The sequence below is a fragment of the Carassius carassius genome, chromosome 12, assembly GCF_963082965.1.
Source record: "Carassius carassius chromosome 12, fCarCar2.1, whole genome shotgun sequence".
NCBI lineage: Eukaryota > Metazoa > Chordata > Actinopteri > Cypriniformes > Cyprinidae > Carassius > Carassius carassius.
In genome coordinates, this window is record NC_081766.1 from 9,784,364 (window position 1) to 9,854,012 (window position 69,649).

The 69,649-nt window shown below is 38.0% G+C and overlaps 5 protein-coding genes, 1 long non-coding RNA gene and 1 pseudogene across 14 annotated transcripts in view; 3 read left to right on the top strand and 4 right to left on the bottom strand.

Moving 5' to 3' along the window:
• Nucleotides 1–5,046: 5,046 nt before the first annotated feature.
• LOC132154716 (complement C1q-like protein 4) lies at nt 5,047–6,394 on the top strand. The gene is made up of 4 exons (XM_059563375.1): nt 5,047–5,330; nt 5,497–5,556; nt 5,658–5,789; nt 5,880–6,394. Exons 1-4 carry the CDS (start codon nt 5,159–5,161, stop codon nt 6,155–6,157), a joined length of 642 nt encoding a protein of 213 aa, XP_059419358.1. The 5' UTR covers nt 5,047–5,158; the 3' UTR covers nt 6,158–6,394.
• Nucleotides 6,395–10,123: 3,729 nt separating this feature from the next.
• Nucleotides 10,124–21,109, bottom strand: LOC132154717 (DDB1- and CUL4-associated factor 8-like). Of its 3 annotated transcripts, none has more exons than XM_059563377.1 (13): nt 20,963–21,109; nt 19,951–20,020; nt 19,412–19,498; nt 18,153–18,811; nt 16,883–17,023; nt 16,371–16,465; nt 15,118–15,228; nt 14,796–14,926; nt 14,562–14,669; nt 14,277–14,407; nt 14,062–14,181; nt 12,643–12,759; nt 10,124–12,279 (listed from the first exon to the last, which is right to left on the bottom strand). In XM_059563377.1, the coding sequence occupies exons 2-13, from the start codon at nt 19,985–19,987 to the stop codon at nt 12,169–12,171; spliced, it is 1,848 nt and encodes a 615-aa protein (XP_059419360.1). In that variant the 5' UTR covers nt 19,988–20,020; nt 20,963–21,109; the 3' UTR covers nt 10,124–12,168. The 3 variants fall into 3 exon arrangements, with proteins under 3 accessions (XP_059419360.1, XP_059419359.1, XP_059419361.1); XM_059563376.1 differs by having other exon boundaries at nt 20,828–21,079; XM_059563378.1 differs by lacking the exon at nt 20,963–21,109 and adding an exon at nt 20,390–20,785.
• Nucleotides 14,867–15,393, top strand: LOC132154719 (uncharacterized). The gene is made up of 2 exons (XR_009437184.1): nt 14,867–15,016; nt 15,067–15,393. It is a non-coding gene; the product is annotated as an uncharacterized LOC132154719 (long non-coding RNA).
• A 498-nt stretch (nt 21,110–21,607) lies between the features above and the next one.
• Nucleotides 21,608–25,407, top strand: LOC132154720 (Purkinje cell protein 4-like protein 1). Its single transcript, XM_059563379.1, has 3 exons — nt 21,608–21,794; nt 23,671–23,725; nt 24,892–25,407. Exons 1-3 carry the CDS (start codon nt 21,786–21,788, stop codon nt 25,041–25,043), a joined length of 216 nt encoding a protein of 71 aa, XP_059419362.1. The 5' UTR covers nt 21,608–21,785; the 3' UTR covers nt 25,044–25,407.
• A 3,279-nt stretch (nt 25,408–28,686) lies between these two features.
• Nucleotides 28,687–49,385, bottom strand: LOC132154721 (uncharacterized; annotated as a pseudogene).
• Nucleotides 49,386–51,033: 1,648 nt separating this feature from the next.
• Nucleotides 51,034–56,813, bottom strand: apol1 (apolipoprotein L, 1). Of its 6 annotated transcripts, none has more exons than XM_059563382.1 (12): nt 56,673–56,800; nt 56,537–56,554; nt 55,632–55,700; nt 55,409–55,480; nt 55,153–55,215; nt 53,263–53,337; nt 53,088–53,144; nt 52,943–53,005; nt 52,401–52,478; nt 52,267–52,306; nt 52,046–52,097; nt 51,034–51,972 (listed from the first exon to the last, which is right to left on the bottom strand). In XM_059563382.1, exons 3-12 carry the CDS (start codon nt 55,686–55,688, stop codon nt 51,141–51,143), a joined length of 1,389 nt encoding a protein of 462 aa, XP_059419365.1. In that variant the 5' UTR covers nt 55,689–55,700; nt 56,537–56,554; nt 56,673–56,800; the 3' UTR covers nt 51,034–51,140. The 6 variants fall into 6 exon arrangements, with proteins under 6 accessions (XP_059419365.1, XP_059419363.1, XP_059419366.1 ...); XM_059563380.1 differs by having other exon boundaries at nt 55,409–55,483; nt 56,673–56,799; XM_059563383.1 differs by lacking the exon at nt 56,537–56,554 and having other exon boundaries at nt 56,673–56,813.
• Nucleotides 56,814–59,507: 2,694 nt separating this feature from the next.
• tep1 (telomerase-associated protein 1) overlaps nt 59,508–69,649 on the bottom strand; it is a 24,045-nt gene continuing 13,903 nt past the window's right edge. The window contains exons 27-56 of one of the 2 annotated variants that reach the window (XM_059563387.1): nt 69,575–69,649; nt 69,327–69,459; nt 68,836–68,995; nt 68,610–68,743; nt 68,059–68,147; nt 67,845–67,959; nt 67,730–67,774; nt 67,371–67,578; nt 67,072–67,192; nt 66,847–66,971; nt 66,641–66,740; nt 66,388–66,543; nt 66,092–66,304; nt 65,949–66,005; nt 65,548–65,686; nt 65,193–65,423; nt 64,651–64,808; nt 64,454–64,561; nt 64,254–64,358; nt 64,048–64,177; nt 63,862–63,947; nt 63,188–63,323; nt 62,925–63,055; nt 62,085–62,206; nt 61,823–61,960; nt 61,577–61,676; nt 61,121–61,496; nt 60,195–60,277; nt 59,995–60,099; nt 59,508–59,915 (exon numbers count right to left, since the gene is read on the bottom strand). The exon at nt 69,575–69,649 is cut by the window's right edge and continues 18 nt beyond it. In XM_059563387.1, coding sequence (XP_059419370.1) covers nt 59,796–59,915; nt 59,995–60,099; nt 60,195–60,277; nt 61,121–61,496; nt 61,577–61,676; nt 61,823–61,960; nt 62,085–62,206; nt 62,925–63,055; nt 63,188–63,323; nt 63,862–63,947; nt 64,048–64,177; nt 64,254–64,358; nt 64,454–64,561; nt 64,651–64,808; nt 65,193–65,423; nt 65,548–65,686; nt 65,949–66,005; nt 66,092–66,304; nt 66,388–66,543; nt 66,641–66,740; nt 66,847–66,971; nt 67,072–67,192; nt 67,371–67,578; nt 67,730–67,774; nt 67,845–67,959; nt 68,059–68,147; nt 68,610–68,743; nt 68,836–68,995; nt 69,327–69,459; nt 69,575–69,649 — 3,999 coding nt within the window. In that variant the 3' untranslated portion in view covers nt 59,508–59,795. Of the gene's footprint in view, nt 59,916–59,994; nt 60,100–60,194; nt 60,278–61,120; nt 61,497–61,576; nt 61,677–61,822; nt 61,961–62,084; nt 62,207–62,924; nt 63,068–63,187; nt 63,324–63,861; nt 63,948–64,047; nt 64,178–64,253; nt 64,359–64,453; nt 64,562–64,650; nt 64,809–65,192; nt 65,424–65,547; nt 65,687–65,948; nt 66,006–66,091; nt 66,305–66,387; nt 66,544–66,640; nt 66,741–66,846; nt 66,972–67,071; nt 67,193–67,370; nt 67,579–67,729; nt 67,775–67,844; nt 67,960–68,058; nt 68,148–68,609; nt 68,744–68,835; nt 68,996–69,326; nt 69,460–69,574 lie in introns of both variants that reach the window. The other variant, XM_059563386.1, reaches the window with a different exon arrangement.

Genomic DNA, 69,649 nt, shown 5'->3' on the forward strand with positions numbered 1-69,649 from the left:
AAGCAAGGAGGTCAATATTGTGAGATACCTCACTTCATGTTATCAGAGAAATGGGGTTGCATTAAAAAACTAAAGTTCTCTTTCTGACATTTGTTCTGTATCTCACTTTGGGATATAGGCCACTCCCGTATTGTCAATATGCTGATGGTGCAGATTAAAGATGACTATGATCAATATTATACCTCTCTGACCCAACTCAAGTGATTAAATCAGATCTGTAAAGTCTGAAAAATAGAGGTGCTGACTGAAGACAGGCTTTCCCTTGAAAGAGTCAGCCCAGGAAACAAAAAGCTGAATACTCTTGCGAAGTGCCCTGGTTCTTTGTACATACATTTGTAGAGTCTGGAACAGACATTAACAGTGTAGCCACTCTTCCTCAGAATCCCTTCCTGAGAAAGGTGGTGGATGGAAAGCCATCAGATCCACTGATTGACCTGAACCAGAGTGATCTAATATTGATATTGATATTGTATTGAGCACTATTTGTTGCGGTGATGGTGCGCAAACGACCAGATCATTTAGATATGACAAGACTCTGACTCCCGTATTCCTTAATGGAGTCTACACATTTTGGTAAAATCCTCGGAGCTAGAGAGAGGCAAAAGGGAATTTTTGCATACTCGTATGCTGCATGATTTGCAAATCTCAGATATTTCCAACTTGAACCAGTCTCCCTGACAGATATTTTGAGTGAAAGCATCCTGAACTTGTACTTTCTGAGGTGTTTGTTGAGGACTCGTAAATCTAGAATAGGACGGAGACCTCCCCCCTTTCTTGGGAACCACAAAATCACAGGAGTAAAAGCCGTGCTGCATTTCTTCTGTTGGAATTATTCTTATCACTCCTTTTTTCAGTAAGGAGAATATTTCTTTCTCCAGAACCCGAGCTGACTCTCCCTGGGCTACTGACATTACCATGCCACTGAATACAAGAGGTTTTAACGGAGAACTGGAGTCTGTAGCCCCATCTATATTTGGATAAAACCCTTGTGTAAACTGCATGCATGCCAGTTCATGTCCTGAGCATCAAGAGGGCCTTTTCTGTCTTCAAGTGCTAGAGTTGAAGCAACCTCTAGTGGCGAAGAGAGGAAACATAACTCCATTAAATGAGATACAGGTGCATCTCAATAAATTAGAAGGTCGTGGAAAAGGTAATTTATTTCAGTAATTGAACTCAAATTGTGAACCTTGTGTATTAAATAAAATCAGTGCACAGAGACAGAAGTAGTTTAAGTCTTTGGTTATTTTCATTGTGATGATTTTGGCTCACATTTGACAAAAACAACAAAGTAGAATATGGTGACATGGCAATCAGCTAATCAACTCAAAACACCTGCAAAGCTTTCTCAGTTTGGTTCACTAGGCTATACAACCATGGGGAAGACTGCTGATCTGACAGTTGTCCAGAAGACATTCATTGACACCCTTCACAAGGAGGGTAAGCCACAAACATTCATTGTTAAAGAAGCTGGCTGTTCACAGAGTGCTGTATCCAAGCATGTTAACTAATTGTTAATTAATTTTAATTTTAATTATTGTGCGAATATGGCTAAAACTGCTACATTTATGGATGTTTTCAGTAATAACACTTAAACTATTAATAGCTTTATTAATTGCAATACTACCCATGTTGTCTATCGATTAGAGTGTACATGCAGCTGTTTTTATGTAGGCCTTAGTCGTGGCCTAATGGTTAGAGAGTCGGACTTGCAACCAAAGGGTTGTGAGTTCGAGTCTCGGGTTGGCAGGAATTGTGGGTGGGGGGAGTGCATGTACAGTGCTCTCTCCACCCTCAGTACCACGACTTAGGTTCCCTTGAGCAAGGTATTGAACCCCCAACTGCTCCCTGGGCGCCACAACATAAATGGCTGCTCACTGCTCCGGGTGTGTGTGTGTGTGTGTGTGTGTGTGTGTGTGTGTGTGTGTGTGTGTGTGTGTGTGTTCACTGCTCTGTGTGTGTGCATTTCGGATGGGTTAAATGCAGAGCACGAATTCTGAGTATGGGTCGCCATACTGAATGTCACGTCACTTTCACTTACTAAAAGGAGATTGAGGGACAGGGTAGCTGAGCATAGGTATGCCATCCGGACTGGAAATATGAATTATCCAATGGCCAAACATTATATAGACGCAAAACATGGGAGGGATTTAACCTTACGAGTAGTGGGTATTGAGGCTATATATGGGGTGGTGCTGGCGCAGTGGATAAGACACATGCCTTTGGTGTGAGAGAACCAGGTTTGAATCCACTGTGAGACACCAATGTGTCCTTGAGTAAGACACTTAACCCCTAGTTGCTCCAGAGGCGTGCGACCTCTGACATTTATAGCAGCTGTTGCCCAGTGGTCAAAATTCCTCTTTTCAGATTAAAGCAAGTTTTATATTTCATTTGGAAACCAAGGTCCTAGAGTCTGAAGGAAGAGTGGAGAAGCTCATAGCTCAAGTTGCTTGAAATGTGTTAAGTTTCCACAGTCTGTGATGATTTGGGGTGTAATGTCATCTGCTGGTGTGGGTCCATTGTGTTTTTTGAAAACCAAAGTCACTGCACCCATTTACCAATAAATTTTGGAGCACTTCATGCTTCCCTCTGCTGACCAGCTTTTTGAAGATGCTGATTTAATTTTCCAGCAGGATTTGGCACCTGTCCAAACTGCCAAAAGCACCAAAATTTGGTTAAATGACCATGATGTTGGTGTGCTTGATTGGCCAGCAAACTCACCAAACCTGAACCCCATAGAGAATCTATGGGCTATTGTCAAGAGGAAAATGAGAAACAAGAGACCAAAAAATGCAGATGAGCTGAAGGCCACTGTCAAAGAAACCTGGGCTTCCATACCACCTCAGCAGTGCCACAAACTAATCACCTCCATGCCACGCTGAATTGAGGCAGTAATTAAAGCAAAAGGAGCCCTGCCAAGTATTGAGAACATGTACAATAAATGAACATTGTAAATAAACATACTTTCCAGAAGGCCAACAATTCACTAAAAATGTAAAAAAAATATATATTAGTCTTGTGAAGTACTCTACTAGTTGAGATAGTGAATTGGTGGGTTTTTGTTAAATGTGAGCCAAAATCTTCAAAATTAAAAGAACCAAAGACTTAAACTACTTCAGTCTGTGTGCACTGAATTTTTTAAATACACAATTTTCACAATTTGTGTTGAATTACTGAAATTAACTTTTTCATGACATTCTAATTTATTGAGATGCACCTGTATTTATAGTTTAATTTTTTTTTTACATTTTCATCCCAATCTGCACCCTTAGCCCTTGGCCAGGATGCAAAAGAACTTTTTATTTGTATTGGGATGCTTGTGAACTTTTGGTTCTCCTCCCTCAGAACAAGTTTCAGAGAGTCCAGGCCCATGCTTTGTCCACAACTTTGAAAAGCGGGAACATGGAACTGTCCAAAATATTGTTCAAAAAGTAGAGAAATGGTACAACTGGCAAATGAACTATGGTGCAATGGTGGTGTTTATTTACAGTGACGTACTTATGGTCTTTGCACTTGACTGCTTATATAACGTATTTCCTGTATTTGGTCCAAATGTCCAAGTCAGCATGAAGACCACGAGTGTGTGTAGAACTTTTCATTACCTGATGGGACACATAGTGTTGTAAAAATTCACGTGTTTACAGCTTTATTTTTTATTTTTAATACTTTTCATTTTAAAATCAACTTATCAATGTCTGTTCAGTAGTCCCTATAACAGATGACAATTTAATTTTGTGGTGCTCCTAATTAAGTGATAATAATTAGTTGCATAAAACTGCTGTAAAAAAGAAATATCACCACTACTCATTTGCACAAATTACATGAGCGACTATTTTTTCTTTTCTTTTTTCCACCAAATTATATGTAACATCTAATTATTACTAATATTTAACATACATTGGACAGATTCCTGTGACCTCTCGTAAGATCTCAGCAAAAAGTCCAGAACATGATTGCCAGAGGTTCATGAACCGTTCTATAAATCCTGTCACAATTATTTTTTTTATAACACTAATTTTAGCTCCTGAATTTCATTTAATTATTACTACTTGTCACTGTATTCCTCCAACCAGTTAGCAACCAGATTCAAAAGTTTTCGTTCAACTTATCTCTAGTGTTCTATATAACCAAACTATTACATCACTCAGACTTTAACCTGGAGGACACACAGACAGTCTTTTAGATGCATATTACATAAACAGCATTCAATCCTCTTTTGTGTGCCCAACAGCTTTTCTTAATGTGAGGGTGCTCTTTGTATAATTTGGTTAGTGACTTGGCCAATGTGTCACTGTTTCTCTGTCTTTGAGTCTAAAATTTTGATGTTCACCATTTGGATAACCAAGAGTTAAGTATTTGTAAATTTAGACCCTCAGTTGAATTTAGACATGGGTTTTAACCCGCTATGGATGGCAATCTTTAATTTCACAACTCTTTGTTTGTTTGAATGTTAAAAATGTTTTTCTCTCAAATCTACGGAGGCCGAGAGAACTCAACATGTGGCAAAAAAACAAACAAAAAAAAAAACATGTAAAATGTAAAAACACCTGCAAATTAAGAAAACATCATCAGTCTGACAACACATCAACTGCAAATATATACTCACAGTGCAATCAAATACAGAAACATGCTGCAAATAGTCGCAACACAATGGTTTTACAAAACTTTTTAATATTTGTACTTAAACGAGTATTTGTAGATTTGTAGACTTATACTGCTAGAAAACCCAATTTCAATCAATAAATTACCTTAATTTTAATAATCAATAAATTAAATTTGATAACAAAATCTGCCTGCTGGGAAACTGATTTACAAATTTAATTTAATTTCAACAGACAACAGAGTCTTCTGTCCAATTCTAAGTATTTTTATATGCTAATAATTTAGGTCAGATTCCACTTATTTGTAATGATTAATAATAGGCCTGCATGGAGTTAATAATTCATTAAACACATTTAGTGTGCTCAGTTCTACATCGCACTTGTCCTAATGGATTACTAAAATAAACAAAACCCTCACAACATCAGTCTAAAGTACAAATGTTTTCAGACTAACGCAAACTTAATACAAAATTTCTAAGCTTTTGCAACAGTTATTTATTTATAGAGGACATTATGGATTAATTACAGGACTAATTTGAGAACCTGAAAAAGAACTGACGATGGCGGTGTTACAAATGGTACTGCTACTCTGTGCTGGGAGTTCACTTGCAGAAGAAGATTTATTTACATCAAATTTAAACAATATTGCTGAGCTCGAGAAACTGAAAAACATGGATGAAAGGATACAAAAATTAGAAGAAACACTGGCCAGAGTATTGAGTGAGAATGAAGGTAAAGTGGAAAAGTTGTTGTAATTTTTATTTAAAAAAATTAACACGTCATTATGGAAAAGCATTACAATTTATGAACTCATTTAAAGAAATTACAAGTTAAATTGTTTTCAATTCTTTGTTTAGTAACATTGTAACATTATCACATCAATGTACATTCCAAACAGTTTTGAAAACCCTGAAAGAACATTCACAAAAGCTGGAATTTCTCCAAAAAGAAAATGAAGGCAAGTATAATTCACACTTTGTTGTACATTTTAATGTTTTAAATGACATTTAATTTTTTTATACATTTCACACCAGTCCATTTGTTTATTCAAATGTTTAGCCAAAAAGGTTGCCTTTTCTGCTGGACTTCTGGAATCTGGAACAGGACACACTGGGCCCAATAAAACTGCAAGAATTCTGGTCTACAAAAAAGTCTTTAGTAATATTGGAGGTGCCTATGACTCAAATACCGGTAAGTTCTGTAAAGAGAATATCATGTCAAATGCAGAATCCTCTTCACATATGATATTTACTGTGGCTGCTTTGTACATGTGCATTGCAGGTGTTTTCACAGCACCAGTGAAAGGAGCCTATTACTTAAAATTTTACGGTCATGGTCATGGTGGAACAACAATGGCAGTCAGTCTCTTGAAGAATGGTAAAACCCAGTGCTCAGTGTTTGCTTGGAAGCCTACCTCCAATGGTAATGGCAGCAATAGTGTTGTTCTCACACTGGAGATCGGTGATCAGATTTCTACACAACTTTGGGCTAACACCTGGGTTTATGATGATCCAGCAAGTTACACCAGTTTTGGTGGTTTTCTGATTTTCCCGCTGTGAATGTCTGAATCTTGTATCACATCCAGTGCAGGGTGCAATATGAAATAATTATTTTATTTGAACCTAATTGTTCCTGTGTAAGTAAACTACATTTTAGTAAATAGTTGTATATAATAGGCATAGATAAAGGGAGATCATTGCTTTTTTAGAAACAATGTTTAAGTCTAAAAAAAAGTAGTACTTTCCATATTTCTAGCATCAAATGCTGAACATTGAATTAAACCAAATATGACTGAATTATGTTTCACTTTCATTTTTACCCCCATGTGATCAGACACCAGCAAAACAGAAGAAAGTTAAAATAAGTGAAAATCAGACATTTAAAGCTCATAGTGAGCAGTGACATGGTAAAATAGTAATTATACTTAATATCAAATTCATGTTATTGGTGATGTGAATTGAAAAACTAAATTAAAAACGAAACTAAAATTCATTTATACACAGGAGCCACACACAATATTTGACAGAAAGAAAGTGTTGATGACTGTGACTCACTCCATGGCGTCAGTGCAGGGGTGTTGTCTGTTTGTCAATGTGAGCAGGCCGAAGTGTAGATTGTTCTCAGGCAAAACGACAATCTCAGCACTCAACCAGTGAGTGGCACTTCATACAGCTTCCTGTGGTGGTAACGTGCAGCTCGGCCAATTGACTTCAAACTGAGACCAAAAACAACCCCCTCCACCCCCCCCCAAAAAAAGAAGAAAAAAGTAAAAAATAAAAAAAGCCCTCCTTAAAATATAAAGGCACTAATATATATATATATATATATATATATATATATATATATATATATATATATATATATATATATACATACATATACACATATATATATATACATATATATGCAATGCCGTTCAAAAGTTTGGGATCAGTAAGGGTGTTTTTTTATAAAGAAGTCTCTCCTGCTTATCATGGCTGCATTTATTTGATCAGAAATACAGAATAAGAAACATAAACAGTAATACTGTGAAATATTCTTGCAATTTAAAATCATGGTTTTTAGTATTTTCAGCATCATTTCTCCAGTCTTCAGTGTCACATGATCCTTCAGAAAACAATCATATTGGAATCATTTTTGCTGATTCATATATATATATATATATATATATATATATATATATATATATATATATATATATATATATATATATATATATATTTAATTATTTTTTTTGGAAACTGTGATAATTTTTCCTGGATTTGATGAATAAAACATTAAAAAGTACTGCACTCTTTTTTATCTCTGTAAAGGAGAAGTGCTCACTAACACAGATTTGTGAACAATAAAGAAATAGGCCTTTTGTGTACATAGTAAAAGTCTTAGATCTTTGAGTTCAGCTCATGAAAGGGGGGGGGGGGGGGGGGGACAAACGTGTTGCATTTATTTTGATATTTTGTTCAGTGTATATATGTATATATTTGAGCAGCAAAACTGTTTCCAACATTGATAATAAATCTGTATATTACAATGATTTCTAATATACTGTAACATAATTCTGTATTTTGGGAAGTCGTGGCCTAATGGTTAGAGAGTTGGACTCCCAATCGAAAGGTTGTGAGTTCGAGTCCCAGGCCGGCAGGAATTGTGGGTGGGGGGAGTGCATGTACAGTTCTCTCTCCACCTTCAATACCACAACTTAGGTGCCCTTGAGCAAGGCATCGAACCCCCAACTGCTCCCCGGGCGCCGCAGCATAAATGGCTGTGTGTGTGTGTTCACTGCTCTGTGTGTGTGCACTTCGGATGGGTTAAATGCAGAGCACAAATTCTGAGTATGGGTCACCATACTTGGCTGAATGTCACTTCACTCACTTTAAATTATATTATAAAGTATATTAAAATATATATATTTGTTAAAATGGTAATAATATTTTACAATAATACCTTTTTTTCTGTATTTTTGGTCAAATAATTGCAGCCTTAAATGAACGAAAGAGACTTATTTAAAACACATTAAAAATCTTACTGATCACAAAGCTGTGTGTGTGTGCGTGTTAAAAATCGTGAAATAATAAAGGTAATATATATATATATATATTTTTTTTTAAAGAAATGTAAAAACAATAGGCAAACCAAGTAAATCTTGCAAATCCTTCGTCTGCATTATGTACAATACTTACTATGGTAAACGACCAGAGAGATGAGCTGCAGCGATGTTTAGGTTTTTATGTGCTTGTAGTCGCAATATTGCAACGAACGAATAGAATTTAAATGTTCCCATTTAACCCGCAACAACGCGGTTTGGTTTCTTTTCATAGAAATCATTGATGCAAGATCCTGCGACTCAAAAAAAACCAACACACGTGCAGAGATTTATGAAATGTGATGGAAAATCCTCGAAGTCGACAAAGAGGACAAACCACACTGCAGAGAGCTCTGCTCGGCCTGGACACTCAAGAGGGCGGCGGTATAACGGGTCTTTGAGTTAATGTACGAAAAATAAGTTACAAAACTACAAAAACTACTCACCGAATATTTAAAACGCGTTATTTAGAAAGGATCAGTAATCTTTCACTGGCTGCAAAAAGGCAACAACTGTGAATTCGCCGCGAAAAGTAAATCTGCTACGACATAAAAGCAGGCCACATTTTTTTCAAAACAAAAGTCATCGGTTTTATTTTTGTTATAAGCCCTTCTCGTGTAAACCACATAACGCTGACCTGCCTAGTGTTTTAAAAAAACAACAACACAATACTATATTAAGTTTACTGTTTTAACGAGTGGTTTTAAGTTGCCGGCTGTGCCAATTGGCAAACGTGTGAATACTTGTATTTTGAAAGAAACATGACCTTTCGAGTTGCGTCGCACGCCCTTCACGCGTACGGATCTTGTCTATTATAACTATATGGGCAATAATTTGTTGGGCTCCCCAGTTGAATCTTTTTTTTTTAAGAGTTTTCTCTCTAATACCTTAACATTTTATACAGGTTTTTCCTTTTAACATTACTTTTGTTTGGTCACTGGGGTATTATATTAAAGTCCCTAAGATTAATTATTAAGTCAATCACTGTGGCATAAAGACACTGAACCACTGGGACATACATATCCGTGAAGCTGCATCGAAACTATTATGAAAAGCATATGACTTCAACATATGACAGAAACGTGACTCGACTGTGAGGAGACTTTTTTCTGCTCGAATTTACGGTCATAAAAACCAACACACTATGAATTTGCCTGAAAATCAAACCGGCCAGGAGGATTTAAAAATATTATTTATGCAAATTACAAGTTCATACGATTGATCTGCATGTAAAATATCAGACACAACGAGATTTGCAGTGGTTCTCAAAAAAAAAAAAAATAATTCATTTTGTTAACAAAATAAATACTGCTCCACAAACGTAAAAGTTAAATTCTTGAACAACCACTGTTTCATTTCATTTTTAAGCTAAGAGGAGCTTCAGTCCAAATAAATTTAATAAATAAACATTGACTAGTACAAGCCTAATACCAAAGAAAACAGCACCACTGTAATAATCTCTTTCACACTTTACAGCAAGGTAGTCCGCTACATTAGTCAACGTGAACAATTAACACTTCTACAGGCATTTATTCGTATATTAATGATACTTTTTAATGTGATTGTGTAGCTAATGCATTAACTAATGTTAAAGTTAATATGTGACATTGTCGTAAAGTCTATTTTAGATTTATATCATACGCTAAGCTAAGGGTTTTATGCTAATTAGGCGATTTTGGGTCGTTTGTGGAATTAAAATATATGATAGAAATAAATTATGCCATTTATTTCCTGTCTAAGCATAGGATGCGCATAGGATCAACAAATAGTGAAAGAGAATAAAATTATCTGTATTTCCATCCATACAAATAATTAAATAGCACTAATTATGATTACATACTGTATGATGGTCTTAAGTTGACTACACAGAACATAAATTCCTCCTGCATTTAAAGTAAATGAAGGCACTTGAAATAACAAGGCACTTGGTCAGAAACAAATGGACAGATTTTTTCTCTTTTTTTTACTGCACAATTTGTACATGTCTGAACTGAAAGAACACATTATTAGGCAGCGTGGGATAGCTTGGATCAAAAAAAAGAAAGAAAAAAATTACACATCAGTGACAGGACATTTTGAGCTAACAAGTGAGAATGAGAAAATTAACATGAACTGAAATTAATGCTTTTAATTTCAGTGACAATTAGGGTTGTAATCCAAAAAAAAGGGAAGAAAAAACATATCCAATGTTTCCATTCATTTAAAAGTATTTTGTCTTATACAATATAAACCTCTGCATCAAATACCAATTAAATTTAGACACCCTTTGAAAGAGTAAGGGCTGGAGATGATTTTTACAGGTTTTTAATATTTATATATAGTTATATATTCATATATACAGAGTCATTTAAGTTATTCTTCTCATACAAAAAGAGAAAAGTTGAGACTTTATTCCTCTCGCAAAAGAAGGAAAAAAAGGGGCAGAGTAACTCAAGCTCCTTACCCCTCCCTGCATACCCCACAAGTCCTATCCATCCCCTGACATAGACCCATCCTTCTGAAATGAATAATTCCTTTCAACATGCAAGTCGCAGCAGGTCACAGTCAATCCATGTTTGCTATTAACCAGCTGAATCCAAATACTGACAAAGAACAGCCACCATTTTTATGAAAAATGGGTTGTGAGGGCTTAGCCTTTTTCATGCAAACATGGAACATCCTGCTACATTTGATCCTCACCATCTAGTTAGGCAAAGATCTCGAGGATGTCTATTCAAACGAAAGACAGCGGAAGAAACATGGATTCAACAAATCACTGGCTCGAAGCATATCATCGTCTTTGCTCTCAATTTTTACGGGACAGGGCTGAGAAGACGACTGTAGTCCGTGGAGAGTTAAATTTTTAGCCTTTTGGAACTTCTTCAAGAACTCCATCCAGAATCTCCACCCAAGTGCAAATCCAAAAACCAAAGAGCTGGTGTCAAATCTCTGTATTCAATTTAATAGTCCACAGTAAGTTTGGGGAATTGCAGCGCAAAAAACGAAATTAGCAAAATAAACATTTAATCCAAGTACTGCATGCCCCCTAAGCGCACACTCTTCTTAAGAGCTTCAAAACTCAAAGCAGATCCCTGATTAAAGTGCACTCAGTAGCATGGGAGAGAGGAACGGAGCAAAACAGACAGCTCTGGAACCAGATTAATCAGCTCTTGCTCATCTTCTGTGTCTTCAGTCAGATCTAAGAGAGCATGATTGACCTCAAGAAAATTTGATGTGCCTGGCTTTAGCGCACACACACACACAGGAGAAGAGAACAAAGACAAGACAGAATTGCATGGCCAGACGGACCATGAGAGTCTATCATTGTGATGAACAGAGATTGCAGTCCGAAAATAACAAACGTCAGCTCAGTCTTTCTTGGAGACCGAGGCAGTTCAGATCACTGGAGAAAACTGATGAGGCCAGTAAAGGATGGTGCTGGTTTTCACATCATCTCAGAAGGACTGGCTTTGAGTGTCCGTACTGTCCCCATCATGCTCTGAACACATTGCTGTAAAAGAAAAGCTTCAATCGGAACTGTTTACTATGGCACAGATGAGAAATTTCCTCGTCTGTGCCTCACAACTGCTGCAGCAAAACACTGCCTCTAAAATTCATGGTTGTTGATAAACTAAGGCAGCAAAACAGTAGAAGAGGTGATATTTTTAAATCACCGGCTGTGGTCTTCCTTGTGATATGCTGTAAAACTGGGAATGAAATGCGTCTGTGTCCATGTTCGCATAAAATCAGAGTGGTTCATTGTGTGTGTAGTTGCAGATATATAGAAAATATGAATTTCAGTATCAGTTCTTCCCCTAGTGATGTCATTTGTGTGTGTGGAGCACAAAGCCAGATTTTGACAAACGTTTCCCTCTCCCTCACACTGTGTGTATGTATATTTAAAGCTGTGTTTGTGTTTGATGCTGGCCTTTCAGTGTCTATTTGTGTACCAGTGTGTTACTAGTATGTATGTGCTTAAATATATGGCAAAGAGCGTATGTGTGTAGCTCAGGAGGACATGCACTGCACATGGTCAGGCCCTCCCTCTTCTTCATCAGAGGAATCTGGGGAGCTCCAGGATTCATCTGTGTCCCCCTCTCCTCCCTCCCCTCGCCGGGTCTACAAGGGGCGAAACATTGTGAAGCAATCAATGTATGTTTTTTTAATGGCTATGAAGAGATCAAATCATGTAGAATGAGGTTAGGTTATTTTCTGTCAAGTAAACCAATAGTTTAAAGAAGCATTATGAGGTTATTCTAATTTTTTTTTTTTTTTAAAAACCATCAATAGTAGGTTCATGAATAAGTGTAAGAGGGAACAAAAACGTTACCATTTGAGTGATTACGATTTTATATAGTTATATAGCAACATGTTGCTTTGCACAAAGTAAAAGGCACTGTATCTTCAATACATATAAATGGACTACACAGTCAAGCTAATAATTGGCATAACTGGAAATGATCTAGAAATGCAAATTCTTACCCGCTGAGGTCTTCGGTTTCTCATGTGTCTCATTAGGAACCAGAGGAGCTGTGTGTCATACTGGTCACCATGACGAACGCTGTCTTCATCGCGTTCTCGCTTGTTCTTCTTCATTACCTAAATTGTCATGATAAAATAGCTTTTTTTTTATATACCGGTTTAAGTTGCAATCAAATTTTGGATACATTTTTTATATATATACACATTTATATACCTTACTGACTCAGAACCTTTGAATAGTAGTTTACATATAAGGTCAGCTAAAAAAAGGTCAATTTATAATATATTTTAATATTTAATTCTTGTCCATTTCCATGATATTTTCAGACTGTGAAATTATCATTTTTTATATTTTCAAGTTTTCAACACATAACATACACTTTAAGTCTTAGTCTTATGCCAAGTCTGAGGTCATTTTGAATCTTTAAAATGCTAATAATTCAGCTTTCCATAAGAGGAATAAATTGCATTTTGAAATATATTAAAATAGAAAACAGTTGTTGTAATTTGTAGTAATAATTTCATAGTATTGTTTTACTGATTTTTCTTATCAAATAAACACAGAGACTTAAAACATAAAAAAAAAAAACTTTGAACCAGTAATGTAAATCAGACACAAATGAGACCCACTTAATTTCATGTGATATGCATTATAGAATAACATACATATATTTCATTGCACAGTATGTATATAGTGTGGCACAATATGTATTATATGTATCCTGTCAGTACAGCTTACATCTAAGTTGATGAAAGTGAAAAGTGACATACAGCCAAGTATGGGTGACCCATACTCAGAATTCGTGCTCTGCTTTTAACCCATCCAAAGTGCACACACGCAGAGCAGTGAACACACACACACGCACACTGAACACACACCCGGAGCAGTGGGCAGCCATTTATGCTGTGGCGCCCGGGGAGCAGTTGGGGGTTCGGTGCCTTGCTCAAGGGCACCTAAGTCGTGGTATTGAAGGTGGAGAGAGAACTGTACATGCACTCCCCCCACCCACAATTCCTGTCGACTCTCTAACCATTAGGCCACGACTTCCCACCTAGTCGTGCACCTGGTATTGACAGCGTTGAAAATTGTTGAGCATGATAAACATATTAACCTTCAAGATTTATATGAGGAATGCATTCTCAATCAGGGAGACAGAATTTTTGGTGATAAGACTCATTTCTTGCATTCACAGTATAAACTGCTTCCCTCCGATAGAAGGTAGAAGAGTCCCAAAGTGTAAATTAAATCAGTATAATAATTATTTTGTATCTGTGCCTTTGTTTAACAACTGTTTATCTTGATAGTATTTAGATTTTTTTTAATTATTATTTGTTTATTTTATGCCTTTGCAGCAACATGTAGTCCACAACAATTTTCCTTTCGAAGTATACTATTACTTCTACTACTACCAATTATACCTCTTTAAGTCCCTTTAGTGTTGTGGGATTCTCAGCAGTGGGTGCCCACAGCTTCACATCATGGTCCAAACCACTGGTAGCTAAACCTGGAAGATGAGGATGTGGCTCCAAACAATTCACCTGAACACAGAAAGAGAATATTATTTATATATGATTTTTTTTCAAACCAGAAGTTCAATGATCTAGTTCAATTTAGTGAAGTGACAGTGTCTTACCACTCCTCCCCGGTCTCCCTCCATAAACTGAACCACACGAGCAGAATTCTTATCCCACAGGTAGATGTGTCCACAGTCACTGCCACTAACAACAAACTCACTACAGGGACCGTAAAAGTTAACTCCCTTCACTGGAGGAGGATTTTCCAGCAGCAAATGGAATAAGAAAAAAAGGGGTGATGGTTAAGAACTGGATTTTTCAAAAACTGAATTTATATTGGTTATAACATGCATGCAAAAATGTGAAACACACCTTACAATGCAATAAAATCAAATAGAAAGTACCTGTAGCATTGTTGCGGTGACCCTTATATCTCCTGCGGTAATCCGCTCCATCACTGTGGCTGGAGTCAAAAAGGTAAATGTCCTCATCGTTGTAACTTGCCAGCAGTTCTGAAAGACAGATCAACCATGACACACTGAATGTTGCTACAACAGACCATGTAATGTAAAGTTTTTTTTTTCAAAGGCTTGCAACCATACAACAGTCACTTTCTGAGAGTTAAGTGTGCATATTACCTGTGCCATCATGGCTGTACACTAAACAGGTAATATTTGTTTTGGACTCGCTGGACACCAAGTGAGAGGGACAAAACTTCTTCAGCACACCATTATTATCATGTTCATTTATCTTTCTCTGGTCATAGATCCTATCACATAAAAAGAGAAAGAGATATTGATGCAGGACAACATTTTCCCAGTCTACTGACACTGTGCCATTGGAGAAACAACTTTAACAGGTTTAAAGTTTGACAGCTGCATCAGTAGCAGCTTGTGATAGAGACAACAGCATGACTTCGGTGCAAAGGAGGTGACATGTCAGTGAAAACGTTTGTCTCACCTGACATACTGGTCTCTTCCACCCACAGCAAAGTGGTGTGTGTTGGCTGGATTCACGAAAATGGTGTACAGCCCCACCTTCTTTTCACCCTCCTTCACCACCACCAGTTTGCTGAGAGATAAAAAAAAGGGATCGGTCAATATAGCAAACAAAGTTCATAGAATCATAGAAATATAGCTTCACATGTAACAAAAGTGTGTAATGTATCCTATGAATCACAGTATGTACTATGTACACTTACTTCAATCTGCCCATGAAGAATTAAATAACATTTTTAGAAGTTTGAGTGTAAATAAATATTTTTCTATGTTGCCAGTAATGTTTTTGAGATCTAAAGAGGAGGAATCTAATTGTTAAAACATTATAATTTAGGCTGCAGGAAAAAAATGTGTCTAAATAAAGAATGACAATCAGGGCTGATTCTAGTATGAGCTGACGAGCTGTTTTTATAGTAAGCGTGAAAATAGATCACATAAGAAGATATTTTTAAGGGTAAGTAGACCCAATTTAGCACCAATAAAGTGGGTCTACTAATGCTCTTGAACCATTTAAAAAAAAATAAAAAAAATTAAGTCTCACAAAGGCTACATTTATTTGATCACAAATACAGTAAAAACAGTAATATTGTGAAATTCAAAATAACTGTTTACTGTTACTCCAGTCTTCAGTGTCCTTCAGAACTGATTTGGTGCTCAAGATAAATTTCTTATTAATATCACTGTTGGAAACTGTGTTTTAAGGAACCTTTTCAAGATTAAGGATTCAGGATAGAAAGAACATTATTTATTGGAAACAGGAATATTTTTTTTTACATTATAAATGTCTTTACTCACATTTTCATCAATATAATAAATCTTTCCAGAATACAGGTACTCATTTCTTTAAAATGAGTACCTGTATTCAGTGGGTCTTACTGACCCCAAACTTTAAACTGCTGGGTTTATCATCTTGTAATTACATACTAGTTATTATAGCATTACTTCTCTGAAGCAGTGTAATAATTAAACTACTTCCAAACAATTAACACAATTAACAGTGTTTCCCCACATTATTTAAATCCCACATTGTTTAAATGAATAACAAAAATATAAAAGTACCACTGTTAAGTAAGCCATATAAAAGCTTCCACTGACTCATCTAGCTGCTCATACAATTCTTTGTAGGATTTCTAATCCTGTCGCTGTTAACTTGTATCACTCTGCTGAAGTGCTCTGGCAATCTTAGGGCTGTTTGTGACATGACTGTGCACTCACTTGGCTGGTCTGTCTAAACGCAGGTCAATGCCGAACACTACTGCATCTTCACCAGCAGAGAGGAAAGAGCAGGGAGAGTCTGGCTCCAGTGCAAGCTGAGAGATGGGGGGGGGGGGGGTTATTTTATCACAAACATTCACATGTGACTTTTTGATTGCAGTCTCTTTTTAGAACTTATAATAGCAAAACTGATCATTTTTATTGATTTATTGCATGAAGTATTTTCTTTGTTTTTGCACCATGAGAGACTGAATGCTTGATACTGATTGGGCAAAAGATGTTCCAAGCTGTTGATTAATGAATGTATGTCACTGTAAAACAGATTTCAAACCTGTTTGGTTTGAGGTAACCACGGAAAAAGTGAATTGAATACAATTCAATTTTGAAAATTAATATACACACCAGAATAATGGCCACAACTTTAAAGTTATCATTCATTTTCAATAATCGGTCTGTCATAAATCACTCCTATTAAATATAGAATTAAACAAAACTGTTCTGGTTGATCATACCTTATGGGCTGCACCTTTGTGCTGAGCCACTCTTTTGGTGTTCTTGCAACGTTGTGTGGCAGAAAGCTCGGCCACTCTGATCTGTCCATCTCGGGCACACATGGCCAAAGTGGAGTCACCGCTGTTAGGGAGGAACTTTGCCTGGGGACAGAATAATTAATAATAGAATGCATTGATTCAAATCTATACATTTTAATATATTCTTCAAGACATCTGAAACTAAGATTTAACACCTTTAGTGGAAACACAAAAACGAGGCCTCTGTCCAACAACAACAACAACATGTTGTACACTGATGTAGCTTTTATGGTGGTTATTTAACAGATTAAAAAACACTTTTTAAGTATACCACTGTTCAAAATTTTGTGATCAGTACAATTTATAAGAAAATTAAAAACTTTTCAGTTAAGATGCACTAAATTGATCAAAAGTGACAGTAGAGACTTCAAAACATTTTAAATAAACTTCCTATTAATCAAAGAATCGTGAAAACTAAATCACTGCTTCCACAAAAATATTAAGCAGCACAGCTGTTTTCAACATTTCTAATAATAAGATATGTTTCTTGAGTAAAAAACTCAACTGTCCAAATTACTTTTTAAAATATATTAAAATAGAAAACAGTTATTTTTAAATTATATTACTGTTTTTATTGTATTTTTGATCCAATAAATGCAGCCTTGGTGAGTAGAAGGCTACATTTACACTAGTGCATAACTTTTGTTAGGGTTATGTTTGTCGTTTACACTACATTTTCGACCATTGAAAATTGAGACTTTCGAAAACGCTGCAGACCCCGTTATAGTATAAAAACTCAGAGGTTGTGTTTTAGTGTAAACTGGACAAAAATGGACTTTTAAAAATAATGGTGTGGCTGCTAACATTTGCTCTTCGTATCCTTAACAACCGTGTAAACAATAAAATCATGCTCATTGGTATACCTACATGAATGATCATGTGACATGCATTTTTGGTTATGTAGTGTGGACACAGATCATTTCTGAAATGTAGTGAAAACACAAGTGTAGACGAGGATCGTTTTCATTTTAAAATGCCGTTTTAAAACAAACACACACTAGTGGAAACAGGGCCTAAGTGACGTCTTTCTTGTTGACTCTAAATTTTAGAACAGCAGTGTTACAGTACAGGAACCATTTTAAAAATGTTGTTATTTTCTAACAAGATAATAATGTTTGCCATAAGAGACCTTAAATTTGGAGTGGTACAGCAATATGCCACTTTTCTAATCAAGATTCTAGAGCTTTTTCACCTGAAAGACATTGCTCTTATGTCCACTGTCAAATTCCAGCTCTGCCCTTCTGCGAGCCCAGTCCCAGATCACCACGCGGAGGTCATCGCTACCAGAAGCCAGGCGGGTGCCAGAGGGGTTAAAGTGGAGGGTGTTCACGCAGCCTGTGTGTCTCTCCAAACGGCCCTGCAGTTCCAGCCTCTGAACTAGACCTCGAGCCCCACACACCCTCCTCACAAACTGATGTGAATGACTTCCAATCTCTCGGGCACGCAGTGACGGGACCGCACACCAAGAAGGGCGACTCAGGTCACACAGGTCTGCTCCCAGCCAGGCTTCCATGGCTTGCTCATCTTCTTCCTCAGCATCCTCTTCCTCCTCCTCCTCCTCTTCTTCTTCTTCTTCTTCATCATCATCATCATCTGAACTGGAAGAGTGGTGTGTGGCTCCACCACTGGGTCGATTCCTCTTCCTGGTGGATCTCTTACTTTCATCTTTTCCCCGTTTTCGCTGCCCTCCTCCCTCACTCTCTCTTTCTCCTTCTTCCGTGAGAGAGTAGAGACCACTGCCATCCATGCTGTCAGTGTCCTCCTCTTCTCCTGGCCCCTGTTTCTGCTCAGAGTTTACCACTGGCCTGTCCTGACCATCCTCACTTCCCTCTGGGGCTGAACTCAAATTTGCTGTCAAGAGAAAACGTCAACAATTAGTGGAGCACTGCTTATTTACATATCAAGGTAACTCTAACATTATCTGAAGATTCCATAACAAATACACACCATCATTTTAGGGTCTATTCTTTAATTAATTAAAACGTTTATTCAGCAAGGATGCTCAAAAATGACAGTAAAAACACTTATACTTAGGATATTACAAAAGAACTCTACATCAAATAAATGCTGTTTTTTTTAAACTTAATATTCGTCAAAGTATCCTGAAAAGTTTTACGGTTTAATGGTTTCCACAAAACTATTAAGCAACATAACTGTTTTTAACATTGCTAACAAACAGAAAAGTTTCTTGAGCAACAAATTAGCATATTCGATGACTTCTGAAAGATAATGTGACAATGAAGACTGGAAATGCAGGTTTGCCATCAAAGGAATAAAAAAAAATAACTAAAAACTAGAAAACAGTTATTTTAAATTGTAACAATATTTCACAATATTACTAGCCTTGTTGAGTGCAAGAGATGTCTATTAAAACATTTAAAAAAATCTTACTGACCCCTAACTCATGCACAGTAGTGAATATGACAGTTAGGGCTCTACTTGGCTCCATACCTGAATCAGGACTGGTCTGGGCCTCTGGCGCTGCAGATGTGTCTGCCTCCTCTCTTTCTTCTCCAGGTTCTGGATCATCAGAACCACCTGGTAAATTAAGCCCCAGACATAAAAATTGGCTACTTTTGCCATCATTGAATACATCAGAGATTGTGAACATTTCACCCAAGACTTTATTCACTCTCATGTCACATTGATCTCATTTTATTCCTTTTCTTCCAAGAAAGCCCAAAATGAGATGTTATAATGGATAATAATGTCAACACAGCAGTTAGTGACTTAAATGTTAGTCTATTCATCTGACAAATATCATAGGACTTAAGAAGATATGTAGTAGTAAGAATAAATTGCATGGACTATTGTTAGAATATTTCAGGGTGATTTTTTAACCTTTTTTTTAACTTTCCTTATATGGAGAACGAGGCACTCTGCTTAAGATCTTTTGTAGTTCAATAAATAAGAAAACAGTATTGGGAAAGGTACAGCACAAGGACAACATTTTCAATTTTGTGTATACTTTTACTTAATGGTTAACTTACCATTTGGGACACTGGATTTACCATCTGTATCGCACATTCTGTCCAACTGTCCCTTCTGACAGAAGAGACCCTATAAAGAGAAAATAGAAAATGGCTTTCTTTAATCAATCACACACTGGATAGTCACCAAATAACATTATTTTCAAGACATAAAAAAAACTTGAGAGTTGAGGGTACTGTTAAAGAATTCTTTTAATGTTAGTATTTCATATAGTCGATGATTACTAGAGGTCTGAACAAAATGCAGTCTTTAAACTGATAAACATAAAAAGGCATTACGGTACTGCCCTTTTGACATATTTAAAAGGTGCTGACCCATCCGGTGACTGACAGGATACCTGACATCAGCTAAAAGTGGCAAAATAAGCCTACTTGCATAGTAAATAGCTGGCATTGTAAACGCCTAAGTTACCTCTAATCGCAAAACCCATAACATTACCTTGAACAGTAACAACTGAATCCAACTGCAGACGACACTTACATAGCAACCTAGAAGTGTTTGTGCATTAGTGTTAATGCCACAACAACTTGAGAGTGCGCAGTAAACTGTCTGCGACAAGCTAGTGTGCTAACTAATCTTAGCACTTGCTTTTGTGGCAGTATCCTGGTCAAAAATAGAAAAGCTGCTGGCTAGTTTTGCACGCGCACACGGATGTTGCCAAGCAAATAGTTGTACAGGTTCTACAGTTTGAACAAAGAGAGATATATTCCCAAAATTACAAAAACGTCATGACGAGGAAATATGTTGTAATATGTCGTGCACTAAAAACACGAGTTCAACACGTCAATTTTGGATCTGATATGATTGCTGACCCGAGCTGACAACATGTAAACATTGGTCGTTGCGAGAAAATGGAGAGCTAGCGAGTGGTGTTACCTCTAACGTTACTGTAGGCCCAAAATCTCCGCACTTGTTAATCCTCTGCGCAGATTTCCCTTCCTTGACCTTCGAGTCACGCGCAAACAAAAGCTCGACACATTAGTTAGTTGTGCCCTCAACACACTCACGCACCGGCGATCCAAAAACCCCGCAGTTTTAGGTCACGTTTTTGGTCGTGCCCGCAGTGTTTATGTTTTCGTTAGCGCTTCTATTTTTTTCCTTTTTCTTTTTCCGGCAAGTCGCTCGTTCTCCGGAAGTGAGTCAAGATTCATAAACACAGCGGCGCTCACACACTGATACATGTTTTACATTATGGTCACACTAAAAATACACAAACACTAAGAGCTCAATATTTATTACGAATCCGCCATTTGCGTTTATGACGGTGATTTTCATTATAATATTCCGAAAATAATCACAAAAGTATTATCATCATCATCATCATCATCATCATTATGCTAATTGGAAAGCAACCTATTTATAGAAGTAAAATAATTGCCTAACATATCTTAAAATATTAATACGATTCATTAATGATAATAATCAAGAATGCAAATAAATAGTAATAATAATCATAACAATAAGTTTTAATAATAGTATTTTATCATATTAGAATTGTAATCAAGAAAGTAGTAGTATTGTCATACCACTTCATCAACAGCAATAAAAACAACAACATAACCTGTTTATACAGATAATAATATAGCCCAATATCTAATCTTCTGAGAGAGAGAGAGAGAGAGAGAGAGAGAGAGAGAGAGAGAGAGAGCGCAGGGGCGTGTTTACCGGGATGAGAGATGGAGATTTCAGTTCTCAGCATAATATTCTCGGTTCAGTTGTTCTGACATAATTTTAAAGCACTTTGACAAAAAAGGAGAAATTTCATTTATTCAGTGTTTCGGAATCACTCTACAAGTTCTCTGCGAACCCAAGACATTCGACTTCTCTCAGAACTATGAGTGAGGTGAGTGTTTTTTTTTTTTTTAAATCAAATAAACCAGAGTTGCTTAAAAGTTAATTAGAATAAAATAAAATAATAAATATCTATAGTATTACGCTCAATGTGAATATGTTCTTTGTTGAGGCCAAAAAGGGGTTAAATAACTGAAATCCTTTGAGCCTGTAGGTTGCATTGAAGAGTAACGTTACATTGCTATAAGACACCTCAAAATTTTCTTCAGTAAAGATATGAATATAAAAGGGTTATGTTTTTCATCTTTACTGAAGAGAAATTAGAGATGGCTTGACAGCTAAGCCATCCCTTTATATATATATATATATATATATATATATATCTATATATATATATATATAGATATATATATATATATATATATAGATATATAGATATACAATGCATTTTAGAGCGCTTTTTTAATCGAATAAAAATTTAAATCTTTAGATTCCCGTTTTATTATGAAAATGCTTTACATTCTTTTTGTGTGTCCTATTAATTGTCAATTAATAAGTGGCTCAGGGGAGCTTGACCTTGCTGATATGAGTTTGGCTAATTAGCAGATGGGGATTGTGCCATGGGCTCATGTGTATTAATGATGTGTGAAAGTGAAAATAAGGTAAGGTAATGTAGCAGAGAAAAAGTAATGGACAACATACTGGGCACCAGCCGGCTGGATAGGTTATTGTTATCCCATGCCCCCCATCATCATGTCTTTTAAATGTGGAAGCCAGACGTGTCAAAAGTCTTACCTCCATAATACTCATATAACCCAGTTTTGGCATATTATAGGATAGAAAATAAACAACAGAACTACATATAGGAAGAACATAAAAATTCTTGATACGAAAGTTGTCATGTTTTTCCGCTCTAAGGGATTTTATCTGGCAGCTCAGAGAGAGTGGTGGATTTATGGATCCCTTAAAACATACTAGAGAGGGGAAGCTGAGGCAAGTTCAAAGTAAGTGTAAGGTGAAGAGGTTCTCTTGTTAAAAAAAGGGGGGGGCTGCAGAGATTTGCATTTGAAAGACTCCCTTGCAGCAAGAGTGATAATATGTGCGTGTGTAATAATATGTGTGTGTGTGATAAAATGTCATCAATCTCCCTTGATGACATTTTCTGTGCTCTATATATAATATGTAAGAAGTATTTACAGTATATTAACCGCTTAAAGTAAATATCATGGAGTTTCTCAGGTTAACTGTCAATTCGTTGCTGAAAGTACACATTCAATTAAGTAACGCAAGAAATGCATGAACATACATTGACACATTTTGGATGTTGGTGTCTATATGAATAACTCAAATCTAGGGCATCATCTCAAGGCTAATTTATTCTCTTAATTGAAGAAACAAGGTCACAGATATACTGAATGCATTTTGGCCTCAAGTAGTTTATTCATGATGTGCACATTGCAAAGGTAACATTAATGATGGTGACGGATTCTCTCTTTAACAAAAATACAAAAGCACACTTTCCTTTAAAATATATCAAATAGATAAATATGATATTTGTGGACCATAAATTGGGTCCCTGTTCTTCAACTACAAATGTTACCACGGATAAATGAATTTAAAAAATAATATAGAATATACACACACATATAAAAACCCAGCGCGCATGTTATGGGGATCCTCTCCAGGGCTGATTGCCGCTGTACCAGATTGCATTTAGAATTGAAAAAGGGGATTAAACCGATGGGGTTTAAGGGGTCTTTATCACTCAGCATCCTAACACACAACCCATAAAGCCCATATCAGCTTTTAATTTAATGGAACCTAAAACCAGACCACATAAAGATTCACAAATGTTGTTATTTTTGTTTATACTGCATGTATGCTTTCACACAATGATAAACCTGGTAGTTGCCGTCTCTTTCTTACAGAACAGTTCATCTAATCCTCCCAACAGCACTCAGGGGCCCGCCACAGACAAAAAAGGTGCGTTTATGCGTTTCATTACACCATGTTAGAATTTTTCATAATTAACTTCTTGAAAACCTCCATGTTTTGTTCTCCACCAGAACTGTATAGTTACATAAGACCAGGTTTATATTTGTACAAGTACATGTGTAACCTACCACAAAACAGATGTCTACCAGTGCAGTCTGATTTTTATTTGTTTTTACTATTTTTATCGTAAAGGATCAGTTCAGTTCTCTTTCTCCATTCTCTTAACAAAAAAGTCCACATGCATATACATGAGAGCTCAAGAATGCATTCGCTCATGAGACAGTTCTTTATTGCAGTTTAGTGTAGGTTGGTTATTCCCATAGGTCAGTGTATATTCGGCTGGCTTACCCTTTTATCTCACCAAAGCTCTAACGTTGCAAGTCCCATCAGATAATTAAATAAGCTCATAATAACTTAAAGGAGCATTTAATTTAAAAATGAGACATTTTGAAGAATGTTTCAGCTGGTTTTGTCCGTACAATAGAAGTCAGATGGAGTGAACTATCCCTTTAAGCTGAAGCGTGTCATTTGTGTGCCTCTAGTGACACCAAACAGAAGTGCAAAAATTGGTTGAATAAAAAAAAATTGCAAATGATGTGCTGCAGTGATTATGTATTTTTGCAAGCCACCTCTGAAGTTAGCATCTCCCTGGTTTCCTCTTAGATTATTGCAATAAAAGTTTATTATTCTTACGTTTTGTTCATAATAATAATCTTCACAAATGAACACAAGAATTTGAAGGCTAAATGCAATCATAAAAATTCATTAAAAAGCTAAATGTAGGATATAAACCAATTATGTCGCAGTCACATAACTTTAACATCACCACCATTAAACTTCTAACAACTCTTTTAGTCTTTATTTAAAATGTTATGTTGTTTAAAAAATATGTATATATATTGTAGTAGATGATTATAGTGTAGTAGTAGAGTAGATGAGTACCTGCTTAGCGTTATGACATTAGATGCTCCCAACAAACTATTTAGCTTTCTTTTCAAGATAGGTAAAACTTTAAAATAACAGTTCTGTGGTATTAAAATGTATAAACAATTTATTCAACAGGATTTAACCTGAATTGGTACTGTTTCAAAAATGTAAGAAATCATTTTACTGTATCACTGACATTGTCAATGTTTCTGTCATGTGTCACTAAGCCCCCCAGCAGAAACCGGTGGACAAAGCAGGGAAGAACCCTACACAAGAACCTGAAGAAGAGATCGACATTGATCTGGATGCGCCAGAGACAGAAAAGGCAGCTTTGGCAATACAGAATCAGTTCAGACGCTTCCAGAAAAAAAAGAAGTAGAAAAGGGAAGAATGAATGAAAGAATCAGTGCAGAGGATAAAAAAAACCTTCCACAATATTCAAATGGAAAGAAATTTAATAAGGAATAGATAGGGAAAAGGGAAAAGTCAAGTGTGGGTGGGAAATTAGGGGTTTGGAAAACAAATGATAGCCCAGTAGCATCAAAATGCTGGGTTGATTAGAGTTTAAGACATAAGAACAGGGGAGGATTTTCACTTGAGGTTTTGTTCTCGTTGTATTTGTCTAGATTTGTCTTCATCCTTACTCTCCTCTCCTGTAGACATAAATATAGGTAGGAGCATCAGTTACTGACGTGCAACATTATCTATTATTTAATATATTCAGTATAAAGTGATGCAACAGAACAAATGTAATTGATATAAATGTAAGAATTCAAAGGGCAGTAAATGACCAAATGTTGCACTTCACCTACAGTAAAACACATTGGTGTGAATTAGCATTTTAGATATGAAGTAGTTTAGTTGAATGAATGAATTCTTTAGTTTTTTTCCTTTTAACATGAGAAGCATTTGAAAAAATAAGGACATTTCTGTAATACCATTATCTTTTTTATCATTAGTTAACTATATTAACATGAACTAACAATTCAAAATTCTAAAGCATTTATGAATATTAATTATTGTTAATACATTATTAAAAACAAAAGCTGTATGAGTTAATATTATTTGAAGGATCTAAACATTAATTAACAGTTGTGTTTTTAAACTAATGTTAACAAAGATTAATAAATACAGTAACAAAGGAAATGCTCACTGTTAATGTAATTTATTGCATTATTGTAAACCTAATTGTAAGGTATTACCGAAATTTCTATATATCAACAGCAGACCATAAGATTATTTGATTGAAGAAAAACTATAATAACCTGACATAACTTAACAGAAGTATTGGCAATAGCCATCTTGCATCTTGCATATTTCTGCAATGTGGAATTAAGTAGCTTGTTATTGTCAATTGTATCCCTATATCAAACTAGGCAAATAGCCTTGAAATACAAGTGAAACAAGCACAGTTTAACATTTTTGTTCAGTTTACTGTATTTTACCAGCTGGTTGAATTTAGCACAAGGTCGAGAACCTTTTTAAAGCACATCAAACTCACTAAAATTAGCTAAATGCTTTTCATTTTTGCTTTAATTCCAGAATTTACCGACATGCAACAAGATCCTTGAATTATTGGGAACTGGTGATTCAAATGGAGATGATTATCAAGGAAAGTGTAACATTTTGATCTATTTTAAGTGTCTTTCTCGTTCTCCTTCCCCTATAATTAAAACAGTCTCTACAGATATCTCAGAATAGCTGATATTAATGAGAGCAGTCTATAGACACTCAAGATGATCTCACAGTTAATGGGACATATGATGTCTGTAATTGCATTGAGACAGGCCTGATGAAAATGTCATTTGTCTTTTATTGTTCTCAAATAGTCACTGGCAATGCAATAATTGAATACATCTGTTATGATTCTGTATGTATTATATAAAGTATGACACATTTTATTGTTGAACAGTTAGAACAGACAAAATCTGTCCTGTATTGCCCTGTACTTCTTTTCCTGTGTGTGTGTGCTTATGTCTACTTGAGTGCTCTAACCCATACTTATTTCTTTTTTCTCTATGTGACTCAAATATATGCTTCAATAAAAAGAACTGTATGTCCTGAGCTGCATTGTATGTCCTAGGTCGATGAGTTGATGGTTATATAAAGTAAAAAGCATTATAACATTAGTTTTTTTCCATCAAACATATTTAATGGATATTGGAAATGCATATTGCAAGTAAATATTGCTTGTACAGTAGGTTGCAAACTAAAATACTGTGTTTAACCAGAACATTAATGCAGGAAAATCATTAAGCACAAAGTGAACGGGGAAAAAAAGTTATTTTTTATAACTTTATATCTAGTTCTTTGCTGTCCCCGAAATGAAGCACATTCAAGATTTGCTTAATTTAATCATTTAATGAATGCAAGTTTACTCATGTTTGGTTCTGATGTGTAGGACAGTGCAAATATTTAGCTCTCAAATGTCATCATGAAATCGTGTGTGAAGGGATGATGCCATCATACTACAATAGTAAACAAATAAATAAAAAAATAACACCATTTAAACTATAAATAAACATATTCTTCAACAGCAGAGGGCACCTTCTCAACTTATTTCAGCCTAAGTCCTAAATGTACTGTACACACAAGAAGAGAAACATGAGGCCTGTCAGGGACCAAGCAGTTAAGCAAGAGGAGTCGCAAAGGAAATTAAAAAATAAGGATTTGTATTTCCCAAAAATCATGACAACAAAGTGAAAATAAAGGTTTGGGCCTAAAAACAAAAGTCAAATAAACAAACAGTAACTAAAGCTCTAAACAAAAAATACAACTAACTCTTACAAAGAAACAATGGGGACTTATATATTGGCTGATCAGACCAATTTTAACACACAGGGGAAGACTAACAACAACAACACTACTACACAAGCTACAAATTACAGCAAAATCTACATAAAACTTATTCCAAAAGTAATAAACATTTAATTAATCTTAATTCAACAAAAGTACTCAATATAATATAAATCCAAACCCCAGAATATCTAGGCAGAGAATGAGCTATCCCCCCAGGACATAAACAATGGTAGTGTCCAATTAGGCCACCTCCCCTATAAAACTGCTCCTGCTCCAACTGCCACCCCTTTAAGCCAGCCAACTTCCTGGATCTCACCCGGGTGTGGAATCCAACACTGGTAAGCTCAGAAACAAATAATTACACAAACAAAATGACAAAAGTAACTAATGGTGAGCGCTCCCAAAACTATACTTCTGTATGGTCAACTAAATAAAATACAATGTATGTGAAATGACCTTTGTGTCCTGTGAGTTATTTGTAACTAAATAAATGTTTGCAACAAATGTGAATGAAAAATGCATACAAACTAATCCTAAAGAAAAACAGCACAAACTAAGTACATGAGGTTACCGCTCTTAAACTGGTTGTGAGGCCATGGCTGTGGCCTTCACAAGGCCCCATGGTTCATGAGACACTGTAAGGCTGAGAAGCATCCTCAATCACACCTCTAGCTGTGACTTATTGCTCTGCTGCAGGTGGATTTTATCAGAGGCACTTGGACTTAAATGTTATCAAAAAAAAAAAAAGCTCAGTGCTGTTTTTGGATGCACTAAATGGAAGGATATTGTCGATAGTAGATAGATGCTAATCTCGAGTTTGGAGTACGCAGAATAAACTTCTGGAAACATCTCAACTTAATGACTTGACTGCCTGTCGGAAAATCTTCAACATGTTGGCCAGTAAAGACTCATTTTAGATTGAATAAATTGGTGTTTTAAAAGACAAGTGCTAAGCTATTTACAAAATAAATACAAAAACTCATTCTGCACTAAAAAAAAAACATGCATTGAATTAAACTAGGGGAAATTATATAATCTAGGGGATAAATGTTAAATCAAACAAACTACCTACTAATTGACTGAGAGAAAACAGAAAATGTTTATATATATATATTATAAACAATTGTATGATTACATGATTTTTTGGACAGGACCATAATTCAAACTTGTGCCACCTGCACATACCCCAGAGATTCATGTGTTGAAACCTATGGTTGGAACACATGAACTCGCTCCAATAACTGCTCTTTTAAAGTTTCCACACTCAAAAAGTGAAACTGAAACAAGTTGTAAACCACACTAGCCAACTGTGAACATCTTAATTATAGACTATAGGTTGTGGGCAACATCTGTGAAAAGTCTTTCTTTTTATATATTCTAAATCACTTCAAGTCTTATCAAATAAAATGCATTATTCCTCAACATTTTAGCTTCTTCCCACTCTCCTTTTTTTCTTTCAAATCTTTGAATTTAGTGCTTTTGTTGTTTCGATATATTAGCTCACTGAAAAGATTCTTTACCATTGACTTGTCTCTTTGACTACTCATTTTATTTATTTTTTAGGGTCTATTTCTCAGAATCTCCTCTCTTACTTTGGTTCATTTGCTACGGCACAGTTTTCCGGTGAAGTTTCTCCTCCAACTGATCAATTTCTTCCTCAAGTAGAGCCAGTTTAACAGGATCTGACTCACATTGGTCTTCATCCTCCTCCTCTTCCTCATATTCTTCCACTTCGATTCCATCCATGGTCTTTTGAAGCTGAGTCTTCACTTTGTTTAGTTCCAGTAGGCCATGTTGAAGCTCTTCGCAGACTTCCCGGATCTTCGAGGCAAATTTGGTCTTGGCACCTTTGTGAAGTTCATTGGAGTCTTTGGCAAGAAAGAAGACATCCAGGGCGAGGAAGAGAGTGGACATGACCCCTGTGGTGATACTGATGGCCTTGGCGGCTTTGGCAGCACCTCCTGCAACACCCAGAACTTTCACAGTGTTGATAAGCCTATCAGTGTTTATCAAAAGGGCTTTACCTGCTCGTCCACCTTCTTTCATTGCATGCTTTATGTTACGGCTAAGACTAGTGTTGACCACACTCTCAGAGTACCCCTTAAAATCCCATTCCTGCAGGGTGTTCATTCCTTCCTACATACACAAAATAAAAATCAGAAGTGAGATGCAGATAGACACACAGACAGATAGACAAACAAATGGAATGCTAAACATACTTGCATGAACTCCAGACAATCTCTGATGTCACTGATCTCATTCTGGTAGCCTTGGATCATCTTCTCCACCTTCTTGCGATCCATTTTGGACTGAACAGCATCCGTGATATTAGCAGTGTCTGAGGTGATGCTTCCAGCTGTTGCCACACTGATACCCACTGCAGTGACGATAGTGGAAGTGCCAAAGGTGAAGGGTGCGAGGATGAGGCCGGTAATGGTGGCTATGCTCCCTGCCACACTAGCCACACCCCCTCCCACAGCTGCGCTCACGGTCTTCTTATGGAAGCTGTCAACAGTGTCCGCCAGAGCAAGCAACTCTAAAATGCGATGTTGCAAAGAAGCTCCATGTTGGTTGAAAAGGCTGACGAAGAGACGGGCTGCCATGAACACACGGTCTGCAGCAGCCTCGACAGCCCTGGCAAAACATTTTAAATCATTGGTCACTGGCGGCAATTAGAAAATGTAAAAAATCCATTTACTCACAGCTTCCCGTCTTCCTCCTGAAAATTTGCAGTTTTGTTCCATTCACTCCAACCTGTCAAAAGTCAGTAAATTATATGAATTTTCGGTAACACTTTAGAATAGGTAACACTTGTTAACTATTAACTATGACATTTCTCTCAATAAATTCTTCATTTGCTGCTTATTAATAGTTAGTAAGGTAGTTGCTAGGTTTAGGTATTGGGTAAGATTAGGGATGTAGAATAAGGTTAAGTAGAATAAGGCATTAATATGTTCTTTATTAGCACTAATACATGGCTAATATTCTAGTAATATTCTGTGACGAGTGGGGCGGGGCCAAGGGACGTGGGAGCGAGGCCGGTGGAGTGATTGGAGATTAGCTACACCTGTTCGACCCACCGGTCTCGAGGCCCACGGAGGAGATGGAAGGATATAAAACTGGAGCGACGACAGTGAAGGACGAGAGAGGACCAGGCCTGGGCTTTTAGTTGTGTTTTGGTTTTTATTTGAGCACACCAGTCGTCCGTGAAGGGCTGGTGCGCTGTTTTGTGTTTATTTTGTATTATTAAAATGTTATTTGATTGTCCGCCGGTTCCCGCCTCCTTCTTGCTGATGACTAGGAAGTCTTTTATCATTACAGTGGTGCCGAAGCCCGGGAGAAGGAGGGACGCGCTGCTGAAGATCCCTCGCCGCTGTGGTGAATCCGCGGTGCCATCGAGCAGGCGAGGAGGATGCCGCCATGGACGCTCCAGGCGGTGGGCTGGATGTGGAGGGACTGCTGCTGTCCGTGAGGGAGCGGAGGAGTCGGCGCCGTTCGCCAGGGGGCCGGAGCCTGCTGCCTCTGTGAAGGAATCCGGAGGAGCAGGAAACGGGGGACTCCTGCCGGCTGCCCAAAACCAGAGGAGTGTCGTGCCGTCCGCCGAGGGCCGTCCAGTGCCACCGCCAGGCACCGCGGAGGAGATAACCCAGCTGGTGGAGGGCCGAGCAGCAGTGCGTCTGGGAACCGGAATTTTTTTTTTTTTCCTCTCTCCCCTCCCTCTTCTCTGTCACTCCTCCTTCCATCTCTGTTTCTCTCGCCTCGTCTTTCCTACCCCCAGGTTCCCGCAGGTCACCGTGAGCGGTCCCCCCAGAGGGAGTAGAGCGCAGTCTCAGGAGTACCCACCTGGCCTGCGAGGGGCGATGGGGGTATGTGACGAGTGGGGCGGGGCCGAGGGACGTGGGAGCGAGGCCGGTGGAGTGACTGGAGATGAGCTACACCTGTTCGACCCACCGGTCTCGAGGCCCACGGAGTAGATGGAAGGATATAAAACTGGAGCGACCACAGTGAAGGACGAGAGAGGACCAGGCCTGGGCTTTTAGTTGTGTTTTGGTTTTTATTTGAGCGCACCAGTTGTCCGTGAGGGACTGGTGCGCTGTTTTGTGTTTATTTTGTATTATTAAAATGTTTTTGATTGTCCGCCGGTTCCCGCCTCCTTCTTGCCGATGACTAGGAAGTCTTTTATCATTACATATTCATGCTAATAAGCAATTAATAGGTGTTACCTAATGTTACCAAATTGGGTATCAGTGATCTAAACTAAATATAGTAACAGGGATGAGGAACAATGATTGACCAATTGTCCATCTGACTAATTTTAGTCGACTAAGATTAAAGAGGTTCATCTACTTTTTTCTCATATATAAGCCTTTCTTTAAGAAAGATTAGCAGGCTAGTCTTCTAGGATACCAGTCATTTTTGAAAAATTATATTTAACTTATGTCCATGTAATCAGGTGATTTGACCCAACTGACCTTGAACAGTTTTCCACCAGTCCATCAGGTCATCATCCTGTGAAAAGAGAGCAAGAAAGAAATAAAAGGTTAAAATAGATTCAATGATTAAAGCAATTTTACATTACTGCATCATAATAAAACAATAATATACCGCATTTGTCTCTAATGAATTTAAATCTGTTGGGTAGGCAGCCATTTCCACTGGCAGGATTTCAAAAGTACAGTCCAATAACATTGAGAGAATAAGAAATTACCCAAACATCATGTGATGGCATAAGGTGATATTGATACACCATAGACTGAGTACAATAAAATGTAAAAGACTGCAGATGTGGCCAGAGCAATAAACTCCAATGTCCATAATCTACACTGATTCACATATTGATACAATAACTCACCTCATTTGTCCCCAGTTGCGGCATTTTCGTTGGATCCTGAATCATATCTTCTTGATCTGAACCCTATATAAAGATTTTAGAGAATGATAATAGATTTTAGTCTGATAATTAAATATCAAGTGATATTTAAAAATAAAAGTGTTAACACTACCTGCGTACTGGATGAAAAAATGGACATTCTAGGTAGAGTTTTCTTCACTCTAAATGACACAACCTGAAAGGATGTTAACACCAAAAGAGTTTATGCAAAATACCTGAACTGAGACTGTAAATAAGTGCAAACAATAAGCCCAATTCCACTATTGTTTGTGACAAGTGGAATTATGGGCTTTTATTTTCTGGCAATATTCGTGCCTACACCTACAGCTTTTTTGACCCTCAGAAGTGAAAACAAATGCTCCTCTGCATAAAAAGTGAGAGAAAGGCTTACCTTGCTATTACTGTTAGAGAGTTTCTCATCATGACATTTTCTGGGCACTGCAATAGATTTCTACCAAAGAGAGGAAACAGTTCAGCATTTATTACTCAACATCATCTACTTTGCAGGCAACTTAAAATCCCTTAAAAGTACCTTTTCAATCCCAGTGTCCAAGAATGTATAATCCCAGTCTGTAAATTCATTATGCTCACTTAGCGGATCCTACATATGAAGTAAACATTTTTTTTTTGATAAAAAATGGTATTAAAGTACATGTTAACTGAGAACACTGTCAACAAACTACTGTAAATACAGCAATAAGAAGAGGAGGCTGCTTCACCGTTTCAGCAGAAAAACGTAATGCTGGTTTTGGGGAACTGCGGAAAGGGCCACTTAGCTTCCCTGAGTTATCCTGTAAAAAAAGGAAAGTAACTGTGAAAAGCAGGTGACTAAGCAATTACAACAATATAAATATATTCTACTGTATATAATATAAATAAAGTGTCATGATAAGCACCTTTAAGTTGTTGTTAGAGATATATAAGAGATTGTCATTACTGGCCAGCAGTTTAATGTGTAATGGTGGGCTGTCCTACAAGAAGAAAGCTTGTAACTACTGTGCAATATCAAAAGGAAGGCAATGATAGCAATGCAAAATATTTTACAAATACTACGGATAAATTGACCAGACAGTCACATGTTAATTTTTTTTTTTGTTGTAGCAATTTACAGTACAGTACCTCTTCATAAGTATCCTCAGATGTTTTGAGAAAATTAAACAGGTAATTTCTCTCCTAAAGAAATTAATCTGAGAGTTAGAATTACATTTTGTGTGACTTTGAATTCATTATGGCCATTGTGATTGATCTTACAGAACCTCAGAGGCATTTTAGCTTACAAGACTGTCACTGCCTGGAAAATCATCACTTTCAATTCTGGTTCTCCTGTAAAGAGACAGAAGACCACCACATTATACAAAGCTTATATCATAATTTGCACAGTATTGCAAAATGCACACTTTAAAACATTAATTTAAGAATTAATAAATGCATGAACAAGACTGCACTTTTGTAACACCTTGGTGTTGTTGTTTTGTGTTTGGTTGTGACTGTGGGCTGAGAGATCTCCATGTTGTAATGATAGCTTTTCCTGTTAAGAAAGAAAGAAGAAGATAACCTCAGACATTACACAGTATTCAGAAGCTAAACCAAAGACAAGCTTTAAAACTGTAGCATTATTCTGTGTAATGTGTAACATAAAAGCATAAATTTTACTGACTGAACAGTTAATTAAATTAAATAAAAATATGTTTTGTGGACACAGGGTGGATTATCTGAGCTGTGGAAGTGTCCTAAGCACTAAATATTTATTTTTTAATCCAAACCTATTGTGTTATTACAAACTTTGTGATGTGATTACAGGTTTTCTGTAGTTACAACAAAGCTTTTGCTGATGTTTAGGTAATTTCACTGAAGAACTCACTTGCCTTGCCTAGTTGTAACAGATAGTACTGTCTCATGGCCTGACACTAATTGTATGGTATAATGTATGGAGCACATTTTTATGTGCAAAACATGTATGTAAGCCACAAAACAGATGAAAATGGATATTAACAACATTCTGATACCTCAGTTCCCATAGTCAGTGTCATTTCAACTTAAATTATGCTATGAATTTATTTTAACTAGCATATGTATATCAACATGTAAAATAGCTTCCATTGTTTGTCATCAAAAAGCATATAGGCTTAAACTGGTTATTTTAATGTCTAAAGCAACAACAGATGTATACCTCTTGCACAGGCTGACTCGTCCACTTTTTAGGAGCTCTTTTAAACAACCAGCTGAAAACAGCAGATTTCCCCTAGTGAAAAAGTGAAAACTATGAATCTAAAAATACAGCATTTATAATAAAGGTCAAGCATATCATTAGATGACAGACCTTCGGGTTATTGCTGCTTGATGGTTGAACATCGACAGCCGACAGCTCACTCTCAGTAACCTTATTCTGGAAAAAGATGTTGACTATTCTCAGAAACATGCCATTGCTATATTTACTGTATACTTTCTACATATAACTTAATCAGATTCTTCCTTGCAGTCTGCATGTATTCCAGAATGTTATTTATTGTAAAGCACAGTCAATCAGGCCCGGCTCCACGGGGGGGCCAGGGGGGGTCTGGCCCACCCAATCAGAGGCTTGGCCCACCCTGGCCCCACACCACATAACAGCCAATCACAAAATTAGTGCGATATTCAATTCAGCTCCAGATACGTTTTTTTCTAATTTCTGCCCAATCCCCTCTTTTTTCCCTCCGAGACAGACAGACTTAGCTCATTCAAGATGGCGGCCACATTCCAAGATGGCGGCTGTTAGTACCTGTCTGTCTCGTATCTGTCGGTTTTTAACAGTGTGAATGACGTGTTGAGTGACTGAATTCACAAGACACCCGTGTTGTGTGGGAAAAATTTTTAGATTTTGATGCTGTTTCTCCTGGATGTGATTTTATTACTTTTACTTGTTCATCTGCTGTTGGAGTCCGAGTCGTTGGAGTTTTCCTGGAACTGCGGGCAAATCCTTGGTCGGCTTGCTATTGGATTACCAAGTCTGTCTTCTTGTGACGGCTTTTCCTGCTGGTTTCCATTGGAGAGGTCGCTCATCGGGGCCGATTTGTTGGCTTCCCTGTGATAGGGTGTCCTGTCTCTGTGCTGTGCTAGTTTGCAAAACCCCGGAGAACTCTTCCTGTTTACACCGTGACGTCATTCACCGCCACGGTTGGATTTGAAAGGAAGAATCTGGCTTGGATTGATTCCGTAAATAGACTCGAGTAACAGTTGGAGTGCTATTAACATGATGCTTTTATCATTAGTCCTAATTTTATCTTTGGCTATTACCAGTGAGGTGATTCATAGAAATTATGAATATGATGAGCTCTCTCCACAGTCCCAAAAATATCTGGGCACTATCTGGGCCTTTGGCTCTATGGACATCAAACTCAGCTGGAATCCACAGACTATTGGTGACTACAGAATTCTATATTTATCTGATTTAGTTAAGTTATTTGGTCTACATGATTGGTTTAAATGTTTTTATTTTTATCTTCCTTTTAGACCAGATTACTGTTTTTATAGAAAAGTAGCACTGCCTAGTTACAATATAAAAAGAAAATGTATAGTTGTTCTCCTTCTTATACTCTCTGGTAGTGTTCATCCAAACCCTGGTCCAGTACCAAATAATTTAAATACTCCGGAAGAATTCAAAACTAGAGCCGGACTAGGTTTTATTCATATTAATGCCCAAAGTCTTCTCCCCAAACTCGATTTTATAAAAACTTGGGCCCACTCAACAGATGCTGACATTATTATAATCTCAGAAACATGGCTTAGTAAATCTATTTTAGATAGGGATATAGCAATCAAGGGCTACAACGTCTACCGTTGTGACCGCCCTAGGAAGGGTGGTGGCATTGCCATTTATATAAAAAATCTTTTTCCTTGTAACATTGTGTATTCAGTATCCATTAGAAAGCAGCTAGAGCTTTTAGCCCTAAAGATGGAGTTTACATTGGGGCAAACATTGACGGTCATAGGTTGCTATAGACCACCCTCAGCAAGTACTGAGGCTCTATGCTCTTTATATCATCATCTATCGAGCTTTGAATTTGGAGAGGTCCTTTTAGCTGGGGATCTTAACTTGGATTGGTTGACCTCTATTTCAGATAGTTTTAAATCTGTCTGTGACTCTTTTAATCTTACACAGTTAATTGATAGTCCAACTCGTCCAAACCTCAAGTGCCCTGAAAAGTCCTCTTTACTTGACTTGTTTTTAATTAATGCTCCACACAAATTCTCAGATATAGGTGTGTTTGCAAATGACCTGAGTGATCATTGTACAATTGCGGCAGTTAGGAATGCTAAAATCATGAAACAGAGACCACGGATTATTTTTAAAAGGGATATGAAGCATTTTTGTGAACAAGCCTTTCTACATGATCTGTTTCATTTTGATTGGAACAAAATCTACCTTATAGATAAAGTAGAATTGGCCTGGAACTATTTTTATGATGGTTTTCTTAGGATCATAGATAAGCATGCCCCTGTACGTAAATTCAGAGTTAAAGGCCGAAATAATCCCTGGTTTTCTCCTGAGATTTCATGCCTTCTCAAGGATAGGAATGCTGCCTGGTCAAGGGCCAGGAAATCAAAGAGCGAAACGGACTGGGTTTATTTTCAGCAATTGAGAAATAGACTTACATTTCTTATTAAAAAGTCAAAATCAGAGTATTTTGTTAATGAAACTACAAAAAACTTAAATAATCCAAGCAAGTTCTGGAAAATTATTAAAGCCTATTTTGGAAATATTAGCTGTAGTGAACTACCCCCTCATGTTATGGCTGATTCAGGCAAGGTGACTGATAAACAAACAATGTTAGCTTGCTTTAATGAGCACTTTATTTCTTCAGGATCCCTATTTGAATCCTTATGTCCTGATTCTTCTGGTTCCTTTGTACAGGAGAACCCCTCTGACCCATGTTTACCTTTAGAAAAACAATTTTATATTTCTCCTTTATCAATTACCAAAGTCCATAAAGCCCTTCAGGAATTAGACACAAAAAAGTCTGCTGGTCCTGATAATTTAGATCCCTTCTTCCTTAAGATAGCAGCTGACTTCATTGCGGAGCCTTTATGTTATATTTTTAACTTAACAATTGTCGAAAATGACATCCCTAAAGTATGGAAGTCAGCCCATGTTACACCATTACTAAAAGGGGGCGATCCATCTATTTTGAATAACTATAGGCCTATTTCTAAGCTGTGTATTTTAGCTAAACTCCTTGAGCGCCGGGTTGGTGAGCAACTAAAGGAATTTTTAAATATAAATGATATCCTTTCACCTTTTCAATCAGGGTTTAGGAAACAACATAGCGCCATATCTGCAGCATTGAAGGTGATAAATGATATTGCTGGGGCATTGGATAATAGGAAAATATATGCTGCGTTGTTTATAGATATTTCAAAGGCTTTTGATACAGTTGATCACGGCATTCTTGTGAACAGTCTAGTGAGCATTGGTTTGTCTAAGCATTCGGTAGATTGGTTTGCAAATTATTTGTCAGGTAGAACCCAAAGTGTTCGAATGGCTGGTTCTGTGTCTTCATTTTTGCCTATTTCCAAGGGGGTTCCTCAAGGCTCAGTATTAGGGCCCATATTATTTTCAATTTATATAAACAAAATTTGTGAAAATCTATTGAATGCTATGTATCACTTTTATGCTGATGACACTGTTATTTACTGTACTGCATCATCTACTGCACAAGCCCTTGAGCTTTTGCAGTCTGGATTTAATACTGTTCAGAACCGTTTAAAACAGCTTAAGCTGGTCTTAAATGTACAAAAGTCAAAAATAATGGTATTCACAAACTCAAGACAACTTCCAGTTTCTTCTTCAAGCATCTCAACTTTTGAAGGAAATGAAATTGAATTAGTTAACAGTTATAAATATTTGGGTATAATCATTGATTTTAAATTATGTTTCAAAACCCATGTTAGCAATCTGGTTTCTAAGCTTAAGATAAAGCTTGGCTATCTCTACAGATCAAAATCATGCTTATCCATTCGCGCTAGAGAATACCTGGTGATGGCCACTTTTCTTCCCATATTAGATTATGGTGATCTGATATATATGAATGCTTTTGCCCAATGTTTGAAGAAACGTACTCGGTTACTAACGTAACCTCGGTTCCCTGAGATGAGGGAACGAGTACTGCGTAAGCTAGCTTACGCTATGGGAAAAGGTCCCCTTTTCTCGAGAATATGAAGCCAAAAATTATCCTTAATTTTTAAATAATGTAAAACGCAGTGCTGCAGCACAGCAGACCTAAGCGAAGCGGCTCGCGCGCTTATTGGCTGTGCTGTGGCAACTGCAGCAACCTATGGTGAGGCGGCGGAGAGGAACGAACTAATGGGGGCGCTTCGCGCCCATTGGACGTCAGAGCGCGCCAAAATAGGCGTGGCTGGAACTATATAAGCCACCGCTTCGCCATAGGGATCAGGTTTTAAATCGACTGAAGCGATCACCCGGTCCGAGCACATAGCACGGCAGGTTACGCAGTACTCGTTCCCACATCTCAGGGAACCGAGGTTACGTTAGTAACCGAGTACGTTCCCTTTCGAGAGTACTCTCGTACTGCGTAAGCTAGCTTACGCTATGGGAACACAATGTAAAACGCCGTGCGTGCTCGGGAACTTCGACCTGTCACAGCCCGAGGCGAGAGCCCGGGGCTTTATAGCAGGAGAAATCCCAGTCCCAACAGCCAACCTTAGTGAGCTTTATATAGGAAACGAAAAAAGGGGGACGTGATAAGGCTTAGCACGTCTATATAGAAAGTACCCTGGCCTGCAGGGCAGGGACTTGCAGATTATAGAATCTAATAAATGTGGACGGAGAGGCCCAGCCTGCCGCCGCACAGATATCATCCAGTGGTATCCCGCAGGACCATGCCCATGACGAGGCCATACCTCGGTGGAATGGGCTCTGATGCCGAACGGGCAGTGAAGGCCTTTAGATTTGTAAGCCAGCGAGATAGTGTCTACTATCCATCGCGATAGGCTCTGCTTCGTGGTGGCGAGACCTCGGGTGCGCCCACCAAAGCATATGAAGAGCTGGGCCGACCTCCTGAATGAGGCGGAGCGCGCAATATAGGTTTTGAGAGCCCTGACGGGGCAGATGAAGCTCGTGTTGCTTTCGTCGCTTTGCGAGGAGAGGGCTGACAGCGAGATGACCTGTGCTCTGAACGGTGTTGAGAGCACCTTGGGGACATAGCCGTGTCTTGGTCTGAGAATGACTCTGGAGTCATTAGACCCAAACTCGAGACAGTCAGCGCTTACAGATAGCGCATGTAAATCCCCCACTCGCTTGACTGAGGCCAGAGCCAGTAGAAAAGCGGTTTTGAATGAAAGAAGCTTCATATCGACAGACTGAAGCGGTTCAAAAGGGGGGCCCTTTAAGGCCTCTAGGACCGTAGACAGGTCCCAGGAAGGGATTGAAGGGGGTCGGGGAGGGTTCATCCGACGAGCTCCCTTAAGGAAACGAATGACCAGTTCGTTTTTTCCCAGTGATAGGCCGGCCACCGGAGCATGAGAAGCTGCAATGGCTGCCACATACACTTTGAGCGTAGACGGGGATCTGCCCGCATCTAAACGCTCCTGTAGGAAGGAGAGTATCTCCGTCACGTCACATAAGTGAGGGTCTAGGTTCCGTGTCCCGCACCAGGTGGAGAACACTGACCATTTCTGCGCGTAAAGGCGCCTGGTTGAGGGCGCTCTGGCTTCCGTAATGGTCTTTAACACTCCCTCAGGGAGGTTCCCGGGTACCCGTTGAGGGGCCATACATGAAGGGCCCAAAGTTCGGGGTGGGGATGCCAGAGCGCGCCCTTCAGCTGCGTGAGGAGATCTTTCCGCAGCGGTATTGGCCATGGGGCTGTACTGGACAGCTGCATCAGCTCGGAGAACCAAGGTTGGGTCGTCCAGAGTGGGGCTACTAGCAGCATAGCACATCTGCTCTTCCTGACCCGATCGATGACCTGCGGTAGCATCGCGACCGGTGGGAAGGCATAAAGCAGGCGTCTGGGCCAATCGAGGGCCAGCGCGTCCCTGCTCTTTGAAAAATATATTGGGCAATGAGCGTTGTCTTCTGAGGCGAAGAGGTCGACCTCTGCCCTGCCGAAGATGCTCCACATCAACTGAACCGTTTGTGGGTGAAAAGACCACTCCCCAGGGGGAACATTCGCCCTGGAAACCATGTCCGGGCCCCGGTTCAGGATGCCAGGTACATGCGCTGCCTTTAGCGAGCGCAGATTGTAATGTGCCCATGTCAGAAGACGTTCGGTCAGGGTGTGCAAGGTTTTTGACCTGACACCACCCTGGCGATTTATGTAGGCCACCACTGACATGCTGTCTGATCTGACCAGAACGTGGTGGCCCTTTAAAAATGGGAGGAAAGCTTTCAGGGATAGTTCGACCGCTATCATCTCCAGACAGTTTATGTGTAACAGTCGCTCCGGGCTTGACCAGAGGCCGGAGGCAGACCTGCCCTCGTACAGGGCGCCCCAACCGAGGTTGGATGCATCTGTCGAGACTACTTTCCATTTCGAGACAGCGCCCGTGCTTACGCCTAACTGATACCAGTTGGCTATTTTCCAAGGGGCCAGAGCTGTGATGCAGCCGTGGGTCACCTTGATGCGCGCGCGGCCGGAAATCCAGGCACGCGCTGGAACACGGTCTCTCAGCCAGCGTTGTAGTGGGCGCATGCGCAGCAGGCCCAGTTTGAGAACCGCAGAGGCTGATGCCATCAGACCTAGCATTTCTTGAAATCGTTTGAGCGGGTAAAGAGACCCGGCTTTGAACGACACGGCTAGATGCTGAATAGTGAGAGCGCGCTGTGACGTCAGACGCGCTGTACACGTCACAGAGTCTATGTCTATCCCCAAAAAGGAAATCCTCTGGCTGGGAGACAGAGCGCTCTTGACAGTGTTGATCGTGAGACCCAGGCATTCTAAATGGCTGAGGATCCAGGATCTGTGTGTCGTCAGTAGTTCCTCGGAATGGGCTAAAACTAGCCAGTCGTCGAGGTAGCTCAATACTCGCACTCCCCGCATTCTCAGGGGTGCGAGAGCGGCATCCATGCACCGTGTAAACGTACGGGGCGCTACGGAGAGGCCGAATGGAAGAACCATGTACTGATAAGTCTGCCCCTCGAAGGCGAATCTCAAGAATGGCCTGTGATGAGGTGCTATTTGAATGTGAAAGTAAGCGTCTTTCAGATCCACTGAGAAAAACCAATCCCTCGGGCGAATTTGCGCGAGTATTTGTTTGGTAGTTAACATTTTGAACGATCGCGCCATAAGCGCTTTGTTCAAACGTCTGAGATCTAGGATGGGTCTGAGACCGCCATCCTTTTTTGGTACGAGGAAGTAGCGGCTGTAAAAGCCTGACTCGCGCTGCGCAGGGGGGACAGTTTCTATCGCCCCTTTTGCAAGAAGGTTTATCAGTTCGGCGCGAAGGACGTGTGTCATTTCGCTTTTCACTTTCGTTTCGACCACGGCGCGAAAGCGCGGCGGTCTGCGAGCGAACTGGAGCGAGTAACCTCGTTTTATTATATTCAAAACCCAATTTGATATGCCGGGGATGGCCTGCCATGCAGCGGCTCGTGCGGCTATGGGTTGAATGTGCTTCGGGCACTGGCCGCCTGTTATGAGGGGACCAGTAGCTCGAGTATGCTGAGGGGGCGGCGCATTTCTACGGCGTCCCGCAGCAGAGCTAGAGCGTTTCGGCAGGAAGTGTCTCATTGCTTGTGACGTCTTCTGAGCCTCAGTGAAGCGTTCAGCGAAACCCTTAACCGACTGGCCAAAGAGGCCGGAAGGCGAGATAGGAGAGTCAAGAAAGGCGGATTTGTCGGCGTCTTTCATCTCCGTGAGCGTGAGCCAGAGGTGTCGCTCTAAAACAGCGAGGCTTGCCATGCTTCGGCCGATCATGCTTCGGAGCGCTGCGGAGATCTTTAAAGTCATAGGTATCTGGGGCAGACTCGTCCAGGTTATGGAGAAGTCTGGCCTGAAAAACCTGCAGCACAGCCATGGTGTGTAGAGCCGAAGCAGCTTGACCAGCGGAGGTGTATGCTCGGCCAGCGAGAGCTGAGGTGGTGCGGCACGGTTTGGATGGATGCACAGGCTTCGACCGCCATCCTACGGCTGAGGGCGGGCAGAGGTGTGCAGCAATTGCCTCCTCGAGAGGGGGGAGGCTCTCGTAACCATGGTCTCGGGCGCCGTCGACAGAGGAGAGCGCTGACGAGACAGAAGTTTTCAAGCGTGCGGAGAATGGGGCTTTCCACGACTTCGTGAGTTCATCGTGAACTTCCGGGAAGAAGGGGGCGTTTCTTTGCGGAGGGGCTCAAGGGCGCCCCTGCAAGAACCATTCGTCCAGCCTGCTTTTAGCGGGCTCGTCTGGAGGAGACCAGTCGAGCTGAAGGTCGCTGACAGCCCTTGTAAGCACGCGAGTAAGCTCCGCGTCGATATCAGCGCGTTGTCCGGTGCAGCTGGGGGCTGTAGAGGGGGGGGGTCCGCAATGGAGCCCGACCATTCCTCACTACTGGACGCGGCGAGAGAAAGGCTGTCGTGTCTGTCCTCTTCCGCCTCAGGCGCTCTGAAGGAGAAGGGGGCGCTGGTGAGCAGAGACTGGCGCTGCTCGTCCACGAAGAGGACAGGCGAAGGAGAGAGAGCAGGCGAGGCACGCGGGGAGTGTTCCGGCGTGAGCTCGCGTGCAGCAGTGTGCTCAGGCATTCTCTGATCGCGGCGTTTCTTACGCGGCACTTGAGAGAGAAGAGGCGGAGCGGGTGGAGCATCGTGGCTGGTTTGAGCTAATCGAGCCCGCAGGGTCGATATAGCCATGTTGTCGCACTCAGGGCAGCCGCCCTTGGAGAGTGCGTTCTCAGCATGCTCGCGGCCCAGGCAGGAGACACAGAGGATGTGGCGGTCCTCGCTGGGCAGAGGGCCTCGGCAGGAAGCGCAGGCCCGAGGCATTTGAAACAACGCCTCGAATTTTGGAGAAAAAAGTTTGATGCAGCGGCAAACACACTAGCTTTATAAAGGATATAGTCACGCCGGATGGCGCAGCAGGAAGCGAGTGCTGAAGGCGGCGTCGAGATGAAGCACGAGCCGACGTCCTCAGATCTGCGTTGCAGTGCTATCCCGCTGAGAGGCTTTTCGACGGCGTGTAGAGGCTTCTCCGGAGAAGACAGCGAAGTGCAGGTGAGATCGCTGAAGGAGATGAAATCTGATCCCTATGGCAAAGCGGTGGCTTATATAGTTCCAGCCACGCCTATTTTGGCGCACTCTGACGTCCAATGGGCGCGAAGCGCCCCCATTGGTTCGTTCCTCTCCGCCGCCTCACCATAGGTTGCTGCAGTTGCCACAGCACAGCCAATAAGCGCGCGAGCCGCTTCGCTTAGGTCTGCTGTGCTGCAGCACTGCGTTTTACATTATTTAAAAATTAAGGATAATTTTTGGCTTCATATTCTCGAGAAAAGGGGACCTTTTCCCATAGCGTAAGCTAGCTTACGCAGTACGAGAGTACTCTCGAAAGGGAACTGGATGTTGTGTATCATTGTGCATTACGTTTTTTTACTGGTTGTGGTTATAGGACACATCATTGTATCCTTTATTATAAAGCAAAATGGCCCTCTCTTTATGCAAGAAGGTACACTCACTGGCTATGTTTCATTTACAAGGCACTTCTTGGACTAGCTCCTACTTATTTGAGTGTCCTTTTAACAAGTAATCATGGCCATTATGGATTACGTTCAAATGATGTACTACACTTGTTGGTACCCCGTGTCAAAACAGAAATAGGGAAAAAAGCCTTTATGTTTGCAGCACCTTCTGCCTGGAACCTTCTTCAGAAATCATTGAAAATGACTACCTGTATTTCTTATAGACAGTTTGTTTCAACTCTGAAGAATGTGGAGCAGGTGAACACTGGTCAGTGTAATTGTTCATAAAGTTATATTAAGCCTTATTCAGCACTGGGTCTTGTGATATATATATATATATATATATATATATATATATATATATATATATGTATGTGTATTTGATGTGGGTTTTTTATATGTTGGAAACTGTTCCTTATGTTTGTTTTTTGTTTTTTTGTTTGTTTTTTACGCTGCATCTTGGCCAGGTCTCTCTTGTAAAAGAGATTTTAATCTCAATGAGTTTTACCTGGTTAAATAAAGGATAAATAAAAAAAATTAAAAAATTCACTTCGCAACCTTTGAGGTAAACGGACGTGCTGAATAATAAAGCAATAAACGACAGTAACAGCCCATAATTCATTTTATTAGAACTGTTAGTGGTCTCAATTAGCACATTATAGTAGCCCGATAAGTGGCTTGAATATTCTGTAGATCGCGAAGCATTCTTTTGTTTTCCGTGCCGAGTGTTCGGTGCAGGGGCGTAGATTACGCGGGGGATGCGGGGGACGTGTCCCCCGACTTTTAATATCATGGAAATTCGTCCCCCGCACTTTTTCAGTCAAATGTGTTCGCATAGATGTTTTCAAAAGCTGGTGTAAATAAATATAGATTTAAACTCAAAGAGACAGGATAGTCTGCGCATGACCCGATATTTTATTCGGAGCAGAAGCGCTAAACACTCCTACATTGTGTGTTTCATTCATCCTCGAAGCCGGAGCGCGCTCCCGCGCAGAAAAGTCATATCGGGAAACTCCTAATAAGGGCAACAGCGTCCAGCTATCGCTATATGAAAACAGTTGTTTTGACAGAAGAACTGAAACTTTTGGAAACACGAATAAATTAATATACGATGGGGACAATATATGGTTTTTCAAGTAATCTCCAGCAGGTGATATATACAGTATATCAACAAAACAGTGCTAACTGACATAGATTTATTACAGTATAGAGACTATTTTGCCTTATTATGTGATAAATAAGTGTTTGTAGTATATTTAAAAAAAAAAATCGTTATTATTTGTTATTGTCAAGCAGTTATAGATTTCTAAGCAAATTAAAAGCTAGAAATTAGAGAATAATTAAAGTTGCCTATAGTATCCACTACCAGTCAAGTCTCTTCTGTTCACCAAGCCTGCATTTATTTGATCCAAAGTACAGCAAAACAGTAAACTGAAATATTTTTACTAGACTATTTAAAATAACTGTTTTCTATTTGAATATATTTCAAAATGTTATTTATTGAGATGTTAAAGCTTGTGAAATAAAAGTATTCATATCTATAATTTCTTTTCCAAAAAAATCTATATTTTTGAATGATATACTGTATAATGTTGCAAAGGCTTTTTTTCACATAAATGCTGATCTTTGGATCCTTCTATTCATCAAAGAATGCTGAAAAAAAATTTACTCATGTTTTAAATATTGATAATCAGCAAATCAGCCTATTAGAATGATTTGATTTCTTAAGGATGTGACACTAGACTGGAGTAATGATGCTGAACATTCACCTTTGATCACAGGAATAAATTACATTTAAAAATATTTTCAAATAGAAAATAGTTATTTTAAATAGTAAAAACTTTTAAAACTTGTACTGTACTTTGGATCAAATAAATGCAGGCTTGGTGAACAGAAGAGACTTCTTTAAAAACATTAAAAATCTTACTGTTCAAAAACTGTTGACTGGTAGGCTATAGATTACAGAAATGTTCTATTGTAATGTTTTATATTATATTGTAATGTGTATATATATATAATTTCTGTCCCCCTCACTTCTGAAAAGATGGCTACGCCCCAGGTTCAGTTGTTGCTTTCTCTGAAAATGACACGTTCGTTTCGACAGGTATTCGAAACTGGAAAGCAGCATTAGAACGGATCGGTGTCAGGGGAGACCGTAGCATGTTTGCTCAGTCCCCAACAGATAGAAAAGAATCGCTATTACATAAAAAGCATGGCAGGTGTTGTGAAGTTTTTAGCAGTCAATGAGCTTCCACTACGTGGGGATTGTGAAACATGTTATAGTGAAGAAGATTGCATAGCTGCGGGGCTTTTTGCCAAGTTGTTTAAATACAAGTTGGAAAAAGACCTGGCTGACATTACATCAGGTATCCCACAAAATGCAAAGTACACTTCCAAAACCATCCAGAACGAAGTGATTAAAATTTTGGCATCCATGGTTCTGAACTACTAAATAGTTCCAAAATATGAACAAAACATTAAAAATGAAGAAAACAAACACAACAATAACAAACAACCCTAACAATTGCCTTAAATATATGAAATTAAAACTATATCAATAGACATGTGAGATTAAAGCATTAAAGAATACGACCGGCCCACCTGGAATATCATTTGGCCCACCTTTCATCTCATATCTGGAGCCGGGCCTGCAGTCAATGCAGATTCAGAACAGTATTCTGAGAAATCAAACTCTCAAGTGCATTTAGAGATAACATATTGACTGACCTTAATTTTGCTGTTCTTAACAGACCGTCATTATTGCCCATGAGATCACAATTCTCATCCTGAAAAAATAGCCAAACCCTTGCAATTGAAAGCCCAGATATTACGAGAGAGTCCGCTTAATTACCTTAGTGGGAAAGCTTCCTGTTCCTAAACCCTTAAACATGTACTGTCTTGGCTCAAATGAGTGCACATCTACGTCTGAACACCTGTACATTGAATCTGCTTTTTCCTGTAGCACAAGCGAAGGAACAAAAAACACAGCAAAACACAAATTGGGTGGTTATTCATATATTTGGTTGCTAAAAAGTATTTGTGTATTTAAGTATGTTACACAATGACATATAATATTGCTCACTTGAATGAGCTGTTGTTTTCCTCTGACTTATTGTCACTCTGTCAACTTTCACACCTATGGAAGAATATTCACTATTATATCACTCCAACTTGCAAATCAGTTAATGTACTTGCACCCCGAGACGACCATAGCACAGTCCTGAATGTCTGCGAACAATTGAACATCACAACTTGACACTGTCATTCAAGTTGACTGATTCTCAGCAAAGACCTCAAGGAACAGACAAGTCCTCTGCACAGACCCATATGACCAGCAATGAACGTGCCAGGCCAGGAGCTGCTAGGACCACAATGCAGTTTTATCATGCTTACAGTCACTTTTAAGCCAGTTGTCCACTACTGGATAAATGGCAGCCCTGCTGGACAGACTACACTTCTCTTCCCACCATATGCCCGTGTGATATATCCTGATGTTAAAGCAGAAGGACCTGGATGAAATATCCTTAATGACTAGCCTGAAATCATAAACACACCATCTTTGTTAATTTAGCCAGAGAGAACTGAGCTAACTGGACCTGGTTTCTCCCAAAGTTTTTTGTTTGTTTGTTTCAGTCACCTGGTGGATTCTGGGTTCCACTGTCCCCTCTGGCTTGCTTAGTTGAAGTCTAAAAGACTCAATATTCAATAATATTATTGATTTGTCTGATCTGACACAATTGCATGATGACAAAACTTGAACTGAATTGAGCTGGATTATGACATTACTATTTTCTCCAGAGCTGCTTTATTGCCCAATCGACTTTGTTTTTTAAAATGTATGCAACATTTCCACTGGTATTAAACTTCAAATCAAGCTGACACAAAAGTGATTCATTAAACTTTTGTCTGCTGTAGAATTCCTTAAATTTGAATTGAACTCATTAATTCCAAAAAAATATTGAATATAATCAATACTATTGACTTTTTTAGAGTTTAAGTTTTTCAATAAATTAAACAATGTTTTTGGTAGTACAATTCAAGGTTGCATTTTCTTTTCTTTTATAATCTATTCAATAAATTTAGTCTGCAATTACCTACTTTCTAAAAAGTGTTTCATTGTTTCTTGTTACTGTTACAAGTTTCGAATGATTTTATGGTTTATTAATAGGCCTATTAATAAAGGGAGACTAAGGCCTACAGAATATGAAGCTTTTATAGAGCAATCTAGTCTATATAATGTTGGTCAGCTCTTATTTAGATATAGAATATTTAGATATTTCTATAGCTAGTTTTGGCCAGATTACCCATTTTGAATAAGGTGTAGACCCACGGATGATCTACTACTTGAATGGGTCCAGAGCAGATACAGATAAGGTCTGAGTCTGGACTGGTCCCATTCCAGATCTGTTTTAAGTGCCAGTGGCCTCTGACACGGACCCGTTTTGTGGATCAATTCTGGATCTTGTGGTGGCCTATACCCCAAGATAGGATAGGAGTCAGTTTGCTACCTGGTATCCTCACCTCATCATTTAACCACTTATTATCATCTCATTTAGGGGAGGTCTGAGATTCCTGCTTCAGTGCTCTTTTTGGAATCATGTTCCAAAAGGAACACTGCACTTTTTCATTATTTAACCTAAGGAAAAACCAATGTAAGCTATGTATAATAACAGAATGATGGAAAATATTTAAATCAAACATTGTTGGCAACACAGTACGGGCAGGAGTAGACTCTAAAACAATCCCAAAGAGCGCCAGGCACTGACATCATCACCATTCATGACAAACATCTGCAAACACTGGCGTAATCTCACGCGTCAACGCCTCGCGCTCCCGACGCTTCTATTCGTTAAGCTGCACTTTGGTTTGCTAACTTTTTATCCTTCCATTTTCAATACTGAATTTTTTTTTTAACTGATCGCTCATTCTGTTGTTCCTGTGGTTTTTTCTAGTCTCTGAGGAAGCGTCTTATCTAGAATATGCGGTCGAGCCAAACACAAGACTCTTATAAACCGAAACTTGACTGAATAGTTTGTTTAATAAACATGCAGAATTGACAATCGTGACGATATTTCTCCGTACGGTTTTGCCTACCTTATGTTCCCAGAGTAACTGACTGTCAAAACTTTGTCAAGCTCCTCCACCCGGTAAACCTGTGCTGAGTGAAGACAGAACCACGCGACTGTTCAGCAGCGTGTCTGTATGACGATAGTGAGTCACTTCCACTAGACAAATGACAATACAAGGCTGTTTCTTCAGTAAGGCATTGAGTTTTAATATAACAAATGTTATATTTTTTTGTTACATAAAGGTAACTTTAAAACTGCCTTGAAAACCTTTTTAGAAAACCCTCATAATTCATTTTAAATACAAAATGAAATAAGCACAATCCGTTAGGGGAGAGCATTTTTCAGAAAAATATCATTTTAAAAGATAATGTTGTAGACAGAGATATATTTCTGCTGTGGTCAGTACCTCATAAGTGTGGTCTAACAATACCAGGTGGTATTTTGTAGAAATGTAGAAAGACTTCAGTATAATTTCAATTTGAACATAAGTTGCACATTGTTACTTTCGACCCCATCGGTTGGGATGAAAGTAACACACAGGTGGGTTAAAAGTAACACAACAATATAGCTAGATTTTTTTTCTGTTACTCTTATTTTTATTAGGTATACCTGACTATGACCTTGTTAATATGTAACTGCAAACATATTCTGTCTTTTATATTTGCAAAAAAAATATTAAATTACATAATTATATTTATAATTTTATTTTAATAAGTTTCATCAAATGTCTCAAAACCCGACTGTACAAACTTAATTTTTTTATTTCAGTGTATTTTTATAAAACATTTTTTCAACAGAATGAACAATATAATAATTAAATTACATTGGCATATAAATTCTAAACATAATGTAACAGTAGGCCTATTCATGTTTCCATCCAGTTGTTTTTATGCATAAATTCAAAATGTGGATTAAAATATCTGGAAACACTGCAAATTCATAGGTGGAGGTGTAAAAGCTATAAGGTATGGCTAAAACCTAAATATAACTAAGGTAAATGCGAGGTAGGAGCTGCCCAGATGTTTCTCTATGTCCAGAAATGCTCTCTCATAAACATCTGGATAAAACCAGACCAGTTTGTCTTTCTGACCCTCACTCAGACATATTCTTTTGGTATAATATGACAAACATTTTATTAAATGATGCAAGACACAGAAATTCACAGAATAGCATGTACCGGAACAAAATAAATACTTCTTGTCACTGTAGCGGGACAAAAGTAACAATTGTTACTTTTTTCCCAACAGAAACTCCTGACGTTTAAACCTGATTTACTTTTATACTAAAAAACTTTGATAATGCAAACTTTAGGATGTGTTAAAGCACTAAATAACATGTAGATTGATCATTACTGTGACACATGAAACAATAAATTACCGCTTCAATAATTTACTTTTTTGTACTCGAAAACAGTTTTACGGACCTAACTGCGGGAAATGATGAGGAAATCACGTAATATTTCTCAGCTCCGTCAAGGATTGCATGCTGAATATACTGTCATAGCTGGGAATGCAAATGCAGTAATAGGCTCTGAGAAAATCGCTTTGTTACTTTCGTCCCACGTTACTTTCGACCCCGCTCTCCCCTACAGTATTCAATGTATGAAAAATGCATTATATCAGTCAACAATCAAAAATGTTGGCCTTAATGTGGACAGACAGACAGGCATCAGTGAATTTGAAAGTAATAAAATGTAATAAATAATGAAGCAACTAGCATTCCTTATCAGTAAAAAAAAAGACAAACAGGGCTGTCATAATTAATCACATCCAAAATAAAGGTTTGTGTTTACATAATAGGTTTACTGTATATATTAAACGAATGAATATATATATATATATATATATATATATACACATATATATATATATATATACTCTTGACTTTTAGCATTACAAAAGCAGCAATAATACCCTAACAAGCAGTGGAAATAAAGTCATAAAAACAAGTTAAGACCCCAAATTTCCTCTTATGTCTAATATGGAAAGTACAGTATAGGTTGAGAGTAACCATACAATTTTCTATCATCTAGTGTGAATGTAATAATAAACTCAGATGAATGTTTACAGAGGTAGGTCAAGAAGGTTTGTCTTCTTTTAGAGTGGCGGTCAACCGCAACTCATCTCGGATTATGTTAAGTTCCATCAAGCCCTCATGTAGCTGATCTGCCACCTCTCTAATCTTGGCAGCAAATTCGGACTTTGCACCATTTTTCAATTCATGGGAGTCTTTGGCCACAAAATAGATATCCATCCCGACAAAAAGCCCTGTCAGAACACCTGTGGATATACTAGCGATCTGCACAGCACGGGCCGCAGTGGTTCCCGCCGCATTGGCTATCTGCATCACACGCATAATCTCATTGGCACTGGTTAGAATAGCTTTGCCCGCCATAGCCCCGTCCTCATATATATTGTCAAAACAAGGGAAGTCTCGATTGTATGCATTCTTCATCTTATTCAAGTTGAACTTGCGTAGGTTTGTAATGCCTTGCTTGATGAACTTCATGCATTTGTTAAGGTCAGCCATCTTCGCCTGGTAGTCGTTCACAATGCGCTCTACCTTTTTGCGATCCATAGAGTTGTTGACTGTACTGGATATCCCAGCGGATGCAGAGGTAAGACCACCTGCCATGGCAACACCCAGGCCAACAGCAGTGACGATCAGAGAGGTTCCCATTGTGAAAGGTGCTAAGATGAGGCCAGTTATGGTAGCAACACCTCCCACAGCACTGGTGGAGCCACCAGTGATCTGGGCAATCTTGGTTTTCTTGTTGAAGCGATCCAGGCCGTCAGCAATGGCATGCAGGTCGATCACATGCTGCCACAGTCCTTCCGCCCGTTCTGAGAAAAGTTTGTTAAACACACATATGCCCTTTTGCACCTTTTCAGCTGTAACAGCAAAAGCCCTGAGCAAAAGAAAATTGGTCAGTCAAATTCACTTTGCCATGTCACACGCACACAGAATGAATTGGGACTTACTTGGCTTCCTCTTTTTCGGTCATGTTGTCACTTTTGGGCATGTCTTCCCATTCTGAATTGGAAAAAACAAAATGGGAGGAAAAAAGATGATATGATGTGCTATGATCATAAAGGACTATCTATCAGAACCTTTTTAAAAATAAATTGCTGTTAACTAGATTAAACTAATAAGTATAGGGGGTTGTGTCTGAAAGTGGACAAACATGGCAGAACAAACTCACGTTCCACAGTGTTCCACCAATCCATGAGGCCATCAAGATCCTTTGACAGATGCATTTAGGATCATTTAAAATTTGACTTTTTGGTTTTTTTTTAGAAAGAAAAAAAGACAAGGATCTATATTTATAGAACCAACCTCCTCATCCTCTCTCTGAGTTTCACTTAAACGGAACTCATCCAGCCATTCCATGAGGGACTTCTTGTGGCTTTTAGTCTTAGGGAAAAAAAACAACAAAAAACCAAATCAGAGAGTAGATTGTGTAAAAGGGAACTTGAAGGGGAAGTTCCAAAACTAACAGAAATTGCAGAAGTTGTGAGACAAATAGGACGGTAGAGTGTTTGTGTGGTTTTGTTTTTGTCATTTCGTTGCAAAAATCAGTATTTGCTGTTGAAAGCTGAATGTTTCCTTTAGAGACACAACTTCTCTTTTTAATGTTTGCAGACATTTAGAATTCCATGTTTGTGTGCATCTTGTTCAGCAATCCAATGCACGGCTCATTTATTGTGACCTGACCTGTAGCGTAAAACAGTTTATGAAGGCCTCAGTGGGGTTTTTATATTTAGGATACCACATCTCTCAGTTCTCATACCTTACCTGGTTGAATCTTGCTTTCAGTGTCACAAAAGTTATTTGACTTACAAAAGTTATTGATTAAAAGAACTGCTACATAACAGAACCTCTGCAAGGTCACTGGCACTGTCTCCATTTTTGTCTCCATTCTTCTCCTGTGTTCTTTTGTTCTGAAAAAATAGCACATATTTACATTAACTTACAACTGTGAGGATTAGAAGAAAAAAAAAGTAGACATTAATTTTTTTTAACCTTTGCAGCAACCTGGGGCATAAATGGATTTTTGGGTTTCTTCTTCTGTCCTTTTTGCTGTGAAAATGTCATATGGTTTAAAGCCATTCAAATGGGATGAAGTCCAGATCAACCATTTTGCAACGCAATAGTAAGGCCATTAGTATTTACTCCAAATGGTGAAATAGATACTTACTTTTGGATTTACCTCTTCTCCAGGTGCTTCAACCAATGTGGCAGGCATCTTTTCCAGGATCTCATTGCTAGCGGCCTGTAATGAGGAGCAGAATGCATATAACCCTAAAGCCCTGTTCACACTACAAGCAATACGCAACAACAAAGCAACACGATCCCATTCAGTTAGATGGAGAGCTGGCAATTTCCAGGAACCAGAGCGACGGAGCAGTGTAACTTTTTTTATTTGTTTCTTTAACTATTTTATTTTGATAATGAACAGGCTTCAATATAGCAAAAGTATGTTGTGTGTGCGCGTAAGTTCATACCAAAGCTGGTTGGTTATACAGAAGCAAGACATTATTCAAAGCTGTCAAGCTTTTACAAAATAATTCAAATTGTAAAGCTTTTGCAAAATAAAGAAAGCTAGGGGCCCACTCTCTGCTTTTTCGTTTTCCTTTCCGAAACTTTGGAACGTGTCACAATGAACCATAATTTTGCTAATTTTTGCATACGTACTACTGGAATTCGTGATTGGTTGACAGCAAATTTCAAATATTAAATAGAATGATAAAATAATATTAGTAACTGGTTAATTAATGGCCATTTAAAATTTTTAATTCTGTTCAGAACTATAAAATTTGATTTAGTTTCTGTTTCTGGTCCTTCCAAAATTTTGTTCGTTTCCAGTTTTCGTTTTTTGAACCAGTTCAAAGCCCTGCTGTTGTGGGTTCAAGTCTCGGGCCGGAAATACCACAACTGAGGTGCCCTTGAGCAAGGTACCAAACCCCCAACTGCTCCCCGGGCGCCCCAGCATAAATGGCTGCCCACTGCTCCGGGTGTGGTTCACGGTGTGTGTGTGCACTTTGGATGGGTTAAATGCGGAGCACGAATTCTGAATATGGGTCATCATACTTGGCTGTATGTCACGTCACTTTACCATATATAAACATGCGCAATGGAAAAAAGCAACTTTGTTTCTTATTCAATTTTGTTGTTATGTACCGATTCAATTTATATTATATTATATTATTTTATATTTAGTCTTTTGTCTCAAATATGTTTGTATTTTGTGGCAAGAAAATAGATTAGCTGTCAAAAACAAAACTGTTACTAGGCAGCCAGTAGTGAGAACGCCCACTACAACCTCATCGCCAGCCCCTAGCAACATGCTGCCAGTGTGAAATGAACAGCTTTAGCCTATGGTTCAGAAATAAATTTAAAATTGTGATTATCTAGCCTTTGATTTGTATTAAAATAAAAAAATGCAACAAATTACAGCATACAAAATGAAAAACTAACAGAAGTGCCATTAATAAAACAAAAAAAAAACTGTCACAGTTGCCAGACACAACAGCACTATTTGAGGCACACTCCAGACAAATATTTAAATTGTAGCCTTGCAATTTTCTTTGTAATTGAGCTACTTTATTCAACCTCTGCTAGATGATCTTACACAACAATTTGAGTCATATCCCGCCCAGCATTCTGGTGTTCATGTAGGTACTTGTCTTTTATCTTTGGCTATTGCTATTTAGGCTAGGCCAATTAAAACCCCAAAATTATTGCTGAAAAAGCCCAAAGGCATGTTCAAATAACAGCTTCCACAGCAAGCTAGACTTGCACAAGATTCCTAGATGAACAGCAGCAACTTAAACAGTTTGTTACAACATGTTTTCTCAAAGCTCAAAGTTTAGGGTTGATGTCTGAATATATAAACCTAATTAAGTTTAAAAGTCATAAAGAAAAATACATAACTATATAATTTTTAAATAAATATAGTAATACTATCATTTTCATTATAAAATATTATAAATAAAATGTACAATATACAGTTTAGGTAGTCAAAGCAACAGCGGTTATATTTTGTTCACATTATAATCCAATGTAGAAATTAAAATTGCTTATTTACCTTATATGTTGGTTGGCTCTCACCATCAACTTGTTCATCTTTACTTAAACCAGAACCTGTATCCTGGTATAAAAGAGCATTTTTGACAATAAACATTTGATTAAAATACCCTTGTCTTTAAAGATTCACTGGATTAAAGGCAGCCCTAAGAGCCATCCAAAGATGTGTTTAAAAAATGTAAGATTTAATATGTGTATTTAGCCGGCAAATAATTTGCAAAAATGAGTTGCATCGTTATAAAAAAAAGTATGCCCACCTGCACTGATTTTGACTGTTTATCGTCAGGTTTCTCACTGGGTTCCAAGGACTGCTGTGTTTTTTCTATGCCCTGCTGGGAAAACAGATGCCTTCCTATTATAGCTTGTTTTATGAGAATAAGTGAAATTATAAAGATCAAATATGTGAAATATTCAGTAAGGTTTGATTAACACACAAAACATGAGTATAGGCATGGAAAAGGCAGACAAGGTAAGACTTACTTCAGTAGTGGAGTGATCACCACAGTTGTCATCAATTTTAGAAAGTTCTGTATCCATTATGAGAATGTCCTAGGAAAGGATCAAGAAAGGAAAAAAAAAAAAAAAACAGGATTATGAAACACTCTCACTGATGTTGGGTCAGACTGAACATCATCACATGCTGAAGATTTGCTTTAAACTGAGAGGTCATCCTGAGACAGAGGAAGAAAAGGCTTGTTGTTGAAAAATGACCTTCACAAATAAACATTATATGCTTTAGGGCAAAACAGACCAGAGTACAGGAACTTCTGCCATTCTACAAGTCTCTGTGATGCTCACCAAGGGTGCATTTATTTGACAAAAATAGAGTAAAACAGTAATATTGTGAAACATTTTTAAAATTTAAAATGTAATTTATTCCGGTCATGACAAAGCTGAATTTTCAGCAGGCATCGCACAGTCCTCAGTGTTACATTGTTCAGAAATTATTCTATATAAATCCAGTTTATTGTTAGATTATACATATATTAGAGACACATATATGCACTAAACTGCTTATTCTAAATAAGCCTATTCAAATGGAATTCTGAAATACCTATGTAAATCATAAAAGTTGAAGACAAATATAGAGGGGACAACAAGCAATTTGAGAAATTAAGTGGTAGTGTAATTGGTTTAAATGTAATTAGGTTGTTTGTTAGATAGTTAGTTAGCTAGTCATGCTGCCTGCCTTAGACAAGTTTGTCAACAATCTGCTAGTCGAAACAAATCACGGGATTTCTGACAAATAAACACATCTATGCGACCATATCTCCCTATCGTTTCGTGAATATGACAGTGCACGTATTAAAGTTTGTACTATTTAAATAAACAACACAAAAAATGTAGTCGTTAAAAGTTGGAGCAACAAGACATGCGCTACTTACCGCACACCACACACTTCCCTGAAAAAAAAAAACTAAACAATGGAGCAGGGCGAGAGGGAAAATAAACCTGTAGACTTCCTACGAAATGAAAGAAAATTGTGTATTGTCAACTGTTTCCATGTTATTTTCTACTCACGCTCAATACTTGTCTAACTGTTGTCTTGCAGTCTGAAGTAGCGAAATGTTACTAACGCCGCCCTATTGCTTTCTTCAAGTGTGTGTCTGTACTTGTTGTGTCTGTAAATCCATGGACGGCAGTCAGGTGGTGCTAGTCAGGCTTTCTTCACTCAGAGACTGCTGCTCAGGGTTATAGTGTGTACAGTATATACAATATATACAGTTGCAGGGCTGTCAAGTTTTATGCAAAGTTTGGAGTGAGAGTACATCTGTTAGGGGTGGAGCCACTCAAAAGTTTGCAGCAGAGGCCCCACAGTCCCATCCAATTCTCACAAGTTTTTATTACTAGCAGTTCAATTTTACTTATAGTTCATAATTGACCAGCACTAAAAGAAATTATAACAATTAGTAAATCGGATAAAAGACACACACATTCATCAAAATAATATAAATTGTTAATATAGGCCTGTTTCAAAAATACAAATGCATCAAAAAGAAATTTGGCCCCAAATGAGCCAATGAGAGTGTGTTTGGCGGTATGTTTCATAGTCATATTGTCCTATCATCAGCCTTTGAGATTAATGACACATGATATTATCATACTAATTTTTAAGACATTATTTACTTATTTACTCTATAATTATTTACTTATAGCCAGTGTGAACCAACTCCAGTGTACGGTTAAAAGCAACTTAATGTTAATATAATCTATTAGCTACACATTATATCTGTTTAGTCAAGTAGCATATGAATGTCTTGTCCTAAAATATTTGTAATTGTAATATTACTGAAATTGTATTTAACATAATTTAATAGAAACATAGCAAGCTACAAATTATAATGCTTATATTTACTTATTCAAACAACAGCTACAGAAAAAGAACGAACATTTATGTTATCAAAGAACATCACCGCCTTCAGTCTTCTGCGAGTTTATGAACTTTTTTTTAAAATCCCGTTATAATTATTGAAGATATCCACACTATATGATGAATAATTCTCTTATACTTACATCGCACGTACATCTGCAATTTGTTGTTTATTATGAAAGCATTCATGAGAGAGCAGAATTCAGCAAATTTAGACCTGCTTATGAGTACAACGTTCATTATTAACAAATCACACACGATTATATTGAGTTTAGGAATGTACTAGCCAATCAGAGGCGTTCAGATTAGTCATAGCTGAAATCCCAGTTTTTTTCAGACTGAAACTCGTGAATTTCCTCACCATAAGCAACAAAGTCTATGTACAATGTTAATAGAAGATTAATTTATCATAAGGTTGTGGACAGTTTCGTAGTTTATAAGAGTAGTTATGAGTGCTTAAACACTAGCTAGACTGAATGCTAATTTAGAGTTCTTTCATTGCTTGATTCAGTTTAATAAAATTCATTTAGAATGCTACCAAAATTCAAGATATGTGCGCAGAAAATGTGTATATATATATCATTTCATATCAATATCACACGAAGAGTGCCATTTTTTCACAAAAATCACAAGTGTGATATTGATTTTCTATAACAATTCAACAAACAAGGAATTAATATTAAGAGACTTATACAAATATCAGTATTCAACGTTAGGATTCAAATATCAAAGCATTATTTATGCATTTGTAACTGCAGGTTAAATGCATTGATATCTTGCATTAAACAGTGTGTAAACACATCTAAAGGTCCCTTCAGATACAGCTTCCGAGTTTCCTCACCATTGCGAAGATGAATTTTGTTGATAATTATTTTATTTGTTTGGTAACAGCCCCAAAAGTTGTATTATTGTAATTCAATTTATAGGCAACACATTAAATGTGCTATGAAAAAAGAAAAAAAAACTGTAGTAATTGACATTATTTAAAAAGGAGAGTAAATGCAATATATTTTTTAGAAGGAAAACTGGAACCACTAGTGTATTTTTATTTTATTTTCAAGTACAGTGACTGACTCATAGAAAAATAAATGTTACATACTTGCAGACTTTGCATACAATAGCTAAATTATTTATACTTTTTTTTCTGGTGTGTGTTCGCATGCTTTAAAAAGTAAATAGAAGTAAATTTAGATTTAGTTTATTATGTTTACCACCAGACGGCGCTGTTTGCACTCACTCCCATGAGAGCGGGGAGCTGCGTGTCCATAGTTTGGGATGCTTAAATACCACAGCAACCACTCAAGTCAGATCACTCCTCATTAATAGCACTAACTGTGAACAATTACAGCTATAGAGATAGAAACAAGAGAAAGGGGGACATACAGAGAAAAACTATGTGCAAAAATATATTCTTACCACTGACCTCAAACTTTTAAATGATAGTGATTTTTTTTAATCAAATTTATGTTTTAGTTCCTAAATAATAACATTCCTTCACTGTGTAATAAAAAGTGTGTCAACTGTGTTGACCTCTTTCTGACCACAAAGCATTCGACTGTTCAAGGTTAAAGGTTTACACACTTTGATTTACAGATATCTTCATCAATACTGGAAACGCCTATGATCCAAACACATGTGAATCAATTCATATAGTGTGAATGTATCTGTAGGATTTTCTATAACACTCTCATTTTAATGTATATAACCACTGTCTGTTACAGGAATCTTTTTAGCACCTGTGAGGGAAGCATATGCTTTCAGGGTCTTCTCCAAGGCCTCTGGAAGTCTAGAGAAAGCGGTTACCGCGGGTCTATTTTAAAACGACTAGCATATCATTTCTACACATGGACACCAAACGAGTGGTTTTATCAGCTATTCAAATGGAGTTTCTCTGCTGCTAGAAAACAGGGATAAAGTGAAGCAAAATTTCTACCCTGCACAATAGATGTTCAACAATGGAGAACATCACAGCACATTTCCTCATGTGTACTTGCTGACTGTTTATTCACCCCCCAAAAAAACTTTTCATGCATAAATGATCAATTTAAAAAAATCTATTAACTTAATGCACCTGTATATATAATCAAGTGGTTGCCAAATTTATATAATAAAATCAATTATTGTTCATATCACGGCTTTAAGGCATAATTGTTGCAAAATGCTTCATGCATGTAGAATAAAAATAAAATGTGTAGAACAGAACATTACAACTGATGGAAAAAACAATGAAACATAATGAATTTGACTGTGTCCTTTGACTGCTGTTTAGAAAATCAACCTTTCCAAGACAGGAAGTACAGCTGACCCTGCGTATCGCCGCAAACAAATTTCTTGGGGTCACATGGGTTGACTTCCAGCACCTTGACAGGGCCTCCACACACAAACATGCCCACCTGTGAGATATAGAAAATGAGTGAAAAACAGAAAAGAAATGGAATAAACCCTGGTGTATAAAAGCATGAATTAAAATACCTGTTTCTTAGTGTTTCTGTCCCACAGTTTGACGGTTCTGTCATAAGATGCTGAGATGATGAGGCTCTCGGTAAGCCGCAGTACACTCACTTTGTCTGTGTGTGCCTACAGACCAGTCAGACACACAGTTTATCAGCAATGCATGACTGCATCATTAATATATTATAATTATGTCTGTAAAAGAATATAAGAATACTTGCCGGTTTTCTTTGAGACCAGGTGGACAGATTAGGAGGCTGGTTGAACCACATGTTCCCTTTACAATCACCGCATACAAAAAAGTCTGTAGAAAAAAAAAAACATGACTGTGACACATATATATATATATATATATATATATATATATATATATATATATATATATATATATATACACACATATATACACACATATATATATATATATATATATATATATATATATATATATATATATATATATACACACATATATACACACATATATATATATATATATATATATATATATATATATATACACACACATATATATATATATATATATATATATATATATATATATATATATATATATATATATATATATATATATATGTATATGTGTGTATATATATATATATATATATACATATATGTATATATATATATATATATATATATATATATATATATATATGTATATATATATATGTATATGTATATATGTATATGTATATGTATATATGTATATATATATATATATATATATATATATATATATATATATATTGTAGGAATATAAATTACACAGCCCTGCATCTTGAAAAAAAAAATCTACTGATTTGCAAAAAAGGCATAATATTACCTATTCTGATGATGCTGAGCTCTATATAAAAAATCTATTCCGTGCTTTTTTTTTCTTCGACAAAATCAGAATGAATTTTTTTTTTTACATTCTATATGCATCAGCTTTAATGCATTTAAAATAAAACCGTCAAATGTCAAAAGTTTTCATTACAAAAAGGAGTATTTAAATTGCATCTTGGAATTGGAACATATGCTTTACATTTTCTAAATAAATTAGCTTTTTTCTCAACACAATCTGTGTTTGTTGTTGTGTGTAACACCCACACAAATCCTGATCAGTACATTAAAACAGGCGTACCATTCTGTACTGCTGCAGCTGTGATCCAGGTGCTGATCTGCTCTGCTCTTTGGATTGCAGTTTGTCTCTCCATCCGGCGTTCCTGTCTCAGCTTCTTCTGCTGCTGCTCTTCCTCCTTCTCCTGTTGCTGCTGCTCCTCGTCTTTCTCCTGTTGCTGCTGCTCTTCCTGTTGCTCCTCTTGCTGCTGCTCTTCCTCCTTCTCCTGTTGCTGCTGCTCCTCCTCCTCCTCTTGCTGCTGCTCTTCCTGCTGCTGCTCTTCCTGCTGCTCCTCCTCCATATCCTCATGATTTTCCTCCATCTCCAAGTCATCTACCCTCTTACCCACTGCATCTTCACAAAAGTTTATGAAGTGACAGCCACTCGTATTCAGAGACAACTGAAAATCAGATCATTTGAAAAAATTAGTTTTCACTGTCAATTTCAATATCACACAATAATGACAGATTTTTAACTTACAAGGAGGCCAAGGTACAGTATGCCCTTTTTCTGTCCCCACACCCAAAAGCTCTTGCTATCATTCTCCATCACGCCGAGAGGACGTACCTCATTAGCCCAGCTACAATAAAACACACATACTGTACATTCACTTTTTATTACACAGTGAAGGAATGTTATTATTTACTGTGCACTGTGCCACCTTCCTTGGAAAAATTCTTGTATAAAAATGTATAAAAATTAAAAACCAAAAAATTGTTTATTTACGCATAAACTTCTCTGGTCGAGTGTTTAGTAGAGACCACATCAACGATTTTTCCATCCATATATACTCCAAACAGACTGCCACAGTAGAACAAAAAGCTCACAGGAGTCTCTACTTTGTATGACGTCACCTCATCAAGCCTGGAAAAAAAAAAAATGGGCAGATAATAAAAACCTATACTATTTGTTTAAATTTAAAAACGCACACAAAAAAAAGAAATCTAAAAACTTAAGTATGGAAGTGAAAAGGGTTAAAAGTCATTACCCCACAATGCACTTCTTGGAGTCCCACTCCAGCTTCCAGATACATACAGAGCAGTCGCTGGAACCCACCGCCAGCTCATCGTCCGGCATCCCAGTGACTGAAAGTAAGCTGCCATCACTGACCTTCAAACAACACACACAGAGCCATTCACTCTGACATTTCCAACTGAAAGTGGGTATAGAGTAGGGCTGCACGATGTGTCGTTTAAGCATTGATATCACGATGTACGAATCCACGATAGTCACATCGCAGGATGTGCGATGTAGGCTGTCGTAGTTGATCCGTTATGCATCAACTGTACGCGCCAGCTCCCCGGCCCTTGATGAATGTGATTCACGGATTAATTGCAGAGCTTAACCATCATAGAGTGAAAGTTTATCATTTGCATGTGTTTTTAAGTCCTGTCAGTTTGACAGGGCAGAGAGAGAGAGAGAGAGAGAGAGAGAGAGAGAGTGTGTGCACGAGAGAGAGAGCGCAAGAGAGAGAGCGCGTGCGAGAGAGCGAGAGAGAGAGAGTGCGCGAGAGCGAGAGAGACCCCGGCCGCACGCTCACTGTCTTCAAACAATACAAGCGCTGTCTTGCTCTCTCTTCCTCGCGCATATTAATCAATTGACACAATGGTATCAATGTTTAAATCATTTAAAATGAGAATGTAAGTGTGCTCACCCCATTTTTGTTTGCAAGAAAAAATTAGATTAGATTTCATATTGCAATATATATCGCAGAAAAATAAAATATCGCAATGTCATTTTTTCCCAATATCGTGCAGCCCTATTATAGAGCACTCACACTGTATATTTACTAACTGAACAACAATGTCAGTTCCCACCCCATGATTACCTTTTTCCAGTAAACCATTGAATTCTGATGCCATATCTCTAATCTGCCTGTGTCATAACCACACACCACGAGTTCATCAGTACCCAGGAAGAACACAGATGTGACACTGCCCTTCTGGCAGTGAGGAGTTTCTGTGGATGAATCTATATAGAAAATAATCCAAATCAAATGCTATATTTGAATGCGCTGCTGTAATTTCACAAAAATATTAATTTGATTTTTGCATCAATTTAGATTCTGCATTTTTGACAATGTTGTGTTACCCATTGCTGTGGTGACGCTCCATGACCTGAGGGAGTGATCAGCTGAGACTGTGAGAAACTCCGGCAGTCCGGACTCTTTGCACACTAAAGCTTGGATTTCTGCACTGTGACCATGCAGAGTGTTGTGATGCTGTACCTATAAAAACAATTTTTTAAAATAAATTAGAAATTGTTTTCATTTTATGGCCAATAACAACAAATGACAGATATTAAAATTCTATTCTATAGTCTAAAACTAAAACGCTTTTAAATTTTAGAAATGAACTTAGGCATCACAATATTATAATGTACAGTATGAAAATGGATATTCCTATTAAAATTTGCTAAAGATTCCATTTAGCAGTGTTATACAATTATTATTATTAAACATGACTATCTCACAATTACGACTTTTTCCCAATTAAAAAAAAAAAAAAAAGTGTAAAAAAAAAAAAAGTAAGACTTTTGACTGAAAAGAAAAAAGAAAAAAAAAGTCCAAATTATTAGACAAATACGCAATTACCTAAAACAAGATTCCATAAATAACAACTGATGACCAGTATAGAATCAATATATTATGCATCCCTAGAATTAACCTCTGAAGATTATTTAAAATATTTGATTGTCAATCCATTTTTATTTTTAAGCATGTAATTAAACATTACACTATTAATGCAAAGCATTGAGTTTGTTACCTGCAATGGATGCCAGAATTTAACAGTTCCATCCTCTGATGCTGAAGCTACCAGTAAGTCTTCCGGTTTTACATTTTTTTCCAGATCTGTGCACCAAAAAAATGTTTTCTGTGTAAACGAGATACATTTCTATATGTAGATATCAGGCAGCTATTTGTGTGTACATGTGTGTATAAATCACTCAACCTAGCTGAAAGACGACAGTGCAGTGATGGAGACGTGACTTGTGTGCCTGAATCCTGGTGATTTCTATGCCTGATTCCCACTTCCAAACCATCAACAGTCCATCTGTAGATCCCGCCATTACATGATCCTCCTTAAGACAATAAAAAGTACATAAATATAAACAGCTTCCACTTTTATGTCTTTGCAACATGGCACAACTGTCTTACCCAACAGCACAATGTGTTCAAAGATGAAGTAGAGAAGATTTCTCTCAGCAAACATCCTGTCTGGATATCCCACATCCGCAGCTTACAGTCACCAGAGCAGCTAAGCTGAGGTGTAAGAGAAATTTTGTATACGGTTACAGACACAAAGTTAGGTGACTCTCGAAATGAACTAAAGAGCAGTTGGTAAATGGCTTTCTCACCACAGAAGATGATGTCCAAGCACATCCCGTAATCCAGTCTCCGTGGCAATTGGAAATGGATTGCGAAAGAACTGGAGGAGAAGCGTTTACCTTCCATATCATCAAAGCCTGTTGGATGAGATTAGATTGTGATGAATTTGAGTGTGATAGGAATAGTGTATTTTCTTCCAGTAATATATGGTGAGGGGAGCAAGTACCTGATCTTTCCCTCCTGACAGCAACTCTTTCCCATTAGGACTGAAGTCAAGGCATGTGACCCCTCCATTGTGACCTCTCAGAATACACATCACTTTAGGGTCAATCCAGGGCTTAGAAGTCAATGTGTTCTTCAACCACAGAGCAATAGTGAAGTCATCTAAAACAAAATGACATTTTCAATAAAGTAAATAGATATTCACTAAGGATTGAATTTTACATTGTTAAATTACTGTTTTTAAAGATTAACTTCAAGTGAGTGTTTAGTCCAAAGTATACTTTAACTGTCTTCATTCCACGACTGTCAGTGCACAGTCCATGTGACAACATTTTTTTTTATAAGGAGTGTCCAAGAATATTGCATGTGTTGAACTGGGCCATGCATGCTCACTTTAAAAGTTGCACAGACACAGTTTTTGTGCAAAAAAAAAATACCTTGGCCTTTAGATGATGGCAAGATGGCAAAGTTAATCTTAATGTAAAATTGGTTGAAAACTGTAGGCAAAAACTAAATATTCAATGTGGATATTTTGTGTACACTTACCAGACGCAGAAGCCACATAGGTGGAGTTTTGAGCCAGGGAGAGAATAGGTCCCTTCTGCACACCAAAAGATCCTATCAACACAAGGTTTTCCGAATTTTCTCCTTGCCTTTCCCAGACCCTGATCTTGTGGTCCATGCCCCCTGACAGTAGCAGCTCTGTTCCTTTGGCCTCCATCCACATGAGGCAGAGCATGGAGACCCGGAGGTCCTCACTGGACCAAACCTTCTCTCCTAAAGCACAAAGCATTTATGTACGAGTCCTGCTCCTGCTCTATAATTACTGATTAAGAAGTAGTTTGAGAATGTGAGCCCTGAGTATATCATGTTGGCATGTTGGATGTAAATGTGTATATACCTGATTTCAAATTGAACATTTTGATACCATTTCCATGGTAACCCACAGCAGCGTATCCACTGGCTGCAGCCACACATAGAGCATTAGCTTCATCTTCATTTCCACGTCTGCTGCGCTTTTGCTGTTGCAATGATGGTATCTGCAAATAATAATTATTAATTAGCATCATCCTTAAAGGAGCTCAACTAAAATTATTTGGACTTTCTGAAAGAATTATCAGTCCTTGCAAGGTGGCAAAGCAATGTGTTGATGTTTCAAAAAAAAGCTTAAGCTTTGGTTCTGCAAAAATGAAAAAATCAGAGCGGACTTTGCAGTTTAAAGTGTGCTATAGTAGGTTTAATAGTATAAGCAGTAAAAATACTAAAATAAATAGCAATTCTAATGTATGACCATGAAAGTACCTTTTCTTCTCCCAGAACAGCAACGGTTTTCCCAAGACCACCAGACCATACATGAACCTAGACCAAAAAAAAAAGGATGTTAAGGATGTTTTAGGATGCATGGCAGAGCAACTGAAAATGAAGAGTGTCAGATCATTCCTCACCACACTGTCATGTCCAGCACTCAGCAAGAGGTTTCCTCCCTGCAGGAAGTTTAGTGACTGCGTGGAGCCACGGTGAGCATGATAACTGCCCACACAAACAGCCCCTGTCACTGACCAGAGCCGCACTTCTCCTGACACACAGCCTGAGCACAACATAGAGGAGCAGGGAGAGAAAGACAGACTCCGCACTGAACTCTGATGACCTAACAGAGTCTAAACAGAAGAGAGAGTTGGGAGGGAAATTATGTATTAGTATATAAAAGGTACAATAATGTGTTTTTGGAGTCATTCCTCACCATAACGTTTTTCTGATCAAGCCAGTTCCACAAACGAACAGCTCCATCCCAGCAGCCCACTGCCACAAGCTGACTCTCAAGGTCAAACTTCACACAGTTCAGGGGGGAGGGATTCACGAGAGAGGCCACCTCTTTGCTCTTCTGTGCTGACCACACCTGAGCACGGCCACATAAATGAGAAACACTTCAAAACAGCACAACCCCACCACAAGTAGTTTAGATTTAAAAGGATTTTTTTTCTTATTGCTTTTACCTTCAAGGTTAAGTCTAGTGAGACAGTAGCAAAGAGTTTTTTGTCCGGACTGACATCACATCCTGTAATCTTGTTGGAGTGGGCATTCATGTGGGCAGTTCTTAAAGTGACAAAGTATTTTTCACAGTTTAGTCTTTTTTATTTTTTATTTTTTTAAGTAAATTGCGCATGTGTGTCAAAAAAAAAAAAAATTTTAATAAATTAACCTGCAACCATTCGCAACATCCCACATCTCCACCTGCCCATCAAATGAGGTTGTTGCCACAAGCTCATCCCCAAGGAAGACGCATCCGGAAATGCCATCACCACTGCTCATCAATGACTTCACTTCCTGTTTGCAAGAAATAAATTAAAAAAGCCAACTGAAGTATCTCAATTCTGAAAGTCATAGCAAAATTACGGTAATGTTTATCTTGGTTTAGAACGGTTACCTGTCCAGTCTCTGTATGTAGGAAGTGAAGCCTTCCCTCTCCGGTCCCCACTGCAACAAGTTTTCCATCAGGACTCACCTCTACACAACTCGGCTCTGAGTGAAAGGTAGAAACCAGCTCACTGAGTGGGAAAACAATATTAAAACATTAAAACAAACTGTAGATAAACAACCTTTGTCCAAGTCCAAGTCCAAGAAGTCTGAAACTATATTATTAAATTAAATCTAAACAAAATCTAAATTAAACATTTAACAGGAATATGAGAATAATATGCTATTGATAAGGACCAAAATTAGTACCTGGCTTTTTTATGTGCTGCATCTGTGCAGTTCAGCCACTTTACAGCATGCACTCCTCCATTTCTTGTCATGCTTTCCGCCCACAAATGGGCAGAGCTGTCACAAGGTTCATTAAGAGCTGTTTGCACAAAGAGAGCAGGCCACTGGGAGAAAAGAAGGCTGTGGCGCTTCAGAAAACTCAGACAGTCTTCAAAATCCTTCATTTTATCTGAAAACACACATGCATTTTGTATAGGTTTACCACAGAAATTGTCATTTGTAATTTTAGTACACATTTTCACTCATTTATTAAATATATTTTGAGTCCTTTTAAGTAGTTAGTTTTTTATAAACGTACAACAATAGAAAAGTGAAATTACCTGTTGATCTTTTGGATTGCAGCTGATGCGTCTCATATTTTTGGGCTAAATGGATAAAAGGAAAAACATTAAATATGATAACCTGTGAAAAAAAAAAATCAGAAGCTTGTCTTACCAAACAAAATGTAGGTCTCCAGAAGTTGGTGAAGAAGTCCTTGCCGCACATTAGCATAGAGGAAGTAGTAACTGGACAGCAGAAAACACAAAGGCTCCCACTGATTACTGCCCATCTGAGCAAAGAGAGAGAATCCACATCTCTTATGAGTTTTGTAACCTCACAGTGGTCACTAAAGCTGAAAGATCAAAGAAGAGAGTAGGAAGACACTAACCAGGTGGGCAGGGAGTTGATACAAAATATCAGCATCAGAGTGAAGAAATGTATCCTTGCCCTGAGGGTTTGACTGCACCCAAAGGTGAGCTGGAAAAAAACTATTTTTTTCAACAAACATATACAAAAAACATGCTTTCAAACTTTCAAATGTTTGGGGTTGGTAAGATTTTTTTGGAAGAAGTCTCTTATGCTCACCAAGGCTGCATTTATTTGATCAAAAATACAGTAAAAATATTGTGAAATAATATTATGATTTAAAATAACTGTTTTCTATTTTATATAGCTAAAATGTAATTTATTAGAAATAATATTCAATGTCAACTGATCCTTCAGAAATTATTCTATTATGCCAATTTGGTGCACAAGAAACATGATTCTTTGATAAACAGCAAGCTTGAAAAGAACAGCAGTTATTTCAAATAATAACTTTTGTAACAATATAAAAGTTTCAATTTAATGCATGCTTGCTGCAAAAAAAAAATAAACACCTTCCTGTACCCCAAAGAAAACACACAAAATGCATCAAGATTTACATGCATCTTATTTTACCTGCAATTATCAGATGACTTCTGGTTCTACTCTCTTCAGTAGACAGGTACAGATGTTCAAAGGCTGACCTCACCTCTGGATGGGTTAAAATCAGGAGGTCATCAGAACCCTGACCATGGGACGGTCCAATTAGGCTGCATTAGAAGAACAGAAAAAAAATACATTTCTTGTCAAAAGCAGAAGTGACTTCTTATATCTGTACATTCCACCATATTTCGAGCTGTACCTGTGCAAAGTTCGTGCCAGCTGAGAGAATATTGCCATGGGAACACGGCTCTCTGGATGCCTTGCTATATGGAGAACTTCCTGCCACGTCACCAGTCCACCTCTGGAGTTTAAATCATTGCACATGTTCAGTATAGTGTAAAGAGAACTCTCCCGCAGCCCTGTGAAAGAAACAGATTAGTGATTAGAGAAATATTCATTTTCAATAAATTTTTTACATAAGGATTAAAAACCAACACAAATTTAACAAAAAAAGAAATATATCATTTAAAAAGCTTTTGGATTCTGTGTGCAGATTTCTTAATATATTAAACACATTATTTATTAATTTGCTTATTTAAAAAAAAAAAAAAAATATATATATATATATATATATATATATATATATATATATAGGCCAAACTTGAACCCAATAAAATAATTAACAAAACATTATAATAAAGCATCAAATTAAATTATTTCTTGCAGAGCAATAAATACTATGTCTTGTACCAGTGGAGCTGATGGCAAGAGTAGCTAATGCCCGTCCCAGTCCTGCTCTGCAATATTCATTCTGCAGCCTCAGCAGACTGTGCTGCACCAGCTCACCAAAGGACTGAGGAAGAGACTGGAGGCTGTCCTTCATCTAAACCACAATTTTCATCATCAATATTGTGTTCAACTTCACACTTCTTTTGCAAAATAACATTGTGTGGATCACTAAAAAACCATTTTAAAAAGTGCATTCTTTAACAATTTACCTTCTCAAAGGAGGCATAATTCCGGAGCTCCTCACAAGCCAAACGGAGGTAGAGTGGACTCACAGAGCCTTTCTT

What these genes read in the sequence shown, in the direction of transcription:
- LOC132154716 (XM_059563375.1), top strand. Translation starts at nt 5,159, where the DNA reads ATGGCGGTGTTACAAATGGTACTGCTACTCTGTGCTGGGAGTTCACTT. An exon ending in AGTATTGAGTGAGAATGAAG is followed by an intron (nt 5,331 to 5,496) that starts GTAAAGTGGAAA and finishes CATTCCAAACAG; the next exon opens with TTTTGAAAACCCTGAAAGAA. An exon ending in TCTCCAAAAAGAAAATGAAG is followed by an intron (nt 5,557 to 5,657) that starts GCAAGTATAATT and finishes TCAAATGTTTAG; the next exon opens with CCAAAAAGGTTGCCTTTTCT.
- LOC132154717 (XM_059563377.1), bottom strand. Translation starts at nt 19,987, where the DNA reads ATGTGCGATACAGATGGTAAATCCAGTGTCCCAAATG. An exon ending in ATAAGAGCAATGTCTTTCAG is followed by an intron (nt 17,024 to 18,152) that starts GTGAAAAAGCTC and finishes TTCTGTCCCCAG; the next exon opens with GCAAAGTTCCTCCCTAACAG. An exon ending in GTACAGCCATGATGGCACAG is followed by an intron (nt 14,670 to 14,795) that starts GTAATATGCACA and finishes TCTGTCTTTCAG; the next exon opens with AACTGCTGGCAAGTTACAAC.
- LOC132154720 (XM_059563379.1), top strand. An exon ending in GCCCGCCACAGACAAAAAAG is followed by an intron (nt 23,726 to 24,891) that starts GTGCGTTTATGC and finishes TGTGTCACTAAG; the next exon opens with CCCCCCAGCAGAAACCGGTG.
- apol1 (XM_059563381.1), bottom strand. Translation starts at nt 55,688, where the DNA reads ATGGATACAGAACTTTCTAAAATTGATGACAACTGTGGTGATCACTCC. An exon ending in AACAGTCAAAATCAGTGCAG is followed by an intron (nt 55,216 to 55,408) that starts GTGGGCATACTT and finishes CTTTTATACCAG; the next exon opens with GATACAGGTTCTGGTTTAAG. An exon ending in CTCAGAGAGAGGATGAGGAG is followed by an intron (nt 52,307 to 52,400) that starts GTTGGTTCTATA and finishes CATCTGTCAAAG; the next exon opens with GATCTTGATGGCCTCATGGA.